General features: G+C 39.7%; 1 protein-coding gene and 1 pseudogene across 2 annotated transcripts; both read left to right on the forward strand.

Moving 5' to 3' along the window:
• Positions 1-3,443: 3,443 nt before the first annotated feature.
• On the forward strand, positions 3,444-60,704 carry SEL1L (SEL1L adaptor subunit of ERAD E3 ubiquitin ligase). 2 transcript variants are annotated; one of them, XM_034992919.1, is made up of 21 exons: positions 3,444-3,618; positions 8,798-8,835; positions 9,668-9,899; positions 26,206-26,373; positions 28,790-28,895; positions 29,822-29,984; positions 32,880-32,933; positions 33,024-33,083; positions 35,038-35,119; positions 35,498-35,652; positions 39,633-39,689; positions 42,062-42,130; positions 44,712-44,789; positions 45,876-45,938; positions 47,237-47,324; positions 47,644-47,792; positions 48,563-48,728; positions 49,293-49,367; positions 50,104-50,276; positions 54,032-54,160; positions 56,438-60,704. In XM_034992919.1, the coding sequence occupies exons 1-21, from the start codon at positions 3,549-3,551 to the stop codon at positions 56,645-56,647; spliced, it is 2,385 nt and encodes a 794-aa protein (XP_034848810.1). In that variant the 5' UTR covers positions 3,444-3,548; the 3' UTR covers positions 56,648-60,704. The 2 variants fall into 2 exon arrangements, with proteins under 2 accessions (XP_034848810.1, XP_034848812.1); XM_034992921.1 differs by lacking the exons at positions 35,038-35,119; positions 35,498-35,652.
• On the forward strand, positions 27,352-27,482 carry LOC118002770 (annotated as a pseudogene).
• Positions 60,705-67,367: the final 6,663 nt, after the last annotated feature.

Raw genomic sequence — 67,367 nt, forward strand, 5'->3', positions numbered from 1 at the left:
CAGAACTCACAACCTTTTCACTAATTAATCATCATGCAACCTAGCAGGCTGAAAAAATAAGTTTGGTTTTCCCACACCATGTTCTAGACCTGCTTTGGAGACTTGGAATTTCCCCAAAAAGTCAAGGTTCTATGAGTATTCTCATGAGATATCCATCACTCATTGTTGGCTAAAGACAATAACTCTAGCAGCTCTAAACCTTTTTCATATTAAGGGAATAAAACTAATTGTATTAGTCTTTATACAAACTAATATTTTGATTTCCTTCTTTGCTTCAACCAAGCAATCAATAAGAAATAATATTTGTAGAACATTCTATAATTAAAAAAGTACTTTTTTTCCTCCATATCTCTTTTGAGATATGAACCTCACAACAGACCTGGTGAAGAGAATATTATTAATATACTTATTTTACAGAGGTGCAGAAGAGTGAAGTAAATTTCCTGTATACTAGGGATGCAAACGTTCCTTAATATTTCCCTGTAAGATATTTTAAGATTAAACTTACAACTTGGGGTGTCCGGGTGGCTCAGGTGTCTGACTCTTGATTTCGCCTCAGGTTGTGATCTCAGGATCATGAGATCACGCTCAGCAGAGTCTGCTTGAGATTCTCTCTCCCTCTTCCTCTGCCCCTCCCCCTGTTCTCACTATCTCTCTCTCAATAGTTAAATAAAATCTTTTCTTGAAAAAAAAAGAGTAAACTTATAACAGATAGCAAGTACTTTCAAAATCTTATTATTAAAATACTTGATAAGTAAGACATATCTATCAATTGACAAAAATTATCTAGTGCTAATAGATGGCAAGTCCATTGCTATACACCTATATACTGAATTATGTAGTTGTCTCTGGCCATAGAAAGTTTGCATCCCACTTAAAAGGCAAGTTTGTGAATGTTCTGTAAACACTTAGAGAAATAAAGAATAACGAGAACTGGCCTGGTCAGAGAAGAGGCTCAGCCAAGATGAAACACAAGTGAAAATGGGCAGGATGCCATGGTTGTGGCTCAGAGAAAGCAAGGGCCATAGGGAGAGGGTAAAGGAGCCTATGACAAGGGAAGAGTGTGAGTGTGTTCATGTGGATATCAGAAAAGCAGTCAGAGAAGTGGGAAATGTGTTCATGCAGCACTTAGCACGGGGCCTTAAATATAAGAAGCACTTGGGAAAGAAAAAGATGAAAAAACAAGCTGAGTCTCAAGCAATGAACATTCCCTAGTTTATCAATCAGATAATAACTGCTCCTCTTGTAGAAGGCAGAAATTTCTTCCCAGTACTTCCCCAATAAAGTAGAACTGTCAGCCCAAGTTCCTATTTTGTCAGAAGTTCAAACGTTTTTTGATTCTATGACAAAGGCAGTCATTGAAAATTTTTGAATAGGAATTTTAATTTAATTTGAACTGAATTGAAATCTAATTTTAAAAGCAAAATTAATCTGGCTCTATGTGGCTTTGGTGAGAATGAAAAGAGAGTGAGGTTGGTGAATATAGCTAGAACTCAGGTGCATCAGGCAGGTAAGGGAAAGTGAGACCCCCAGTAGGGAAGTTTTCAATGAGAAAGAGAAAAATGCTCACAATGACAGGGGCACCTGGCCAGTAGAGCATGCAACTTTTTTTTTTTTTTTTTAAGATTTTATCTATTTGTTTGACACAGAGAAAGAGAGAATACAAGCAGGAGGAGTGGCAGAGGGAGAGGAAGAAGCAGACTCCCCGCTGAACAGAGAGCCTGATGTGGGGCTCCGTCCCAGGACCCTGGGATCATCACCTGAGCCCAAGGCAGACCCTTAACCGAATGAGCCACCCAAACTCCTGAGCATGCAACTCTTGATCTCGGGGTTGTGAATTCGAGCCCCACTTTGGCTGTAGAGATTGCTTAAAAAAAAAAAAACTTTAAAAAGTAATAATAAAAGAGTAATTATATAGCTCAAATTGTTAGGATGTGATGATTGATAAGATGAAAAAGGGAGAAAAATATACCAGGATTTACTCTATGATTTAAAATCAAAGGAACTCTGAGGAAACACTGTTAGTGACAGAAATAGAGATGAATGCCAAGGAGGTAGCAGGAGAATAACAGGACAATATTTTCCTTCATCCCTTCTGATGTGAATGTGGAATAGCAGTTAGCTTTTTGGGTTTTGCAGGGTTGTTGTTGTTGTTGTTGTTTTTAGCAGTTAGTTTTTTTATTCTCATCCTGAAAAAGAGGATTTTCTATCAAAAAAGATAGAAGAAAATGCCTGGAGGTATTAAGATATGTGGCCCGTGTGGACTTGTCCAGAACCCTGACCTCAAACTGAGCTGAGGACTGAGTTCAACTCAGGACTGAGCTGAGGGTGGGTGGATGCTAGGGAAAACAGAATTACACAATTTGATGAAGGGGCTGGAAAACCAAGCCACTGCCTGCTACCCAGTGGGAGCATGCCTGGAGGTGGTACTTAATACAAAAGACTATTTAGTTGTCTGCAATGCAATGGCCATCACCTTTGTCTCCAAATACATTACTCCAGCCTCCGGAACTCAAGTCACCGAGGAAGAGAACAGTGTAACTCACGAAAAGAGAGGGATAAGGACAAAGGCTTGAAAGGGTTTTTGCAAAGGCTGTTGGCACGTTTCCCAGATGATTATCACTTGGTGGCCCTCCTAAAAATGAATACTAGCATTGAAATGATCTGCACCGGTTGCGGGTTTATTTCCTTTTGTTTTATAAGGGAAAGGAGGAGGGGCAGTGAGTTCCATCCTGGTTTCCCTATATACATGGCATTGTTTTATCTAAATTCAAAAAAAAAATACTTCGAACTCAGTCTAGATGTTGTATTTTTCCTAAGTGTTGATATCACTCTGTCCAATTCAAATTTTCTAAAAACAAAAAACAAAAAAACAAAGAGGAAGAAGAGCTTAACACATTACAAACTCTTAACCTTATAATGTGTGTTCCTTGATATATATATATGTGTGTGTGTGTGTGTATATATATATTGGCTCAAAAAAAAAAAATAGGCTGTGGGTTCGTAGGCTTGAGCTAACGTCTAGCCAAGGTGTTACCTAAGCAAGTTCTCTTGATTTCAACAGCCACCTGCACTTTTTTAAATCTTGCTCCATAATGGGATACGTTTTCCGAGAGCACACTTCGAAAGAGGCCCATAAAGTGCATTGTGGGAATTGTAGTCCTGAGTTACTTTCTTTTCTTCCCGGCCCTGGACTCACGGTCTGTTTCCGGGATGGTTGAACCCAGGATCTACCAATTAGCTGGGGCCATGTCGTGAGGCCGTGGTCCAACCGGGAAAGCCCGTGTGGGAATCTCGCAAAATGATTGGTCAATGCCTGACCTCGGGGGCGGGGCAACAAGGTGGGAGGGAAGACTGCGGGGATTGGGCACAGAGCCCGAGGCGGCGGGCGGGGATTGGCTCCGCACTAGGGCAGGGAGGCCTGGGAAGGGGCGGAGGAAGGAGACCAGAGCAGGAAGAGCAGCGGCGAGGCGGCGGCGGTGGCTGAGTCGGTGGTGGCCCAGGCGAAAGAGACAGCTCCAGGGGGTGGCAGCGGCCGCGAGAGCAGAATGCGGGTCCGAGTTGGGCTGACGCTGCTGCTCTGTGCGGTGCTGCTGGGCTCGGCCTCGGCGTCCTCGGGTCAGTATCCGCCCCCTCGGACTGGAGGCCGGGAGCCGCCGCCCCCCCACCCCCCGGCCTCCGTCCCGGGGCAGGGCCGTGGGAGCTCGAGCTGGAGACTCCGCTCTCTCTGGTCACACCTCGCACTAGCCTGTCACTCGCTGTCATTCCTCGGGCTTTGGCTGGCCTGGGCTAGAGGGGGTGTTTAGGGAGCTAGAAAGGGGAGGAAGAGAAGGGGCGGTCACCCTGCCCACACCTCTCCTCACTTAACAAACTTTACGCGACTCCTCGCGAATGAGGAATTGACTCTGGGGATGAATCCCGACAGCTGGCTTAGATCCGCAGTGACACCTGAGCCTTACTGGAACTTCCTCAACTCTCAAACAGACTCTGTGCTTGGGATTTGTAAATTAAGTAATTGGCACACCTGGGGTTATCGCTGAGCAGAGCCAGGTCCATCAAAACCGGGCTGTTGACAGTGGTTTGGTGGGTTGGCTTAGCACCTGAGGTGGCCCCCTGTCTCTTTGTCTATTTAAAAATGAAGGCTTTTGATGTAACTGTGTCCACTCTCTATCCCTTTTTAGGAAATATCCCCGAGAAAGTGGTGTTTATCTCTGTCACAGTGTTTCTGAGTTGCCCCATGTTTGTTTACTATAACTTTGTGATTTTTTGAGAAAATCTTGGTCCCTATAAATTTAAAATGTATAGCAGCTGATTTTCATGTTTTGTATAGATATATAAATTCATGTGCTTTTGAACTGATTTTCCAGTTAGCAGATTAATACTATGGTTCGGAAATGTATTTTTCTTTTTTAATAGTTCAGTCTGCCTACATCAGAAAACTTTTATTTTGAAAGTGTTGATAAAGAAGCACTTAGTGTTTGTGAAGAAACAGTACAGTAAAGCTTTTGAATTTTAATCAGTTTAGTTAACAAGACAGCTGTTCTGTGGCTTTAAATTTTTTTGGAACAAGGCAGGGTATAAATGTCAACTCTCTTTTTTTTTTCCCCAACAGAAAATTCCCCAGATGGCTATTTGAATCCCCAAATTATCTGTCCTAGTTGTAAGTCAATGCCGTAACGTCATTCTGTTTCTAAAATAAGAGGTCTAAACCTAAAATTCTATCCATATTGTGGTTTGAGATACCATTTCAAAAGCAACAAGCATATGCTAGTTACTTTACTGCCAACATCATGCTTTGAGGTCTGCCTTCCCCCTTTTTAGTAATGGTTTGCATTCATGACCAAATCTCCAAAACTCTACCTAACTCTTAAAGCACTGTTAGCAATTATTTGACCGAAGGAAGTATGAAATGAAACTGTTGAGTGTAATGGATAGAGTACCTGATGGGCCATAGACCACATGCATCAGAATTCCTCTTAGGAGTTTGTTAAACATGCAGTTTTAGGTCTGGAACAGGTCGGGGCATCTGTAGTTCAGCAAGCTTCACAAGTAATTCTTCACACTAAAGTGTAAGAATGACTCGTTAAAGAACATAGTAAGTATCCCTCTGAATTCAATTTGCAGAATTTAAAGAAAATTAAAGCCCTACAAACATTTTCCTGTGTCTTCCGTTAACTAGATTTCATATACTTAAGAGCTTCAGGTCAGTGGAGATGGTACTTGAAGAAGTCATTTAATCAACAGTTGGGATTCTTGGGATGTTATAATAGCGGATTACTAACACTGAAGTGTTAAATCTTCGGATTGTGTTGATGTAAGCAGAGGACTGGGTTCAAAAAATGTCTGCTCTGATTTCCATCGTAGCACCTGTGCCAAAGCATTTCTCTGGCAGAGGCAGAATCCATACTTAGCCAGAACTAAAACAGCAGAGATGTGCATGCTGATAGGTAATAAAGGCACTACTGTGCTCACGTGAAGTGCAATCCTAGTAAAACTCTTAGGTGAGGTAAAGTTTTAGAAATTGAGTACATGGATTTTCAGTTGACTTTTTTTTATTCACTAAATTGCTTATGTATACAGGAAGTCAGCCTCAGTATTAGTTTAAAGATTTGCTCCTATTTAAAAATCAAGTCTTGGGCCATAATTTTGCACTGACTTAAAGTTTGAATGTTAGTGGTTACCAAAGCAAGTTGCATATTTACCAGGTACCATCAGCCAACAAAGGGAATCTTGATCCTATCACTGTTAGTAGCTATTATTTCATATCTTGTTTTAGAGGCATATAAAAATACAACACTTTTATTCAAAATGTTTTTCCTGTGAATAAATAAAGGAGGAGGTTAAAAAGATATTTCTCCATTTCCTCAATAATGAAAAATGCTGTAAGTTTTCTCACTTAGAAATACTTGTTTTCTTATTTTCAGCAGGAAGAGACAAATGGTTTGCTTTTTTTTTTCCTTTATGCCAAACAGTGTTACAGAATCTTTTAAATTAGGTCCACTGCTAAGCATTTCAGGTAATAGTTCTATTATCAGATACTCAAAGAGTACATTTCAGACTGTAGATGATGTTTAATTTCACTGTTCTTTTGTTCCTTAAAACATTATTGTGAGTCAACAGGACAGATGGTATTATTCTCTTTTGACAGGTTGAGAAAGAGGAGGCTGACCAAGCTTGCTATATTGAACCATGTGTATAAAATTAATATGTAATGAAGCCAGGTGTTGAACTTAGCTCTCCAGCCCTCGATTTGGAGTAATTAAAAATCAGGAGTATTGTAGGATCTGCACAGATTCAGTGGTAAAGCAGAGAACAGGATGTCTGCTCTCTTTTCACCAAACTCTTAGGACTTTCTGTGTTTGAAGGTCTATCAATCTGTTTAGTTTACATGACAAATCGGAAAATGAATTTGTGATGATTACTTTTCCCTGAAAGAATATCCCTGGTACTTTTTGCAGTTTGGTTGGCTGATATAATAAAAATGAAAGTTGGTCTTTTTCAGAGGAAAGTATACAATTACTAACGTAACGTAAACCATTATATTTTGGATGTCATACTGTTGAATGAGAAATCTATAACTTTTCATTGAATTCTTTTGCATTTTTTTCTTGATGTCCGTGTTCTGCTAAAAGCATTATTATTTTCTTTTTGTTTATGCATAACTTCAGTGTCTTTATTACCTGACTACTACATATAGATTATAAGCAACTTCTATAAGTGTTACGTGAATGGATATATCAGTGAAAGAGAAAATAGCTTATGCTTTAAGACTACCATCTGGAGTTGACTTTCCCAGTTTAGTAAATGAGAGAGAATTCTTTTATTTACCAGTAACCTTAGCATATATCCCTAGTTTGAAGAGAGGAGAGACAGAAGCATGATGCAATTCACGTGCAATAACCCTGATGTCACAGGTTTCCGTTGTCTCTTGGAGTTCAGAAACACATTTTGCTACTCGAATGTGTAATAGCTTGTAGTGTCTCAAATGTATATGTCTTCAAATTTATTTATAGGTATCTGTGTTATATACTTATTTGCTGCTTATGTGACCTGTTGTGAGAAGGTACTAAATTTCATGATTTAGTGATTAGTGATTTAAGAGTTCCGGCTCATCTAAAGTTTGGGGATATACTGTATACATAACTTACACATTTAACGTCTGTTCTTGATATATTAACTAGTTAATATTTGTGATTATTTAAACACATCCACACATACAACTTTGATATGTAATAGAGATGAATTTTTTTTTCCTTTATCCAAAGGTTTGCTGAGAATGGAATTTGAACCATATGTTAGAATTTGGGCTTTGGGTAAAACTTGTGAAGAAGTTAGCATGAAGGATGAGTGTTAAGTGCCATCACTACCTAGATGCTAATGGGTACTGCGGGACTAATACATGCTGTACCCTTCTCTTCCCTACCCATCAGAAATAAAACATATTTGGAAGGTAGTCTAAAAGTAGTAAATGTGAAACTAGCTATAGTTTAAGTGTTCTTTGAATTGACAGCACTTTTCTTATATAGCAAAACCTCACTAGTAGACTAGTTTTCTCAAATACTCAAAAGAAACAAATACTATGAAATAGTGTTGTATATTTTATACATAATGAGTTAGTTATACTTCTTAAAGTTAGCTCACTGTTTTGATAATACAAACTCCAAAGCATGTTTTTGTTATGCTTGAAAGAATTATAAGTTATGAATAATATTTAGGATGTAACCATATGAAGTAAAGATAAATGGCAACCATAACACCAAATTTTCTGGTAAAAAGCACAGGGTTTTATAGCATTTTGTCTTCTGATTAATTTCTCATATAGCTTATGAGCTTATAACTGAAGCTCACTCCTGGATAAAATCAGATCATTTTAAGAGTAAGAAGGAAACCGAGAGATCATCTAACAGTTGTTGTTGTTTCTAAACTGGCCAGGAATACAATAACCAAACGTGTATGGACACTGTGTTCAATGTATTTGTGTAAGAACAGGAAAAAGAATAACAATTAGCCAGAATAGAAGTAATAGCAGAAAAACACAGAGTAATAGAAGGAAAATTAACATAATTGGACAAAGCCAAAGCAGCAGATAAGAATTTGGAAGAAAGGTGTAGCCAGGGGCTGGATTCATTGTTTATTTAATATGAGATACTGATTTCTTAATAAATCTCATGTGAGTAAGTACATGATGGTATGATGCTACTTTTTGCTTTTATCTGGTTAACTCTTCAGTAGAGTAGAACACAAATCCTAAGTATCTTAGTCTGGCAACTCTACTGTCACATAATAATAATTGTTAGTGTCCATCTTTAGTAGTCTCAGTGAACAGTAAAATGCTAATCAGCACTAAAATAAGCTCTGTAACTCCAGATTCTGAGCAGAGGAAAATAATAGGTGGAACCCTGAACCACAAAATCAGAGATTTATTTTTATAAGTTTAGTAACTCAGTAGTAGACTAAATACGAACAGAAGAATTGGATGGTATCTGAAGAATTGCCTGGTTTTGGTGGTGGTGATGGTGGTGATGGTAGTCCGTCTTCTCACCCGGTCTTCTCACCCGAATAACAGATGAAGCTAGTGCCTTCCCTGGAGAAAGAGGAAGAACTACCCCATCTAACCCCTTGTTTTCCTTTTACCTAATCTTTTCTGTACAGTTGTTGAATACAACCATTTTTTAGATAATTCTAGATATATATATCAGGTGTCTGATTATTATTTGTTGTATTTATCAAGTGCTTTAACAATACCTGTGATTTCCAACAAGAAGGATGATGAAATTGTCTTAAAATTTCTTTACAGATGAAGAAGGCAGTCAAGATGAATCCTTAGATTCCAAGGTGTGTACTAAAATTTGCATTGGCCAGTATTTGATGCCCAATTTAAAAGCATGAATTATGTGTCTTAGGATATGAAATCTATCTTTTGAGCAACAGAATTGGATTAAGAAAAAAAAAAAGAAAGAAAAACATAGCTGGTATCAATACACTAGTTCTTCCGGGGTGGGGGGGGGAATCACTGGCCTATAGGAGACAGAATAATAAATATTTTCATTCAGAGTGTTGGTTATTAGGTTTAATTTTAACTCGAATGTGCTGTGTGTGTAAGAGCCTGAAGGCAGTAACATTCTTACTGCCTAGTGAGAGATTGATTTTATTCCTTTTTTTAATTTTTAGTTTTTTTAAATTTTGAAGACTTAACCTCTGCCATTTGTTTCCACTTCTATCAATTTTTATAAATCTGTAGAGTTGATACATTTAAATTGTTTGGTTGAGTGAATAAGGCTGATGGTGTATCCAAGGAGACCATTCAGTTATGATCTCTGATCTCTGGATTTGAGGGAATATAGATAAACAGAAAGTTGTAGTACAGAGCTATCATAAGAGAAAGTATAAGCTATGTTGGGAATTTGTAAGGGACCCTAATCCAGGCTTCAGGAGTTAAGGAATGCTTCCTGGGGGAAATAACATCTAAGTTGAAATTGGAAGAAAGAGTCAGGTTAGGCAAGTGGTGAAGGCCTGTGATGAACACATACCAAACTTTAGAGAGATGAGCAAGTATGGCACATTCACAGCTGAAGGAGATATATCTGGATTAGTAAAAGTAATGGTCAAATTGGATGGGAGACAGTCCTGATACTTTTTGAAAACTAAAAATATTTTGTATTTTCAGACTTCTTTGCCATCAGATGAGTCGGTAAAGGACCACAACACAGCAGGCAGAGTAGTTGCTGGTCAGATATTTCTTGATTCCGAAGAATCAGAATTAGAATCACCAGTTCAAGAAGAGGAAGACAGCCTCAGGAGCCAAGAAGGGGAAAGTGTCTCAGAAGAGATCAGCTTTCTAGAATCTCCGAATCCAGAAAACAAGGACTATGAAGAACCAACGAAAGTACGGAAACAAGGTAGTCTGGACATTTTCCTTGTTTTTGCCTAATTTAGGAAGGAGACAACTGAAATTTTAAACAAATGTAGAAAGATGCAGAAGTCTGGTTTTATTGACTGTGAACCACATACAATGTGTGGAGTGTAATAGTTTATGATTTTCTAGATTTTTATATATCAAAGTTATTCACAACAGTTTTGACCCAAGTTACATAAGCTGAATTTGATAATCAAAATTGCATTATTATGTTAATATCCTGACATTCTCTTTTTGTACTCCAGTATATAATTATCTGCCCAAGTGGTACACAAAATGGAAACTCAAGAAAGATTATCTAATATGCTGCTCTGGTTATTTTCAGAATTGTGTTAGGATTTTTACTACAGTAACCTTCCCAATCACCCTAGGAAATTGATGTAGGTGTTTATCTAACTGAAGCTTACATAAACTTTGATCCCCTTCTAACTTTTATCTTCTTGACACCCTCTGTTTTTAAATTTAAAACTTGCTCTTTCTCATAATAGTGTGCGCTAAATAGCTATCTTTCTAAGAATTATTAATCCACTCCGCCCTGTCCCACCAACCTTCTGTTATTTTGTTTATTATTTCAAAGATCACTACGATACCCACTTATTACTCTGTTACTAGCCACTTTTGGAAGTGATTGATCCAGATTTTACCTTTCAAAAATACAATCTTTTTTCAAAATTAGAATTTTTTTTATTACAAATATCCATACCCATGAATAGAAAAACCATGTCTAAAAAAATTAAAAGTACCTTAATCCCATCAGCTAGACAACACAGCTGTTAACATGATGGAGAAAACTCTTTTCAGGCTCTTCTCTAAATGTATAGTTTTAAGACTAAATTGGGTCAAAATGTATATGCTATTTTACAGCCTGCGTTTTGTGCTTAACAGTTTGTCTTGAACATTGTCCCCTATCATTTAGTATTCTTTTACAATTTTATGGCTATAAAAAAATTTTACAGGTAGGAGCACCTGGCTGGCTAATTCGGAGGAGCATGAGACTCTTGATCTTGGGGTCATGAGTGCAAGCCCCACGGTGGACATAGAGATTACTTAAGTAAATAAAACTTTAAAAATTTACATGTAAATATACCATAAATTAGAAATAGATTGTTTACAATTTTTTTACAAAAATTTTTTTTTTTTTTTTTGCTGAGAGATCATTTTAGATGTATCCTTGTGCACATCTATGAAAATTTTCTGAGAATTAGTTTTTTAAAGTAAATTTGCTGGACTGAATGTAAAATTTTAAAAGACATTTGATCCCATACTGTTAAATTGTTCTTCAGAAAAGTAATTCTGCTTGCTTCCTTTGAAACGACTCCTTTTCCTGCGCCTCAGCCAAGTATGTATTACCATTTTTAAATTTTTGCCAAATATTATAGTTTAATTCGTTCTTTTTTATTTTTTTATGAGGGAGACTTCAAAATGTGCACAAAAGTGGAGGGTGTAATGACCCCCTTGCCCATCACCTAGGGTCAGCGGCCATCCACACTCTTATTCTTGCTGCATCTCTGCCACCCCATACGAATCTACTCTTTTCTTTATCTTAGAGTATTTACAGCAAATTCCATGTTATTTCACCTGTGTATGTATCTCTAAAAATACGGCTTTTTTTCCCCAACAAAATCACAGTGGTATTTTAACACCCACAAAATTAACGATTATTCTTTAATCACCCAATCCCCAGTCTCTCTGCAGTATTCCCTGTTCAGATATCTTTTTAGAACTGATTTGTTTGAGTTAGTATCCACACTAAGATCTTAGGTTTTTCTTAATCTATAACAGTTCTCTATCCCTTGTTTTTATTTCATTTTATTTGGTAAAGAAATAATATCCTTTGTGCTATCCAGTTTCCCACATGTACATCTAACTGGTCATATCCTTGTAATGTCATTGAACTTGTTCCACCATCTGCTGTCTAGTCTGTAAACTGGAAGTTAACTCTAGAGGCTGAGTAGATTTAGCTCTGGTTTTTCATTGAGATTATCTCATAGAGTACTGTATACTTCCTATTACATTACATCCGGAGGCATGTAGAGTATCTGATTGTCCCACTTCTAGTAATTGATCAGTGAAGCTGGGTGGTGTCAGTCTGATCCAGCCATTCAGAAGTTCCTCACTGACCTTTCACCTAGAGATTGTGAAAACCGTTTTGTTTGTTGTCTGGACCCATTATTTCACTAGGAATTGCAAAGTGATGGCTTTCTAATGTATAATTTCTCCTGCATTTGTTACCTGGGATTATTTTATAAAGAAAAACTTTCCCTCGTCAACTAATTGGTTACCCTGAAACACAGTCCTTAAAAGCAGGATAGATGCTTGTTCTTTCCCTTGAAATATTTTCAAATAATTTGGTACTCTAGCAACCTCCAAAGGAGGCCAGTAAGTACATTTTTGTTTGTCTGTTTCTGTTTGCTTTGCTTCTGAGCATCATTCCAGATCCATGGGTTTCACATATGTTTGCTTCACGCAATTGCAGTCCTTCTTTTTCATTGCTCACGTTATCCCATTTTTGCATACCGAGAGTCCCTTTAAGTCCATTCTTTTGGACTAATCATAGGTGACTTTTTTTTTGTCTCTTTTTTTTAATGAATTTTTTTTTTTGATGTGGTGTTCCATGATTCATCGTTTGCGTATAACACCCAGTGCTCCATTCAATACGTGCCATCTTTAATATCCATCACCAGGCTAACCCATCCCCCCACCCCCCTCCCCTCTAGAACCCTCAGTTTGTTTCTCAGAGTCCATAGTCTCTCATGGTTTGTCTCCCTCTCCTATTTCTACCCCCGCCTTCATTTTTCCCTTCCTACTATCTTCTTTTTTTTTTTTTTTTTTTAACATATAATGTATTATTTGTTTCAGAGGTACAGGTCTGTGATCCATCAGTCTTACACAATTCACAGCGCTCACCATAGCACATACCCTCCCCAGTGTCTGTCACCCAGCCACCCCATCCCTGCCACCCCCACACTCCAGCAACCCTCAGTTTGTTTTCTGAGATTAAGAATTCCTCATATCAGTGAGAGCATATGATACATGTCTTTCTCTGATTGACTTATTTCGCTTAGCATAATATCGTAGGTGACTTTTAAACTTGTTTCTTTTTAGGCAAGATGGGATGTCTTAAATTCATCTTACAAATTTCCTAACCCAGAAATAAATCAGCCATTTCTCAAAAAACAAAAAACAAAAAACCCAAATTCCTTTTAGTGGGAAATTGCATTTAGACACTACAATCTAGGCACCAGGGACATGCATTGCAACTGACTTGTCAGTACTGGTCACTCTTTTTGGTGAATACGGTTAGGAAATGTATCATTCATCCTGGTTCTTCCAGTTCGAATTAAATATTGTGGGAAAACCCAGTAGGTCAGATTGACAAATTGTGAACTCAGAAGACTCAGAGATCTTACCCAGTACCAAACTTGACTAATATCTTCAGAGATATAATTATCACAAGACACAGGTAAAATGTCGAAAGTCTGTGACTGCCAGGGCTACTCCCAGGTCCTGCTTATGTCAATTAGGATGCACCCTGGCCCAGATTACATACGAGGCCTCTAAATGATGCATATGGAATGTCACTTCCATGAAAGGGAGCTATTTCCATTACGAATTATCTCCAGTTTATTCCCTGATAATTGTATAGCTTGTGTGATATTTTCTAGGAAGCATTCCTTATAAATACATACATCCCAGGTTTATGTACGGTGAGCAGTCTAGACACACCACATCCATCCTGCTAAAGCGTTCCATAGGTAAGGAGAACCCTCCTGGGAGTAAATACCTTTAGATGTTTGCGAGGAGGTCTTTGATCAGCATGTTTCTAACATGATTTGATCATGTCACCTCTCTCTGTTTATATATAACATAAGTTACATATGCATGGCTTTAAGTTTGTGCAGTCCCAACTACATTAGAATTGGGTACTATGACAGTTACTTCTAGACTTGCTTCCTTTATTGGCCTCTCATCCATATCTCTGCCATATTGATCTTCCTAAAACCCAGATTTGATCCATAACTCCCCTATTTACAGCTCTTCATTATCTCCCTATTTGCCTGTGAGATGAAGCACAAACTCCTTAGCATGATTCCCAAAGCCTTCCGTGTGCAGCATGCCTGCTGGCCTCTGTGACTTCATCTCCCACAGCTCTGCCCAAGACCCTCTTAGAGCTATATCAGACTCTTCACCAATCTTCAAATACACCATGCAGTTTATGCCTCTAGGTCTTTGTACAAGTTCTTCCTGCTGTTTGGAATACCTTCCTCAACCCTTTGCCCAAGGTTATCATATTTCTACTCATCCTTAAAGATGAACGTAAGTTTCTCCTTTCTGAAGCAGATCTGAACCACCCAAGGGCAGTTGAAGAGTCTCATGTCTTTAAGAACTTCCTGCTTGGTGTCCCTGCTTTCCCCCTTTCCCCCCTTATGGCAGTTCTCTTAGCAGCAGCCAGACCAGTGTCCCTTCCTGTTCAGAGCCTCCAGTGGCTTCCTGTCACATTCAGAATAAAATCTAAACAAGGCCTTACATGATCAAGTGCTTCCTATCTCTCTGATATCTTCTGCCACTTCCCTTCACTCACATGACTCCAGCTACACTTGCCTTCTTGCTGTTTGTTGACTGTTTCACACTTATTTCCAACTGTGTCTGAGATCCCCAGGACCACACCTGCAGCTCGATGATTCTCCATGAGACTCGCAGGACTGAGCATATAGTCATATTTAGGGCTATGATTTATTACGGCAAAAGAACACAAAGCAAAATCAATAAAGAGAAAGATACATGGGTGAAGTCTGGGGAAAACTGGATGCAAGCTTCCAAAGGTCCTCTCTCTGGGGAGTCACACAGAACATATTTAATTTCCCCAGTAACAAGTTGTGACAACACATGTGACATGCTGTCTACCAGGGAAATCGATTAGAGACCTAATACTTGGAGTCATTGTAGGGGGCTGGTCATGTAGGCAGTCTGTGCCTAGCACATACCAAATTTGCAGACTTGCTCAAGGAAAGCAGGTGTTGACCATAAACCATATTGTTTGTACAGTTGGGATGAGTCACTCATAACAGGGTAGTGGGAACCCTTCCAAAATCTTAAGTTCCCAGACACCAGTCAAGGGCTAACCTTATAAGCCTTTTCAAGGACAGAAGTTTAAGCCTGCTATGTGAACTCTTCTCTGCACAGTCTACCCCTTTGGTCATTGGCCATCTTGTCTTTATGGCAAAGTTACTCTCAGTAAGACCCGGACAATAGAATGAGACCAATCTGCAGTATTGATTTCAGTTTTTCCCTTCATGAATCCTGCACTTAGCCAATTAACAAGTCCCATTAATCATAAAGGCCAGATGGCTTCCTCCTTAAATATCTATATTAACCTTTTTTACCTAGCCTTAAGCCATCAGTTCAGGCCCAGCACAACAGGCCAGTAAGTTGAAGCTGAGGCAGTGTTGTGATAGGGTGCACATACAGAACTATAGTCCCAGAGGGCACGTGTGGTTACCCTGGAAACAAAGAGTTTACCATCATTGGGGCGACCCAAGCAAGACATAGGTTAGGCAGGATGATGTGGCCTCCTGCCATGGGCATCTTGTCCTAGGGTTTCCAATCCAAGTAATTTAGTTCAGTTTTTAGTGTCAGAGGCAGTTCCAAACAGTTTTGTTGTCCGTGTGACACCAGTTCATCCACCTCATGAGTGTGGACAACATCTGGAGGTTTTCTGCATGGCACGTGCAGGGGCTGGGCCACCTCCTGCTGCCTCATAGTCAGCCCTGTCTAGTATGGAGCACAGGCTCTGCAGTCTGAATGCAGAGCACTCTCAACAGCTCGGAAAGTTGCATGGAGAGTTTTCCTTCAGGAAGGGGAAGAAGCTTCCAGAAGTAGTTTCAAAAAACACCATCATTTCTTCTCGCCTCACTCATGCCTCTCCAGATGCGGGGATTTCAGTTTATTTTCCTTGGTTGTTACAAAATCAATATTTGCGTTCAGTAATCATAATTTTTTATTTTCTCAGTCATCCCCTACTCTCATCCAGACCTTTTGCTTGGAGGGGTTCTGTATAAGAGGGGCAAAACATCTTCACAGAAAAGCATTTTTATACAGCTGAACCAGAAAAACATCATGTTCAAAAATTGGTCAGGACAAAAATCCTGAATTTTCAAAAAATTTCAAAATGGGTTTACATCACCTCCCACCTCTTCCACCCTGATCACTTATCCAGTAAGCGGCCTAGAAAAGATCAACCCCCTTGGAGGACAGCTGCATTGAATAATCAGATTGCACTAAGGCGTGTGCATAAGAGAGAGAGAGAGGTGAGGGAAGCAGTCAGGTAATCAGTCCCTTGTTGGAGATGGCATCTTATCAGGAGAGCCAGGCACAAGTTAAGACCTGCTCCACAGGGGCTGGAAGTCCCTCTGTCACTCGACCTGTCAGGAGCAAATAGAGGATCATAGTCCCTGTGATGTATCCTCTCCCAAAGGACAGCTTCGGACAATAGTCACAAGTTAAGAATGTGGTCAGTCTCTGTATCAGAAATACACAGCCAGTCAGCTTGATTTCAGGTGGTCCCATCAGAGAACAAGCCCTTTCCTGTGAACATTTGTCTTTGACCCACACAATCCAGCCAGGCATCCACGATTTTCCTCACAGTATGGGGCCCCACAGAGAGGTGGCCTGATGTGCAGAGGCCACGGCGTCTGAGTTCTGTTTATTGAGCCTATGGCTGCTCTCAGTTAGGTCCAGCTCATACCGAGCTGGAAGCCTGTCCCAGATAGCATCAGGTTTTAGCTTCGAATCAAGTTCAAGCAAATAGGATCTGTGAATTCAGGATTTTTAAACAGCCAGAGGCTTTTTTCAGCAGCAAAGGTGCTGCAGGGCCAGAAACTCCCAAGTAGCATGCAAGGCCGTGCCATACCTTTTGTCTTGTCAGTCTTGGGCTCGCACTACTGTACACAAGCTCTCTCTTTCTGTCTGTCTCTCTCTCTTCCTCCCTCCCTACACACACACATGCACGCACGCGCACATACACACAGGCCTGCACATCAGGCTCTAAGGTCAGACCTCTGCCTTCAGAAGCACTCACTAGCCAACTAAAACCTACTCTTTAGAGCTTCAAAAGTGTGTTTCCACCTGTAGATCACCTTTTTTTTATTGTCTCCCTTTTTACAGAGACTCCACTAAGCAAACATCCCTATTTTCTATAGCAAAACCCAGGAATTACAGAGACTTGTTCTGTTTCCAATACTCAAGCATTTAAATTCCAACCCGCCCACTGGTGGCAAAAAGCAAGGAAGTTTGTCCCACTAACACATTTCTTTTTTGCGGCTTCCCCTGATGAGGACGATTCCTCAGGCATGTATGGAATTATAAGCATTTAACATTATGTACCAATTTTTATCATGCATCCAAGTTGTGATAGCCACGAAATACAAAGCCACTAAAAGAATCCCTTTTTTTTTTTTTTCTTATTGCAAATTTACTTGAACTGCCAGGAAGTAAATTCATCATTTGTTAACGTTACAGCTACCAGGGAAGATCCTGGCTGGAATGCAAGGGGAGGAAGGGGAGTGGGGGAGGCCATGGCAAGAGCAGCTAGACTGAAAAAACTGCTGGAGTGCAGCCTTCTTCCCTTTTCTTTCTGCTTTATCTAAAATTTTGCTTCCGCCCTCGTGATGTGGGAAACAAAGGCAAAAGAAAAATTAAATTTCCTTACTACTTAACAGCCCATTCACAAGCCCTTAAAACAGGCAGAGTGACATTCTTCTAGGAACTCAGCTGTCTTGATCTTAATACTTTGCTAAGGGCAAAAGGCAATCTTAGCCCAACCCTACAGGATCCTGTAAGTCTACTTTAACATTTAAAAATTCCTTTGGAAACTTCCTTTATCTCTATCCCTCAAGATACATGTTGGCAATCGTCTCCCAAGCATATGGCCCACCGATATACATCTGAAGGGTCTCATGACTAAGGTTTTATTAGACAGTAATAAATGACCTTTTCCCTACAATAGCTAGCCCCCTCAAGGCCCTGGAAACTTTGCTTCCAAAATTCCTTAGAGACTTAGGCTATCCCTAACCGCCCCCCCCCCCACCCAACTTGAAAGTTGGGCTGTAATCAGGCACTCCTCATAATGCCAGTGCAGCTCTTTCCTGTCCTGTCCCCATGCTTTAATAAAACCACCTTTTTGCACCAAAGACGTCTCAAGAATTCTTTCTTGGCCGTGGGCTCCGAACCCCAACATCATTTCTACATCATTAGGATCTAGTTTTACTCCACTTACCCCCATCCTGCCCCTCTACCTCACTTGGAGGAGAGAGCACTGTAAATTTATAACATTTTTGGCCCATTCACCTTTGGGAATTTGGAGGCCCTTTCTCCTATCTGGAGGAGAAAATAAAACCCAAAGACATCACTTTAGCCACCATGGCCAAAAGCAACTAGCCTGCTCTCCCAGAGTTGGATCTGTCATTTTCAGGTTCCACAGGTAACTTTTACCTCTCACAACAGTTAGCAGCTCAGCTGCTGCTGCATACCATGGATGACCCTGTAACTAGCTGGCCACCAAAGATTCATCATACTCTGTCCCCTACCCTTCCTTTCCCAAACAGTAATTTCACCATGAGTCAGGGTCATCCTAGCTAATCCTACTTCTGATGCCAACTGACTTCAGGGGTCCCCAAGACCTCCCCAGGGTCCGTGATTTGCTGGGAGGACTCAGCATGGAGTTCTACTCACAGCTTTGGGTTATCGTAGCAAAAGGTTACAAAGCAAAATCAGCATGGGGCAAAGTGCAGAGGACACAAAATGCAAGTTTCCAGCAGTCCTCTTCCAGGGAATCATAGAGGATGTACTTAATTCCCTTAGCACATGTGACAACACATGGGAAATGTTATCTTCTAGGGAAGCTCATTAGAGACCCAGTGCTTGGAGTTTTTCATGGAGACTAGTCATATAATCACCCTCGGCCTGGCATGTACCAAAATTGCAGGCCCCCAGAAGGAAAACACATGTTGAAGGTAAACCACATTGTACAGTTTAGGCACAATGAGTCACTACTATTAGGGTAGTGGGAATGCTCCCAAAATGTAAGTTCCCAGATTCTAGCCAACGGCCCACTTTTCAAAGGATTAACAGCTATGCCTGTGATTACTGTTTTCTGCACATCATCCCAGTAAACTTTTTTTTTGAAAATTAATGAATAGGGGCGCCTGGGTGGCTCAGTTGGTTAAGCGACTGCCTTTGGCTCAGGTCATGATCCTGGAGTCCCTGGATCGAGTCCCGCATCAGGCTCCCTGCTCGGCAGGGAGTCTGCTTCTCCCTCTGACCCTCCCCCCTCTCATGTGCTCTCTCTTTCATTCTCTCTCTCTCAAATAAATAAAATCTTTAAAAAAAAAAAAGAAAGAAAATTAATGAATAGGGGCGCCTGGGTGGCTCAGTCGTTAAGCGTCTGCCTTCGGTTCAGGTCATGATCCCAGGGTCCTGGGATCGAGCCCCGCATCGGGCTCCCTGCTCGGCAGGAAGCCTGCTTCTCCCTCTCCCACTCCCCCTGCTTGTGTTCCCTCTCTCGCTGTGTCTCTCTCTGTCAAATAAATAAAAATCTTAAAAAAAAAATTAAAAAAAAAAATAAATGGCCATTAGGAGGGGAAATTATTACATTGTGGTGTTTCCTACGTAGAATACTCATAGTTGTTTTAAAAGGGACATTATTATTGCAGATAACAAAACCCATCAAATAGTGGCAAAAGCAGAGGTTTATTTTGGTTCCATAGTTCAGGACTCTTGCCATCAAGGACTCCAGCTCCTTTCTCTCCTATTCAGTCTCCTTAGTAAATTAGCTTCATCTTCATGTTTGTTCCATTTGGTCACACCTGGTGATGGCTGTGCCTCCAGGTCCTGGGTTTTCAGGAAGAACTGATACCTGCATCACAAGGGCAGAAGCCTCCCACAGGAGTCACTAGTAAAACTACCAAGACAATCACTTGACCATCCCTAGCTCTACAGAAGGTGAGGAAAGGGTTAAGAATTGACAGCCAATCTGCAGTCCGCCACCTGGAACAATGATAGTGTTAAGTGAAATGTCACACTGCAAATAATTCACTTAGTATGATCCTTGTATTGGTCAGGGTTCTCCAAAGAGAACCAAGGGCTGTCTGCTGGCAGAATTACTTCTTGGTCAAGGGAGGTCAGTCTTCGTTCTGTTAGGCCTTCAACTAATTGAATGAGGCCCGCCCACATTATGGAGGGTAATCTGCTTTACTCAGAGTCCATTGATTTAAATGCTAATATCCTCCCCAAACACCTTCACAGAAACATCCAGAATAATGTTTGACCAAATATCTGGGCACTGTGGCCCAGCCAAGTTGACACAATTAACCATCACAGGTCCCTTTTGTGAAAGAAAAGCCTTTTTTTTTTTTTTTTCCATATATTTGCAAGTGAGAAGTAAAATTAACTACTTTTTTATTAACAGTTGTTACTTCAGGAGAAAAAAGGGAGTTTGTGGTGGTAGCTAAAGATGACAGTAATTTTTCTTTAATTTTGTATACTTTCCTATTGCTTGGATTGTCTTAGCTACAATAAACACGTTATCCAGATAGTCATGAAAAATTAAGTCAAATAATGAGCCTCTTGCTCTATTTTGAATAGCACAAAAGGAACTGAGTTTAAACTTAACTAAATCATGCTTAAATTGGGTTCTGAAATAAGCAGGCTTGGTTGAGTAATAAGATGGCATTGCTACCTCACTGTCACTCGCGTGGGGGTGGCTGGGAATAAACAAACCTTAATTTAGTGATGAGATTTAACAGAAGATAAATGGTTAAGGAAACAGGCCATTCCCTATAACAGGTGCTGACTTTAATGAAAAGATTTTGTTGTTGTTTCTTTTATTTTGTATGGTTGTACAAGAAATTATTTGTGCAAGAAAACTCCTTTAGGAGACCATCCTTGTGGAAAAGTACCCCACCAGGGGCATTTGAAACTCTAAGAACAGTCTTTAAAGCCATTATTCAGAGAAGCTCACTCTTCTTAAATAGCATTTTTCCTGAGCAAGTTTCACTGTGTCTGGTTTCTGATAGTGCCTGTCACGTAAGTGTCATGAAGCTTGTCACTTTCTTCTGGGCACATAGGCCAGTGCTTGCTTCTGTTTCTACTTTAAAATGATTAGTTATTTCTCACAGAGAGAAGTGAGCTTGTAAACTCTGATCTTAATGTTTGATCATTCTCCATATTACTACATTTCACTCTTCTTCTGAAAATTAGGTTTTATTCCTTAAAGCAAGGCCTCCCTGCATTTAATCTGCTTGTTTCTCCTTCCTTCCCTCATATTTTCTCAACTGTAGTTAATAATTCTCAGCACTGAGTGAAAGTAATCTCTTGTAGCAAATTATATAACATTGGTATCTTCCCAAAGAGATTGCTATCCCATATTTCCACAATAAATACCTCTTTATTTGGCCTATACCATTTGCTTTAACTCAGGTATAGTTTACTTTGAATCATCTTATGTTTCGTTCTTAAAACTTTGGGGATTTTTGCTGATGGTTGGTTGGTTGAGTTTTTATCTTGGTGTTGACTAAAATTGATGAACGCTATATGACAGTTGGTGAGGTTGATAGCTTTTTAACATTAAATGATTGTATTTCAACTATTTACTACAAATACATTTAACTAAAATGTTACTTACCATTGTATGTTTAGAAGTACAAAATTGCTTCAAACAAGCAGCATGATTAAGTAGTTTTCTTATTAACAGAACACTCATCTAAACTTAGAGGTACAATATCAGACTTTATTGGCAGTGTAAAAGCTCCTAAGGTGAGAAATTTGCAAAGCTAATTAGTCCCTTGCCTTTGTTTTTATGGATCATTAAGTTGACTTTTTGGGTTTTGTTTTGTTTTGTTTTTTGACCTTACCATTAGAAAATGAGGAAAAGATAGTGTCACAATTCCCAGGACATTTCATTCAGTTCATATGGCAACGTTTACGCTGTTCCCTCTCTCTTGGATTCTTTCCATAGCATCAGACATGCTGTAATAGCTTATATTTTAAAAACCAAAACCCCCTCCAGCAACCACCCAACTTCCCTACACCCCTTTAATATTACCGCTCTTTGAAAGAGTTGTCTGTATTCACTAATTTCACTTCCTCTCTTCCCATTCTCTCATCCAACTGTCAGGATGCTCTGGTCCCCTCAAGACCTCTAAATCCACTCTGCTCCAGTCACATTCTCTTTGCTGAATACCTGGTCAGTTCTTGTTCCTCATCTTTCTGACCTCTCACATATTTTTTCCTACTCTGAAGATGCTTTCATCACTTAGCTGTTGGCTTTCTGGAATCTGCCAGATCTTGAAATACAAGGCTTCCTGACACCCAGTCTTTTGATCCCCTGCTCCCGTCTATACCAGGTTTCTGTGTAATGGCCGCACTGTAGCTGATTTAACCAGTCTCCTGTTGACAGACCTTTGAGTGCTTGTTGGTTTTATATCTTTATACACAAATACAGTCTTATACATATCTCTTTGTATCCTTATGGGAGCATTTCTACAAGTTAAATATCTTAGAAGTGGAAAAATGTGATCCAAAGTATGGGCGGTATAAATTCTAATAGGTATTCCTAAGGGTCCCTCTTTAAGAGGTTGTACTAATTGATACTCCTACCAGCAGTATGAAAGTCCCCATTTACCTATAATCTGGCCAGCACTGAATAACTTCAGGTTTGGGGTTGTTGTTTGGGTTGTCCTTTTTTTTTTTTTTTTTAGCTTTTTTCTAGCTTTCTTGGATGATTTTTACTAACTTTGCAAGAGCAATTCTTTACTAGTTTAAATATAAAGTAGTCTGTTAATTATTACAAATTCTCATATAACATAAGTTATAAAAATCTTACTGTCAGGGTTTAAATAGATTGTGGTATTGTGTCATTATTGCAGGGTCAAAATATGATTCCTTATCTAGAACTGTGAGTTTTTACAGGAAGGTGCAAAATTGAGTTAATGACACATTTTTCCCCCTTTCATTTTTAGAGTCAGGTTTGACTGCTGGCTATCATGAACTTAAATTGCATGATCAGTCAGTTTCATTGTGCCAGAGCAGTGATTACCATGGTTTTTAAAGCTGGTGCTATTTTTGTGGCAGTTTTTAAAAAGATAGCTTTGAAATTCTTGCAGAATTTCTCCATGAAAAGAAAACTGAAATTAACACTATTGTGAGGACTATCTACTTGAGATAATTGACTTGGAACTGGCAAGTCAAAGTCAGTAACTTTTAGAAGACTTTAAAACAAGTTTAAAAGGCAGTAGTAATTTCCCTGTTGTGATTTTGCTTGGAGAAGATACCTGAGAGATACAAATTGTCTTTCTAGTTACTTTCTAATAAACACATTCTTTAGACCAAGATTCACTCTCACTAAATTGGTGAACCATGGCACCCTGGGGGTTCTTCCCACTTAAGTTAGTCCTGAATCAGTAGTAGGTTAAAACCTTTTGTTGCCAAAAACCTTTGCATTCTTTCCAGTTTCTTTGCTGCTGTATAGTTCCATCACATGAAAGAGAATCCTTATATTTGCACCACTCAGAAAGTTTTCGCAAACTAGGATTCTTACGGCAAGCTATTTGTTTTTAAGACAAAAATTTCTATTATCAAAAAAAAAAAAATTGGGGCACATGCATGGCTCAGTCGTTAAGCGTCTGCCTTCAGCTCAGGTCATGATCCCAGTCCTGGGATCGAACCCCGCATTGAATCGGGCTCCCTGCGCAGTGGGAAGCCTGCTTCTCCCTCTCCCACTTCCCCTGCTTGTGTTCCTTCTCTCGCTGTGTCTTTCTCTGATAAATAAATAAAATCTTAAAAAAAAAATCAAATATTCTTTTAAACTATTCTATTTTAATTTGAAATTCAGATTTACAAACTGCTATTTTACAGGTACTATTTTTCTCAAGCAAACCTGAATCTAGTAGCAGTGCATAGGAGAGCCGTTTTTCAGACTAGTTAAAATGACCCCTCTGAGGTGGTTGCTAAAGAGACTTTGCTTTTTTGTACTAAAGATTGTTTCTTATAAACATAGACAAATCAAAGTATGCCTCTTCTGGTCAGTGATTACCAGGATGGTGAATAACATTTACCTGGTGCCAAACAGTTTGAAATTAATTTTGCCTTTCATAACTTACTGAAAATAGTTTTCAAATTAGTATGAGTTCTTTGCACAGGCAAGAAGGAGCGTCCATTTCCTGCGCTTTCAGAGCAGGAGCTCCTGTGATAGTCGCAGTGTCATCTCTTGAAGGCCTATTACCTTACGTGGCAGACACCATGGTGGGTCCTTTAGGTGTACTATTTCAGTTCATCTTTGTGAGTAACGCTCTGCAGCAAGGACTCTTATCCCTATTTGTAGATAAGGAAGTTATCTGTAGATAATTTTACAGATAAGGGGAGAGATTAAGGAATTTGCTCAAAGTGTACAGCTAGTAAGTGGTAGGGTTTGAATCAGGCATTCTGTCTCCAGAATCTGTACTCTTAATCACTAAGCTCTGCTGCCTGATTACGTTCTCCATGTAAAGGCAACCCGTGGAAGTTGACATGTACTCACACTTAACCGTGTGTGGTTCTGGGCTCAACAGTGGCCTTCTGGTCTTCTCATGTACTTCTCACTTGGTATTCTTATGTGTACTCTTGGCTTCCAGTCTGTGAACTGGAGAACTTCCTCTTTGACCACAGCTGAAAAGATGTCTAAGACATCTTGTTTTTGGTTTTGTTTGTTAAAACCACTTTGAATGTAGCAGAATCAAAGCTTAACTTGTCTCTACCCTGATCCATTTCATCCCTACCCAGTAACCAACTCCTCCTTTAGTGTTCTCCTAGTAAGGACAGCCATCCCCTCACTTCCTGAAGCCTTAATACCTGGGAACCTTCCATGACTCCTCCCTTATCATCTGCACATCTAGTCGATCAGGAAGTGGTACCATATGTACTTCCTTAGCATCACTTGAGTACATCCACTTCTTTCATTCCATTATCCTCTTCAGGCTACCATTCTCTCAATTAGACTAATGTCACAACTTGTAAACTGGTCGCCTTGCATCCAGCCTTTTCTCTATTCCGTTGTCCACTCCCTTAATAAAAATGTAAGTATGAGCATATCACTCCTGTTTAAAACTCTTAAGTGAGTTTCCGTTGTTCTCAGGATAAAGTCCATACTCCTTAATCAGATTTATCAGGACATTCATAGTCTAGCTTCTTTGTGGGCACTCACACTGCATGTTCTAACGTATTGAACTTTTTGTATTTTTTTCTAAAGTGCTGTGCTGTCTTTCATTTGATTCTTAGCACACATGGTTCCCTCTGTCTACAGTACTTCTGCCACCCCACCCTGAAGCAATTCATCCACCCTCTACTCCTACACGCCCGTGAAGTTCAGTGGTAAACCTCAGTTCCCGACAGGAGAGGTGCTAAGTTGTATAGAGCAGAGACCTCTGTTCCACCTTGTTTCCAGCACCTGGCATAATTCCGAGCACCTAGAAGATAGAAAGAGCTTAAGAACAAATTAGAGATACGGCCTCTACTTTTAACAAGCTCAGGGTCTAGTGGGACAAGAGTATGGTAAAGAAAGAACCTCAGCAGATATCATATGTGCTCTGATAAAATGCTGAAGTGTATGTGAGTGGTGAACTTTACCTGGGGGAGCATTTTCCCTGTATAGCTTTATACTATTAAAGAAACTGACTATAACATTCAGATAGAAAAAAGGGGAATTGTGCTGAGCAGTGGAATTGATCTGGTTGCATTTGCCTTATTTTTGCACACTAGTTAGCCAGGAGTTTTACGGTAGACTTCTAACATTCTAAGCTTTATCAGATCTTTTTTTTTTTTTAAAGATTTTATTTATTTGACAGAGACACAGCGAGAGAGGGAACACAAGCAGGCGGAGTGGGAGAGGGAGAAGCAGGCTCCCTGCTGAGCAGGGAGCCCGATGCAGGGTTCGATCCCAGGACCCTGGGATCATGACCTGAGCCGAAGGCAGACGCTTAACGACTGAGCCACCCAGGTGCCCCTAAGCTTTATCAGATCTTAAGACCTTCAGAAATTCTAAGCTAGATACAGAGCTGCCATGTACACTAAGCCAGCCATGTTCACTAAGTTGACCTATCCTTAAGTCATCCTAAAGAAAATTGATGCTGACTCTTTCATGTTCCCCATTTCAAATCATGTATTTTTGTCTTCAAATTCTGATCATTAGAATTGACAGTATTAAGTCCATGGATACCAGAAGTGCTATTCGTGTTTAGAGTTTTTTCTTTTCTTTTCAGCTCTGACCGCCATTGAAGGCACAGCACATGGGGAGCCCTGCCACTTCCCTTTTCTGTTCCTGGATAAGGAGTATGACGAATGTACATCAGATGGGAGGGAAGATGGTAGATTGTGGTGTGCTACAACCTATGACTACAAGGCAGATGAAAAGTGGGGCTTTTGTGAAAGTAAGTATTGCTCAGTAGGAGGCATGTCCACATTGCTTTATGTCTCAGACAACATTTTTAAGGCCTTTTTCTAGCCATCCTTTCCCCACCTTGGTCAGAAGTGGTCCCCGTCAGTGGTATAGATATAGTCTTAAAGAATGGACTTAAGAGCAGGAAGCATGCAGTATACTCACTTCCAGGCTATCACTTGGCCAGTTTATCACACTTGTGTTTTATTTAGAGATGATTTTCTGTTGGTGTGCTCAGGTTGTTCTGCAAACCCTCAGGCAGGCTGCTAAATTAATTAACGTAAAACGGTTTTTGGCAATAAAAACAGAACATTATGCTGAGGTTAATTAATAGTACTTAGAAGAAAAATAGATAATACCTTTTTTAAAATTTTTTTATTGTTATGTTAATCCCCATACATTACATCATTAGTTTTAGATGAAGTGTTCCATGATTCATTGTTTGTGCATAACACCCAGTGCTCCATGCAGAACGTGCCCTCCTCAATACCCATCACCAGGCTAACCCATCCTCCCACCCCCCTCCCCTCTAGAACCCTGTTTGTTTTTCAGAGTCCATCGTCTCTCATGGTTCGTCTACCCCTCCGATTTCCCCCGCTTCATTCTTCCCCTCCCGCTACCTTCTTCTTTTTTTTTTTCTTAACATATATTGCATTATTTGTTTCAGAGGTACAGATCTGTGATTCAACAGTCTTGCACAATTCACAGCGCTTACCAGAGCACATACCCTCCCCAGTGTCTATCACCCAGTCACCCCATCCCTCCCACCCCACCCCCCACTCCAGCAACCCTCAGTTTGTTTCCTGCAATTAAGAATTCCTCATATCAGTGAGGTCATATGATACATGTCTTTCTCTGTTTGACTTACTTCGCTCAGCATAATACCCTCCAGTTCCATCCACGTCGTTGCAAATGGCAAGATCTCATTCCTTTTGATGGCTGCATAATATTCCATTTTTAAAATACTTTGAGCTTTGCGCAGTGGCAGTATCGTAACCAATGAGGTTTATCCGAGGTGCAATTATTGCTAATTGAAAACTTTTCCTAAAATACTTTGAGTGAAATATTCTGTGCTAAGGTAATATTTGACAGATACAGTATATTTAACTGCCCTAAATGTTAATGTCAGTTTTGCCTCTGAAGGCAAGCTATGTTTTTGGGAAGAACTTTCTGTTAAAGAACAAAGAAAATCTTGAACATACCTCTTTTGATGCCAGATGACATTTTCAAAATAATGGCTCTGATAGAATATTTAGGCATTCCTTAGAGATAGTCAAATATAGTCCATCTTTGGATGTGGGCCAGTACAATTAGGTACTCCTGTTTAATACATCAAATTTTGTTTTTATATTACAAGAAGTCACTTCTATTTCTATAAATAACTCCGAATGAAATATTCAAATGTCTCTTAATGAGTTTTAGATTTCTGTTAAAATGCTTTCTAACAGTAGCAAAATAATTTTGGGGAAATCTAATGCTATGATTTTCAGTGTTGTATCAGTACATAGGAAAAAACAGAATCTTGACTATTAAATCAAAATCTATATTTAATAAAAATCCTTTTTTTCAACTAATTTTTCATTATGTAATTAGTCACATATTTTCTCCTTGTAAAGACACAGCCTTTCTGGTGAGGCTAAAGTGTCCTTTGACTACAACAGTATTTTTTCTGACTATTTTTTTGTTTTGTTTTGTTTTTAAAGATTTTTTTATTTATTTATTTGACAGAGAGACATAGCAAGAGAGGGAACACAAGCAGGGGGAGTGGGAGAGGGAGAACCAGGCTTCCCGCTGAGCAGGGAGCCCGATGCGGGGCTTGATCCCAGGACCCTGGGATCATGACCTGAGGCAAAGACAGATGCTTAACAGCTGAGCCACTCAGGTACCCCTAACTATTGTTTGTTTTTGTTTTTTTTAAATTTTATTATGTTAGTCACCATACAATACATCATTGGTTTTTGATGTGGTGATCCACGATCCATTGTTTTTGTATAACACCCAGTGCTCCATGCAGTAGTACCCTCCTTAATAGCCACGTTTTTTTATTGTTCTCTTGTTCTTCAATTTTAGCTCACCTTTGCATATAATCATAAGGCTCTACTGGAATTTTAGTTGACTTATATAAAAAGTTTTAGAATTACTAGCAGAAAAGCACTTTCCAAAAACAGGTTGATACAGCTTTCTTTACAAGGAAGTGATTTTAATGAGTTTTATTGTTTTTTAAAAAAGTCTTAACTTTAGTCAGATAAGGCCACACATAAAAGCATGTGTCCTTAAAATCAGACTGCGAAATAGTGACATATCACTGTATTGGTAACTACCCAGAGGAAAGAATATATACTGATGTTTAATAAATAATTGATTTAAAATTAAAATCGATTTAAAAGCATCTGACATTTTCTTTTTAGCTGAAGAAGAAGCCACTAAACGGCGGCAGATGCAGGAAGCGGAAATGATGTACCAGACAGGGATGAAAATCCTCAACGGAAGCAACAAGAAAAGCCAGAAAAGAGAGTAGGTAGCACTGCCAGTCCATTCTTCCCCTGACTTAGGCCATTACTGAGATAAAAAGCACTAAGTACTTGTTTAAGTGCACTGCCAAAGACAGAGGATTTTTTTAGGCTGTATTATAAGAAAACCTGATATGACCTATAGACATTGGGGCATTACTTCTATCGGATTTCAGCTCTTAGGGCTAAAAAGATTATAAATACTCATCACAAGAATGAACAATAAGCAAAATGGAAATAATTAAAATTTATAATAGTTTCTAAGAGCCAAGAATATGTGTACTATTCAGAATTCAAAATGACATAAAACAAAAGGAATTGTTGTCAGGTGTTTTTTCGTTTTTGCTTTGTAATTATCTTGCAGACAAACACTAGAATTTAGGAATTTGGAAAGAACATAAAGTTCAGTTGACTGTCTTTTAACATTTTATGTCCCTTAATTTCAGCTGACTTTTGTTATAGTCTGTGCAAAGATTTTAAAAGAAAATTGCAGTGGTTATCATTGGATTATTTCTTAGATACTACATTATTATAATTCTCTCTCATTCTTAGACTGTTCTAAAATATTGGAATAACAGAACTGGTACCTTACATAAAAAGAAAAGTAGCCCAGAATGTTTTCTACATATATAAGTAACATAATTTAGTGGAAATCAAATATCAGAGGGATTCTGTAGAATAAGAAAATTATTTATTCTGCATTTTAGTAGATTTTGTAAAAGAAAAAAAACAAAAATTATTTTAAGTTTTTTTTTTTATTTAAGTAATCTCTACACCCAAATTGGGGTTCAAACTCACGACCCCGAGATCAAGAGTCACACGCTTTTCGAACTGAGCCAGCCAGGCACCCCAGATTCTGTAAAAATTTTAATGGGAGTTCCAAAATATTGCTAATGTGTTTGTTTTTGTTTTAACTGCTTATGTTTAAAGAGCATATCGGTATCTTCAAAAGGCAGCAGGCATGAATCATACCAAGGCCGTGGAGAGAGTGTCATATGCTCTTTTGTTTGGTGATTACCTGACACAGAATATCCAGGCAGCTAAAGAGATGTTTGAGAAACTGACTGAAGAAGGCTCCCCTAAGGGACAAACTGTAAGTGTACTTTCATTGCAGAATCTCTTGGCACACAGCACTTGTTTATTTTCACAGTAGTTTACTCTTTATACTCTGCCTTCCCTGAACAAGTAAGGCTGGAAGGTAAAATGGCTTTAAATCCTGTGGCAGATCATTTTACCAATCTTCTCAGACAGTCTTCTTCCTCAGGGTGAGAACACTTGTGGTCACCTAAGGCATTTTTGCAGCTGCATCTTACCACAATTATACTTGTAGTTTTCCAAATTCAATCTGTACAGAATGAAACATAAAGGTATTTATTTTTTTATCTGAAATCACTCCCCATTGCCTTTTTTCCAAAGTTCAGATGCTCCAGCTTTTGGTAATCTTGGTGTTTTTTTAAAAAATATATTTTATTACAGAAGCAGTACATGTTCATTATAAGAAACTAGAAATACAAAAAAAAAACTAAGAAAGAAAACATCATATCTGTACCACACAGACCTGAACATTGGTAACATGTTAATGCATGCACACCCTTCTTGACCTTTCTCTTTGTGTATTTATACATGTGAACTTCTTATTAAAATGAGATGTCACTGTCTACTGTTCCCTTCCTTGCTCTTTCGATAAATAGCCCTCATCATTCCAGTCCAGTAGATGTAACACCCAGACTGTCTTCATAAGGCATAGAACCAAAACATTTCCTTTATCCCTGTTTTGTCCAAAGCACTATCCAGTCCAGGACTACACCTTCTGTTTGGTTGTTAATGCTAGGAGAGTCCCTGCCTTTCTTTCTTGTCTGTGCCCGAGATAGGGCCAGTTGTTCTGCAAAATGGCCTTCTTAGTTTGTCTGTTTGCTTCTTCCTTTTGTCCTTTATTTGGGGTCTTCATCATTTGTATTTCCCATAGAGGATATCACAGCTAAAGGCTGATGAACTAAAGTCAAGTATTTTTGGCTCAGACAGCCTTATAAGGGGATATTCTGCATCCCATATCACATCACACCAATTGATAAATATTCTCTGCTTGATTTCGCATGGGTAATAGTAAGATTGACACCTGGATTTAGAAGGCCACCACATTTATTTTTAAGTGCTCTCAGTAATTCAGGTTTATCGGAGGTGTGGGATTTGCTTAAATATAAAATTTCTAGTCACGGTTAGCGGAAGTCTGTTTTTAGACTGTTTAAACAATAACAGGAATTGTGACCATTTTTTTTTTTTTTTTTTAAAGATTTTACTTATTTATTTGACAGAGAGAGAGAGAGCAGGAACATGAGCAGGGGGAGTGGGAGAGGGAGAAGCAGGCTCCCTGCCAAGCAAGGAGCCCGATGCGGGGCTCGATCCCAGGACCCTGGGATCATGACCTGAGCCCAAGGCAGACGCTTAATGACTGAGCCACCCACGTGCCCCGTGACCATTGTTTTCTATAGGACTGAATATCTACCCAGTCTGCAACTCTTACACAGTTTTGGTTTAATTTATAAACAGGTTATATCTTAATTGTTCCCCCTTTGTTTTCAAAGCTTTTTTTCCCTTCTTTGTGTAAGTCAGATTTTATAAATTCACACACACATTCTTTATTCTGCAGACACATTTGGCTCTAAGAATGGTTGTACTTCTCAGGCATCGTTCCCCTCTAGTAATAGCACCCCACAGTGCCATAGTGCTTTATATGGCATATTGCAAAGCGCTCTCTCCATGGTAATTAATTCTAGCTGATGTAACAGACATAGCCCCAGGATCACACTGGCTCAACACTACAAAGAGTTACTCCTTGTTCACACCAGGGTCGATGTGGTTCCCCTGCCTATGTCACTCTCTTCCCAGTGCTGACTCAGTCAAGGGCCACTTCTGCCACATAGCTGTACCATCTGAAACATGGGGCTTTCGAGCCATCATGAAGGGAGAAGAGAGGGCTGGAGGATTTTCTATAAAGTTTGTTGTGTTTTTTTTGAAGATTTTATTTATTTATTTGACAGAGACACAGAGAGAGAGGGAACACAAGCAGGGGGAGTGGGGGAGGGAGAAGCAGGCTTCCCGCCAAGCAGGGAGCCCCATGTGGGGCTCGATCCCAGGACCCCGGGATCATGACCTGAGCCGAAGGTCCTTAACAACGGAGCCACCCGGCGCCCCTTCTGTAAAGTTTTTAATGGCCAGTCCTAAAAATGGCTTGCATCTCTCTTTGCCACGTCCTAAACACGTGACCCTACCCAAGTACAAGGGCGGGGAGGGGGCGGGGCGGGGACAGGGAGTGGCTGGGAAATGTAGAAGAGCTCATGGATTTTGATGAATGCTGGCACATGATACACCTGCCTTTCTGACTTTAGCTTTTACTTTCATGTCTTCAAGGATGGTCCTCAGTGGGCAAAGGTAGAACCTTATCAATGTATTGTTTGCTTGGTTGTAGTTTTTTGTTTTGGGGGTTTTTGTAATGAAAAATTGTGTGTGCTTCAGCATTGTGAAGTGACCTTTCTCTGTTGCCCCTGCAACATGACCCTTGCCGCCCCTTTTTATTGCTAGGATGTTTATCTTGGTAGCCTCTTACTATTTTCATTGTGTATTCTCCTTTGATAGGTAATGCGTTGATGTGATGATATAGGGGTTTTTTGGTTCTCATAATAGCTGTTGATCAAGATAAAGGAAAAGCCATGCTTAAGTGTGTTCAGCTTTGGTTTTGTAATTAATATTTTATTAAGCCTGTCTTTAATCTTCAAGCTAAACTTTTTGATTTGTTTAGTTGTATTTCATTGTGTAATTTGTAAAACCTTGAATGCATTTCTGAGGCTCCTCAATTAACCACAGTTGTACATTGGATTGTTCAAGTCTTTCAAGATCTAAAGATTCTTGCATCTTTTCATTGTTCATAAAACTATGTCTGTGGATAAACTTCCACTAGGGAAGAATTCTTACTTTTATCATTTTATTTCAGGCTCTTGGCTTTCTCTATGCCTCTGGACTTGGTGTTAATTCAAGTCAGGCAAAGGTAATATTATTAAAATTTTATTGTATACTACCATTTGAATTGGGTCAATGTGTGCCTGTGTTCACTTAAGCATATTTTGTTCTTTCCCAGGCCCTCGTATATTATACTTTTGGAGCTCTCGGGGGCAACCTAATAGCGCACATGGTTTTGGTAAGTAAGACTTTAGTAACATTGAGGAGCAGAATTTTTGGTTCATGAGGGGGGCCATAGCTTTTCTAGCTTTCATGAATGAGATGCACTTATATTCATTAAGATCAAATATTCAGTTGAACATTTTTCAAATTCTTGTTAATGGGTACAACACTTGTATCTATACATGGATGAAAATTTGCACAGTCCACAGTTTTTCTTTAAAATGATGACTTTGGCTGATTGCCCTTGTGATAAATGGCTCTTTTTTATTTTCCGTAAGTTGGAAATGTTTGTCAAAATCATTTCTTTGGTTATCACAGATTTTACATTGAAAATTGATTTATGTTTTACATTTAAATTTATACAAATAAGGAGATTGTTACAGGAATCAGCTAGAAAGGCACTTAACCCACACTGGTGTTGGAAGGAGAGGTTAAAGGAGATACTTCTGAGGAAAGAAGTAACTAAAGTAATTCTTGAGGGATAAATAGCAGTGAGTATGAATAGAAGTGGAAGGGCATTCAGACAGTAGGAGCAATATATGCAGAAGGACAGTGATGAGGGAATGTGGTGCTTGCAAGAAAATACAGGCTCTTTAGTGTGGGTGGAGAGTAGAACATCAGGAAACTTATCAGGAATCACGTAAATGGTCTGTATGTCACGCCAAGGAACTTGGACCTCATCTGTACAGACGTAAACTGCTGAAGTAGTTTAAGCCAGTGAAAAACAAGGATGTTGCTCCAACTTTCTGAAACATTCCTCACTAATTTTGAAGGGTTTTTTCCCATTGGCTTTTTTCGTCTATGGTAGGTAACATTTATTCCTCAAACAGTAAATGAAAAGTTCCTTTTAGATCAATTTTCCAGAAATTTAAAGCATATTTTTATATGGCAAAAATATGTTACATTGGGGAGGGTATGTGCTATGGTGAGCGCTGTGAATTGTGTCAGACTGTTGAATCACAGACCTGTACCTCTGAAACAAATAATACATTATATGTTAAAAAAAAAAAAAAGGAAAAGAAAAAGATAGTAGGAAGGGAAAAATGAAGGGGGGGAAATCGGAGGGGGAGACGAACCATGAGAGACTATGGACTCTGAGAAACAAACTGAGGGTTCTAGAGGGGAGGGGGTGGGGGGATGGGTTAGCCTGGTGATGGGTATTAAAGAGGGCACGTATTGAATGGAGCACTGGGTGTTATATGCAAACAATGAATCATGGAACACTACATCAGAAACTCATGATGTAATGTATGGTGATTAACATAATAAAATAAAATTTAAAAAAATTTTTTTAAAAATATGTTAAATATTTCTGACCAATATCTTTTTTTTTATTTACCAATCTTCTTGAATAGTGACTACAGAATAAGAACATTAAATATTATACACGTTATTATACAGTAGTGCCCTAAGAATTGTTAAAGATTGTAAAGTTATTTAAGTCTGTGCTGAATGACTCAAGAGAGCTCTACTTTTTTTTGTTCTGTTCTTTATAGTTAGCTATCTTCCTCCTCAGTCTGAAATCATTTTTTGCTCATGTTACTGTGCCTGCTCCTAGTAGTCTCTCATCTTCCCTATTTTGCTCGTTTGTTGCTTCTTTCCTCGTTTGGTAGATTAACCCATTTTTGTTAAAATCAGGTTTAAAATAAGATTAGAATGTGTTCTAAGCAAGAACCTAAGTAATTTTCTCTTGCACGTGAGATGTGCACATTTCATCCATAAAGTTCACGGCATCTATTTTGATTTCTTTGGGAACTTTATTATTTCCTAGTTCTTACCTATAGTCTGGTTTTTGGGGTTGCTGAATAAATTACCTCAGAACCTAAAACTCAGGATAAACGAGGTGGTAATATACTGGGATCAAGGGACTGCAGAAGTACGTCCTGAGTGCGGGTGGCTTCATTCATTCCGACAAGAATGCCAGTGAAGCGTGTGAACCTGCAGTCTTCTCACTGGAGCTTGTCTCACAGGGTTATCGGTACTGGGCTGGCATCGGAGTCCTCCAGAGTTGCGAATCAGCACTGACTCACTATCGTCTTGTTGCCAATCATGGTATCTATTTTTTTTGCCTTTCACCTTATCAGAAGAAACAGAAAACAGAATGGAATTAACTTCAAATACATCTGTTTTTGTTGTACTACTTGAAATAATCATGATGACTCTTAAATGGAATGATCTTTACACTAGTTGACTAAGATCTCCTTTGTGTGTGTGTGCGCGTGCATGTGCGCACGCGTACATGTACACTTTGGATTCCACTTACTAAATATTTTGTGGAAAACGCTGGGTCTGTATAGATTACTATTTTGTAATCTATAGATTACTGTTAGCATAGTGTCTGTAAGTGTTTGGCAGCTGAAATTCTACTTCCTTCTGTGGAACAATCCTTCTGACCTTCCTCCATGTTAATTACTTCATCGCCCTGTTTAGTTGCTAGTGATATCTCGCTGACAGGAGGCTCAGTAGTACAGAGAATACGGCTGCCTGACGAGGTGGAAAATCCAGGAATGAATAGTGGAATGCTGGAAGAAGATTTGATTCAATACTATCAGTTCCTAGCAGAAAAAGGTGATGTACAAGCGCAGGTATGTGTTTAACATCTCATGATGTTTGTCACTGCGTTGTAACAGTCGTGGGGCAAGCACTTACATCCATAAGAAACATTTCCATTGCTCTGAGCCGTTATTAACTACATATTAGAATCACCTGAGTAGCATTATTTTTAAAAGTACCAAGAGTCTCATACTGTCAAGACATTTCCATTTGGATGCATCGAGGTTGTAGGCTAGGCATTGATAGTTCATAGAAGCTGACCAGGCGATTGCACCATGGTTGGAAACCACTGCTTGAACAGAGCAGTGTCTTGATGATGAAGGCTCTTATTGGAGTCACCAAGGATGAAAACTGCCACTTTCTTTCAACAAAAAGTCTCTGGAACATTTGGAATTTCAGATGCCCTTCAGAGCCATTTACTGTTCATGTTTCCTTTGCTCATCTTAGACCATAATTTCCTCAAGGTCAAGGACAGAAGTAACCTTGTTCAATGTAAATTGTAATGGTATATCCATCAAAGTACCGTGTATAATTTGTTATTTGATAATCCTGAAATAAAAAAGAGGACTTCAACATTTCCCTTTTTTTCTATGCAGTTTACAGGTCTTTTCTGATTTAGACACATAGAGACATGAGTATTAGATACTTTTTAAGAACAATTGATTTTAAGACTTAACAGAAGAGACTCTTATGATTTAAAAAAAAAAAAAAAACTATAGTGAAAGATCCAAATCTTAGCTCATAGAAATTTTAATAAAGTTATCTTGTCTAATTAAACATCTGTCTTTTACATCAGAGGCCAGTTAAAATTCAAAACTATCTAAAAGCCCCAAAATAGGGAATTATTTAGCTCAATTATGACACTTCCATGTATGGAATTTTATGCAACCATTAAAAATTATGTAGAATACTACTTACTATGGAAAGCTGACTTTGGTGTATTCAGTGGAAAACTCAAGCTAAAAAAATCCATATGTGGTATAGTATATCATTTTGTTCTTTTTACTACTTGAATTGCAACTTTAATACAGAAAAGTATAAAAATCAGAAGCCTACAGCCCCCCTGATTGAGCACCAGGTGAGCCTCCTGTGAAGCATAGCTAGCATCCCAGCAGCGGCCCCCGCCCGCCTGGTGGGTTGCCCTCTGAGCTGACTTCTACCACTATGGATCAGTTTGTCCTGGCTTTGAATTTTACGTTAAAAAAAAAAATCATACAGCATTTTTTGGTATCACCTTCTTTTGCTCAGCATTATGTTTATGAAATCAATCCATGTGTTTTCATGTAGCTGAAATTCATTCATTTACATTGCCCTGTAGTATTTCATTGTATAAAAATCCCACAGCTTATTTACCCATTTTACTCTTCCCAGATCTGGGCGATTGCAAATAATGCTCTGTGCATATTCTCTTGCATGTCTTGTGCATCAGTACTGTCTTAAATTTCTATAACTTTATAGATCTTGATATGTGATAGAATACATTTCCCTGCTGTCATAGTTTTCATGATATTTAGCTCTAATATTCATTGTGATTCTTCTGACCCATGTGTAATTTTAGAAGTGCATTGCTTAGTTTTCATATAAATGGGAGATTTATTACTTACCCTTTGTGTTGATTTCTAGCTTAATCCACTGTGGTCAGAATATTCTCTGTATGGGGCACCTGGGAGGGCACAGTCAGCTAAGCATCTGACTCCTGGTTTTTGCTCAGGTTGTGAGATCAAGCGCTGTGTCGGGCTTCACACTCATTGCAGAATCTCCTTAAGATTCCCTCTCCCTGGGGCTCCTGGGTGGCTCAGTTGGTTAAGCGTCTGCCTTCAGCTCAGGGCATGATCCCAGGGTGCTGGGATCGAGCCCCATGTTGGGCTCCCTGCTCAGCGGGGAGCCTGCATCTAAATAAAATAAGAATATGCTATGTATGATTTCATTTGTGTGGGATTTCCTGAGACTTGCTTTATGATCCATTGTTTGGGCAAATTTCGTGTGCTAAAGAGAATATAAATTTTTTTTTTTTTAAAGATTTTATTTATTTATTTGAGAGAGAGAGAATGAGAGACAGAGAGCACGAGAGGGAAGAGGGTCAGAGGGAGAAGCAGACTCCCTGCCGAGCAGGGAGCCCGATGCGGGACTCGATCCCGGGACTCCAGGATCATGACCTGAGCCGAAGGCAGTCGCTTAACCAACTGAGCCACCCAGGCGCCCAAGAGAATATAAATTTTACAGTCTTTGGGTATAGTGTTATGTGTCAATTGAGTTATGTTTCTTAATCCTGTTGTTCAAATCTTGTGAATCCTTACTGAATTTGTCTGCTTTTTCTGTCCAGTGCTGAGACAGTATTGTTTAAATTGCCCCCTTGGTGTGCATATGTCTGTGTCTTCTTGTATTTCTATCAATTTTGATTTATGTATGTTAGGCCATGTAGATTGCATATAGACTTAATACTGTTATCTTTTTGTTAAACTAGCTTGTATATCATGAAATGTCCTCTTTTATCTCCAGAAATGTTTTTTGCTTTATTTATTTATTTTTTTTTTTTTAAAGATTTTATTTATTTATTTGAGAGAGAGGATGAGAGGAGAGAGAGAGGGCACATGAGAGGGGGGAGGGTCAGAGGCAGAAGCAGGCTCCCTGCTGAGCAGGGAGCCCGATGCGGGACTCGATCCCGGGACTCCAGGATCATGACCTGAGCCGAAGGCAGCCGCTTAACCAACTGAGCCACCCAGGCGCCCTGTTTTTTGCTTTAAATTGTACTTTGTCTGGTACTAGCCAGCTATGCCACTTTCTTTTGGTTAGTATTTACATGGAATATCTTTTCTATCTTTTGTATTCATCTCTTATGTTTAAGGTATGTCTCTTGGAAGCATCATCGGACTACTTTTACTTTTTTTTTTATCCATTCTGACAGTCTTTTAATTGAAAGTAATGAATATTTGTGTTTACATTTTCTATGTTGCTTGCTTTCTTTCATTTTGCTTTTCCATGCTTCTTTATGTGTCTTTTCTTACATTTTCTTGGTTTCAGTGTTTTGGTGTTGTACCTCCTCCCCTCTACTAAGGTGATGATAGTTGGACTTTGTTTTACTACTCTTTTATCAAAGTCTAGTATGAATGAGCACTTTTACCATTTCTTGGACAATGCAAACTTTAGAGTACTCTGTATGTGTTATAATTCTATATATTTTTGGATCCTGCAAGATATTATTCTTGTATACAGTCCATATAATTAGATTTATTCATAAGTTTAACTTTCTTTTTTTAAAGATTTTATTTATTTATTTGACAGAGAGAGAGAGACAGCGAGAGAGGGAACACAAGCAGGGGGAGTGGGAGAGGGAGAAGCAGGCTTCCTGCGGAGCAGGGAGCCCGATGTGGGGCTCGATCCCAGGACCCTGGGATCATGACCTGAGCCAAAGGCAGATGCTTAACGACTAAGCCACCCAGGCTCCCCCTATAAGTTTAACTTTCCATCCCTCTTTACTTCTTACTGCCAGGCTTCCCAGGATAATTTTCCTTCCTTCTAAAGAACATCCTTTAAGGGGGGCCTGGGTGGCTCAGTCGTTAAGCGTCTGCCTTCGGCTCAGGTCATGATCCCAGGGTCCTGGGACCGAGCCCCGCATTGGGCTCCCTGCTTGGCGGGAAGCCTGCTTCTCCCCCTCCCACTCCCCCTGCTTGTGTTCCCTCTCTCGCTGTCTCTCTCTCTGTTAAGTAAATAAATAAAATCTTAAAAAAAAAAAATCCTTCAGTACTTCCTTTAGAGTGAGTTCATTGGTGACAAATTCAGTTTTGGTTTGCCTTTATTTCAGAAAGATACCTTGTAATTAAAAGCAGGCATTTTCAGTTTTTAAAAAATGTAGGTTTAAGTAGAGTAATATCTTCAGGAGTTAAGACTTAAGTCTTCACTTTTTTGAATTCTGAAGAGAAGCATTTTTATGACCAAATGATTTCTTACTGGTCTAATTTAATGACACACCAGATGCTACCATTTACTTTTGCTCATTTTTGTTAATTTTCAGGTTGGTCTGGGACAACTGCATCTGCACGGAGGGCGTGGAGTAGAACAAAATCATCAGGTAACTTTCTTGTTCCCAGGGCTTTGTACTTCACGTTGTAGAAAGAAACAGTGCTCTAGATGTATTTTTTATCAATGACAATATCAAGTTCATGTTACTTAGTCATCACAAATGATCTTTCAAGATCCATCTAACCCCTGAGAAAACTGAAGACTAAAAATGTGATTATACCTCATAGTTGTGGGAAGGGTTTTTTAAATTCTGAAACCTAGTTCTCAATATTGCCAAAAATACATACACAGTATCTTGGTTTCCTATGGTTATGTAGTAGAAGTACGTCTTAAAACTCCTATTAGAAAATATTTCAGGGGTGTCTGGGTGGCTCAGTTGGTTACATGTCTGCCTTTGGCTCAGGTCATGATTCCAGGGTTCTGGAATCAAGCCTCGCATCCGGCTCCCTGCTCCTTGGGGAGCCTGATTCTCCCTCCCCACCCATGAATAAATAAATAAAATCTTTGAAAAAAAAAATTTCATGGAACCGAGGAAAAGTCATTGTTGAGTTTGTGAGAAATTAGGAGTATACAACTATAGCAGTCAGATCTGTACCCAGCTTTTGTGTGCTTTATGCCCTAAATCTTGCTCATCTCTTCCCTTGTATCCGTCAGTACACCTGCCACTTGTAGTCATCTCCTGCTTGCATTTCCTAAGCAGCAGCCTATGTTTGTAAACCACACACCTAATTCTGTGGTTCCCTTGCTTAAAACTCGAGTGGTCCGTGATTATCAGTTGCTTAAAAACCAAAACCTTTATTTAACATGATTTCCAGGATTTGTACCAGTCTCTGTTTCCCTTCCCTTGCTTTCTGAGTCACAGGCACATTTACCTTTTCTCAGGTCTTTGAAAATATGAAGAAACTATCTCAGTATTTCTGGAATGCTAGTCCCTCTGTCTAGAGTGAATATTATCCCACCTCCTTTCTTTACGTAGCTAATTCCTACTCATCCTCCAGAATTCATCTCCAATCTCTTCCCCTAAAATGTTTCTCTAGTCTCCTAACCCCACTCCAGGAATAGGTCATGTACCACAGTTAAAATTTCTGAAAATGTGTATTTATGGCCCTTACCCATTGTAAATTTGCCAATTATGTAATTAAGTTTTTTCCTCTGCTAGAACTTAAGTTGCAAAAGAACACGGACTTTGCCACTTTATTCCCAGCACCTGACGATGCCTAGCACATAATGAGTTCTTGATAAATGTTATTCTGCCATAACAGTTAAACATTCTAATTAAGGTTATTTCATTTCCATATCTCATCAGCTTTAAGAAGTAGATCATAAAATACACTTGTCACTTAAAACTATACCAAATACCCATGGTTTGTTTTTTTTAATTCAGATGGCATTTTGACTGCTTTCATTATCTTTAGGTCATTCAAATGTATGTCATTAGGCCAGATGAACTGGCTAATAAAAATGTCAGGTGAGATAATTCCGGATGACAAGTTTGCTGCATACCTTTTTTACAAGTTTTGGGATATCCTTGGTGTATGCTGCTTACTTGTGAAATGCCTACACAACAATAAATTTTTTCACCAGCTTCTCAGAAGGAATAAAAGGAGTTCCCAGTATATAACTGCATTAATTCATCAATAGTTCGTGTGCCTGCTATGCGCCTATTCACTGCTAGGCATTCAGAATACAATGCTAGACAAAATAGCTTTGGTCTTTTTGTCCTTACAGAGCGTCAAGTTTAATAGAACTAGAATATTAGGTATTTTTTTAAATAATCACACCAACAGACATGTAATAAATTGTGATTATTGTTATTAAGGAGAATGAAAGGGTCCATAACAGGTTAATAAGTGGGAGGTGGCAGTTGTCTCTGAGGAGAAATGGATGACATTTAAGTCGAGCCTGGAGGTAAGATCATTCCAGGCCAGAAAGAGGGGTATGTGTGTAGGTCCTGAGGCAGGAAGGACCAGAGTGCAGAGAGCAAGCTGAACAGTACTGAGGTAAACAGTGTCTGATCACGCCAGTATAGCCCCTGCAAGACTTCGAGGGGCTGTAAGGACCAGCATATTAAGTGTTTTGAACTGTTGCTTTGGGTGACCAAACACTAAAGGCAGGAGACCAAGTAGGGGAGTGTTCCAGAAGTTCCGGGGGAGATAATGTAACTTAGCCTAGAATTGTGGTCGTGGAGGATCATGGGTGGATTCAAGCAGAATTTGGTGGTGAAAGTTACAGGATTCAGTGGTGGATTAGGCGTGAAGAGGGGTGGGTACCTTGAGCAACCAAGAGATGTCATGCTGCTATTTAAACTGAGATACTGCCATATTACAAGATTTTTTAAATGTTCCGAAATTATTATTTTGGTTAAAAGCCAAAGGCAGGTTCTGTAAAAACTAATTATTTTAATAAATTCTTTTCTCACAGAGAGCATTTGACTACTTCAATTTAGCAGCTAATGCTGGCAATTCACATGCGATGGCCTTCTTGGGAAAGGTACTGTATGTTCTGTGACTGTTTTACATAATCGCAAGAGGTGTTTGCATAATAAGCACATGTTGTCAAACTCAACCCCCAAAAAACAAATAAGTCAAAAAATGGGGAGAAGACACTTCCTAAAAGAAGACATACAAATGGCTAACAGACACAGGAAAAAATATTCATCATCATTAGCCATCAGGGAAATTCAGATCAAAACCACACTGAAATACCACCTTACACCAGTTAGAATGGCAAAAATTGACAAGGCAAGAAACAACAAATGTTGGAGAGGTTGTGGAGAAAGGGGACCTCTCTTACACTGTTGATGGGAATGCAAGTTGGTACAGCCACTTTGGAAAACAGTGTGGAGGTGCCTCAAAAAATTAAAAATAGAGCTACCCTATGATTCAGCAATTGCACTACTGGATATAGATGTAGTGAAAAGAAGGGACATATGCACCACAGTGTTCATAGCAGCAATGTCCACAATAACCAAACTGTGGAAAGAGCCGAGATGCCCTTCAACAGATGAATGGATAAAGAGGATGTGGTCCATATATACAATGGAATATTACTCAGCCATCAGAAAGGATGAATACCCAACTTTTGCATCAACATGGATGGGACTAGAGGAAGATTATGCTAAGTGAAATAAGTCAAGCAGAGAAAGTCAATTATCATATGGTTCTACTTATATGTGGAATATAAGGAATAGCATGGAGGACATTAGGAGAAGGAAGGGAAAAATGAAGGGGGGAAATTGGAGGGGGAGACGAACCATGAGAGAATAAGAACGCCAAGAAACAAACAGGGTTTTAGAGGGGAGAGGGGTGGGGGGATGGGTATTTATGAGGGCACATATTGCATGGAGTACTGGGTGTTACACGCAAACAATGAATCATGGAATACTACATCAAAAACTAATGATGTACTGTATGGTGACTAACATAACATAATAAAAAAAACAACAAAAATAAAATTTTTTTCTATTTTTCATAAGTCTTTAAAAAAAAATAAACATGTTGTAGTTACAATCTACAGTTTACCAAAAATAAACTGGAAATAAAATTTCCAATACAAGGATATTGTGTCTTGTGGTAAGGTAAGTGATTTCGAGGCATTTTCTTAGGTAACATAAGGGAAACAGCATTTCCTCATCAGTATGTTAATTTTCTGTTGAAATTAGCTATCACTGAGCTCCTACTTTGTGTGTATCATACACAATAATGAGGGATTTTTTTCTTTTTGCTGTGCAGTAGTTTTTTTTTTGCTAAGTCTGTCATAATTGCCTGTTTTCTTCTGTGCTGAGTAGAGGCCACTAGAGTTTGTCAGCATTTGTCTGCAGGCTTTAATCATCCTCAGTGTGACAGCCATCACTCACCTGTCAGTGTGGTTCTTTTCTAAGCAAGGAAACACCGAAGTCTGGAGACCTAACAAGTAGATTCCATGTGACATGGCACCGTTTCAGAACTTCCTTTTTCATTATTTTGAAAACAAATACAGTATACATCAGTGGATATTTACATCCATAACCAAATCCTAAGGTTAGGATGCTCAGGTAGAATAAATCTGTCACAAAGATTCTTACAAATAGAAAAAAAATCTCATCAGTATTTGCCACATAATCACAACCAGTTATTTGGGGCCTGAGAACCGTACATGTAGACATCCCAACTATTATAGCATCGAAATTAGTATTCCCCATCTGTTTTTGTTAAGCCTTTAAGAACTTTCCATTCTAGCCCTTTCAGTTCTTGCTCTGAATTCCTAATTAACCCTATCTCAAAAAAAGATTTCCATTTCCGTTTTCTTAATGTATACGTGGATGAAAACAGTCTCAGTCATTCTGTTCTTCTTTCTCTTGGCCATTTTATCATGTTCTGTACCTGGTACTCTAATCATTCAGTGCTTGAAACCTTTTAAAATAACCTTTTAGTTATTTCTTTTCCTGAACTTAAGACCTATCCTGTATCTTACCCTGAGGGAAGTCATGGTGGAAGAGAGAGGGAAGTGGGCATTGCCAACAGCACCCGTTTCTCTTGCACTGACCCCAAGCAACTCAACAACCATTTGACTGCCCTGGGATAGAGTGAGAGAAAAGATTCACCTTGAGTTAAAGGTTTTCTCCCCTGAGATTGATCTATGAACTGATTTTAATATATTCACATTTGTAAAAAAGTCAAATTTGTTATGGCAAAGAAGATATAATACTATTGTTTACTTTTAAGGTTTTGCTTTTAAATCTAAAATGTCATATGGGGGGCGCCTGGGTGGCTCAGTTGGTTAAGCGACTGCCTTCAGCTCAGGTCATGATCCTGGAGTCCCTGGATCGAGTCCCGCATCGGGCTCCCTGCTCGGCAGGGAGTCTGCTTCTCCCTCTGACCCTCCCCCCTCTCATGTACTCGCTCTCTCTCATTCTCTCTCTCTCAAATAAATAAATAAAATCTTTAAAAAAATAAAATAAAATGTCATATGGGGAATTTTAAACTGTTCAAAGATTTCATGATATCTAACAAAAACCAGAATGAGATGAGAGAGAAATACATTATAGGTGAGAGGGGTATAGTGCTTAATAAAATTAGGCTCTGTTTTCCAGATGTATTCAGAGGGAAGTGATATTGTACCACAGAGTAATGAGACAGCTCTTCACTACTTTAAGAAAGCTGCTGACATGGTAAGACCTCATGATTCAGTGTATTGAAATATGTGCCATATTATTATTATTTTAATAAATAAGTCTATTATACTGAAAGATTAGTGTTAACCAACTCATGCCTCAAATTATTGAAAGCACTTATGTAAATGTGATTCATGGGAATGGACTGGCTAGAAAAAAAACTTTCCAGTAAAAAGTAATTTATTTGGGGGGGGGGAACAAATTATTGAGTATTAAGCCTCTGTTTCAATTTCATTGAGAAGTTTCCTCATCAGGGAAATACTGATTTTAGTAATGCAATTGAGAGTTATTATAATTTGCCCTATTTGTTTTGCAACTTGAGGTTTAAAACTTACATAACTGGGTACTTTCGATAATCATAAATATAAAACTTAGGCTTTCTTTGGCCCAGAGAAAACTACATATGAATATTTAAGACCCTATATGCCTCCATTGTGTATGCTTTTCTTCTCGCCAGCTACATACTACTTCAGTTCCAAATGTCAGTTGAGTATTTCCCAAGGGAGTGCTGTGACACTTTTTAAAAGATGGCCCTGTCCGTCCAAGTTTAGGTTGAATTTTGGATTTTTCTCTTTCAGGTCTCAAAACAATGATTATCTTTGTTCTGTGACACTCCAGTAATCTTAAGTGTATTTTGCCACCTGGTCCCAATATTGCTGTTTTACATGGTGGTTGACTTTCCACCATGGCATCTTCCTTCTTTATTGGGGAGGGAAGTTACCAATGAAAAACTACCCAAAAAGTGACCTACTTTTAATTTTAAGAAGAAGAACTACATTAGTCATGTGTTCTATCATAAACTCATGGAACAGATGGTCATAAGATAAGTCACCAAAATTTAATTCTAGATAAATGTACTGTTTCCTCTTTTTCAGCAAATTACTGAAGACCCCCCAATACTCTGAAAGTCAGTATTACATTTAGCCTGCTGGGAAGGAGAATTTTGAATTGAAAAAATGCAAAGACATTTTTTGAATATGCTTGTAACTCATTTCTTTGGTAGTCATTTATTCTTGGCTGTTTGGGGTTTTTTGTTTTTTGTTTTTTAATGAGTCCTTTCCCTCTTTTGTCTCTGGTTTGCAGGGAAACCCAGTCGGACAGAGTGGACTCGGAATGGCTTACCTCTATGGGAGAGGAGTTCAAGTTGTAAGTTTTCAGTCTTAACATTCTGACTTAAACAAGCAGTCAGCTGGTGAGGTAGGGAAGTTTAACTAGCTAGCTTCCAGCCGGGTTGAAATCCTTCCTTTATGTCTAGAGCTGAACATTTTCCTGTTCTCTGAGTACCCAGCACCCTCCATACTAACTGCCTTCTTCGAATGGCTCTGTCTCTGACACTTTCCGCTAAAGATGTGAAGCTAGTTCTCATTCTGTCTGTGCTGTCTGCCCTACCTATGCTTCCATCTCTCCAAGACTTCTCCCTCCCTATTTCTTCACTCGAGCCTGAGAAAGTGCTTGTCCCTCCCATTTAGAAGGACAAAAGCTTTCTGTTCTATTCTTTGCCCTTCTAGCTACTACCTCTCTTCTCTCCAGTCCGTCACTACAAAGCCAGGTTTCTCCAAACAATGAACTATATTAGTGGCCACCACTCACTCTTCAGGTCTCAGCAGTCAGGCTTGTGCTTCATGAAACTGCTCTATGCAGGTCACCAGTAACTTCCCAAATGTCAACTCCTATTGACTTTTTGGTTCTATGTCACTTGAACTCTTTCTTCCCTGGAATTCTGCAAGTTCTCTTGGTTTTCCTAGGCCATTGCTTCTCATTCTTCTGTACTACTTCCTCATGTTGGATGCCCCGAGATTCTCATTGCTGCCCTCTTCTCTATGATCTCTCCAAGTAAAATGTATTTAATTTGGGCCTGCCATGAAGAGTTAGGTTTAGGATTCCAATCTGTAGGTGTTCCCTGGCACAGAAGACAGTAGTGTGTTCTCAAGTTGATTCCTTCTAGTCATTTTAGGACACTAAAATTCAGTAGTGATCTTTGTTTTAATTTTTCTCAGAGGATAGTTATGATATTTGAAATCTAATAATCAGATAGTGCTTGATAAGCTACACAGGGAAAGAATGAATAAGGAGAAAATAATTTTCCTTTTTTAATGTTAGAAAAATTGAAGTTTAAAAAAGATTTGTTGGTTAATAGGAAAGATAAGAGTGTTTCTTAAGTCCTGGTCTTGTGTTCCAAGGTTTCTCCAAAGAACCAGAACTAGCGTTGTGTAGGCTTTCTGAGAGTGAACATACAGATTGTTCACAGTCTTAAATATATTAACTCCTCTGTGACATAGACTACCATCTGTATATTATAAAAAAATTAGAAGGTAGTCTTTTTAATGGCTCTTTGAGAATATCTTATATGTGTTTTTTTAACTTTTTAATGAATGACTAACTTCTGAGTATATCAACCTTTTGAGTTTTCTCATCGTGTGACCATGTGACCTCTTTTCCTACAGAATTATGATCTGGCACTAAAGTATTTCCAGAAAGCTGCTGAACAAGGCTGGGTGGATGGGCAACTGCAGCTTGGCTCTATGTACTATAGTAAGTAACGTTGGCATTAAACGCTGTGTATACCGACAGCTAAATTACTAATTTTCCACCAGATGCCACTGTGATAAATGAGAGCTCTCGCATTCTGGCTGATTAATATTCTCCCAATTCAATGATTGTGCATCTTGTTTTTCATTGTAAATAATGTTAATCTGTATAATATACTAAACTGCATTAGTAGGATTCACATCTTTCCTGAGTAAGAATTCTGAATTTCATTTGATTTTACTCATTATTTAAGGCTTCTCTGGTGCTTCAGCTAAATCTTCGTTAAGACTATTTCTGACCTTTCGTGTGATTTTCCTTACAGATGGCATTGGAGTCAAGAGGGATTATAAACAGGCCTTGAAGTATTTTAATTTAGCTTCTCAGGGAGGCCACATCTTGGCTTTCTATAACCTAGCCCAGATGCACGCCAGCGGCACAGGTGTGATGCGATCGTGTCACACTGCGGTGGAGGTAAGGGCTTTTCTACTGACTTGTACACAGGAAATTAATTTTCTCAAGAGGAAAATCTGTCGTTTTAATTCTGCTTTTTTTGCATGATTTTTTCTCAAGTAGAAACAGACTCAACCTATTAGTTTTGATACAGTGAGGGAAGACTCAGGGCCTGTGTGTCACTGTCATGCTTCTTTATCTCATGTGTCTCTCCCCACTAGAATCCGCATCTATGAGGACAGGTGGTGGTGTCTGCAGTTTCTTTAGCACCTAGAAAGCATCTGAAACAACACCAAAAAAGTCTGTGTTGAATGAATGTTGTAAAGGGGAATGCTGATGTCTCCCAAAGGGAGCTTTTCCTTTTAGCTCTTTCATAACTGGCACTTCACAGTGGCATTTGATGAATGCTTGGCACAATTTCCAAACTGCTCTGTGCTTCAGTTTCCTTGGTTGTGAAACGGGGCACTTAATAGGACTTACCTCATGGAGTGGCCCCCATGACCTCATGGGAGCTCTAAGGGAAACTCTGTACCTACTGTACATAAAGCAAGCACTAGAACAGTGCCTGGCAAGGGTAATGATATATAATTGTTTACTGTTATTTTTATAAACCTCTTCTAAAGACTAACTGAAAACTTCAAATAAAATCCCAGACTTGTGTATGTATTTAATAAAGCTACCAGGGATGCAGAGATGTAGCCCCGCAGTCACTTATAGCCAAAGTGCAAAACTGATTTTCTGGGATATGTTCCTTATTTTGTTACGGGTTTTTTTCCCCCCTGTTCTCCCAGTTGTTTAAGAACGTCTGTGAACGAGGCCGCTGGTCCGAGAGGCTTATGATGGCCTATAACAGCTATAAAGACGGCGACTACAATGCCGCCGTGATCCAGTACCTCCTGCTGGCCGAACAGGGCTACGAAGTGGCGCAGAGCAATGCAGCCTTCATTCTCGATCAGAGTAAGGTTCACTGCCGTCCTGCCTTGCCTTTAGAATACAGAGGCTCACGTCGGGTCACCTGTTCATGCTTAAAGCGAAAAGGCACAGAGAAAAACTTCTTTATTGTTGTAAATTGACCTTAACAACACGTGAGTAATTTCCCTCAGCTCCCTAAGCCAGCCAAGTTAGTGTTACATGTTAGAGTTGACAGTAGAAATCGATTTGCCATTCGTTTCACAAATCCATCTTCCAAAATACAGCAGATATAACAACATTGTTTTTCCAGCAGTACGTAGGTCCATAGAAGCAGCTCAGTAGTTAGTCTCCTTATTAGTTCTGTGGATACAACATGTTGCAGGGAAGTAGTGTGTCCTGGATAGAGGCAGTGATTCCTTTGAACTTGGTATTTTATTCTAATACTAGTTTAATGTCAATACAGTGCTTTTTTCATTTAATATTTGCCATATCCCAATTCTTGTTTAAATTATGTTCTACATAGCCACTCTGGCTTATAAATGAACCCTAACAGTCTAGTGCCTATCTTTCTTAAGTGCCTGATTTGTATATACTTCATCTTCCCCATAGGGGAAGCAACCATTGTGGGGGAGAACGAGACTTACCCCAGAGCTTTGCTGCACTGGAACAGGGCCGCCTCTCAAGGTGAGTGACCGCTACTTTCTAGGGAAGAGTTTCACCCCGGGACCTTTCTTTACTGTCTCCGTTTTGTTTTCTTACCTCCCACAAAAAACTAAATAATGTCATTCGTCAACTTAAAATTAGGCAGACAGACCCACAATATTGCTTAACTTGTTTGCATCATGATTTATTTATTTTTAAAATGGCAATTCTAGTCTCTGGGTTTCTAAATTGAACTGTGAGGTCTTTGTACTGGACATTTATATCATGTTATGGTTTACTCTTTGATTTTAGTGTGAGGCCCATGTTCTGTGTAAAATGAGAATCGAATAGAATATATAATAGAATACTAGTCTAAAAGCCCTTTTTTTGAGTCTTTCTTTCTCTCACACGCTCCTTTCAACCTTGCCTGGCTGTCCCTTCTTCAAACCTGAACCGTGTGGGCCCGTTGAACTCCTGCTTTACGGTGTAAATGGCAGGTAGACTAGAACATGCCCATTTTGAGGAGTGTTACCCTGAAGTAGGGATTACCACCCACCTTGCTTTACCCCCCTGACTGTTACAAAGCCTTCCTCAGAAGAGCAACACCTCTAGTTTAAGTCTTTGTTGCATTTATAGCTTGGTTGAGGGTTCGTTGTGAAGTTCATGCACTACAAATCGAAGTTCCGTGTTTTGCAAGCATGCAAGCAGGAGCAGCAGCGGTTTGGTCTGTTGTGAGCACGCTTGACCTGCCGGCGGTTCTGCATTTCATTTTGTTCAGGCTATACCGTGGCCAGAGTTAAGCTTGGAGACTACCATTTCTATGGCTTTGGCACCGACGTCGACTACGAGACCGCGTTCATTCACTATCGCCTGGCGTCTGAGCAGCAGCACAGCGCCCAGGCCATGTTCAATCTGGGCTACATGCACGAGAAGGGGCTGGGCATCAAGCAGGTGAGTGTGGCTCCCGAGCGGTGTCCGCACGGCAGCCGGCTCGGGGAATCGCCCGCAGTTCTGCAGAAAACAGGCGTTCTTCGGAACGTGCGCCCACTCCAGGTACTAAGTCATGCGACGGTTCTGCAGTATTTCACAAGCCCATCCTCGCATCTCTTTCGCCATCAGACACACTCCGCTACACTTACGATAGCAAGCCAGGAACATTCGTTGAAATGGAAATGCGGGGCTGCCGCAATCGGGGGAACTCCTCGCTTGAGAAACTGTCCGTCCATCTTCAGCCAGATTCTGTTGTTTCTAAATTATTCCAAAGTAAATTAAGGTGTTTGCGACTGATAAACGTATTTCTGAGTCTAATGCCTTCCTAATACAGTCTAACATTCTCCAGACCTGTGGTTTGCCTCTGTGCCCTGAAGAGGATTTTGAAAAGCTGTGTGTTCTCCCGTACATGTTTAATTTGACATTAAAAATTATCATCATGAGCTCCAAAGTGTCTAAATTCTAGCTATTTTAAGCACCAACACTTGATAAAAAATGACTAAATTACTCTAAATACCAAAATTTTAATATAATACCCTCATTATTAATTTTTTAAATACACAGCAAATTTATTAAATGAAAATGGTATCTTTTCCTTTTCTTCCCGAATTCATATTTTTTTTTTTAAAGATTTTATTTATTTATTTGACAGAGAGACACAGCGAGAGAGGGAACACAAGCAGGGGGAGCGGGAGAGGGAGAAGCAGGCCTCCCGCAGAGCAGGGAGCCCGATGTGGGACTCGATCCCAGGACCCTGGGGTCATGACCTGAGCCGAAGGCAGACACTTAACGACTGAGCCACCCAGGCACCCCTCTTCCTGAATTCATATTTTCAGTCCATTATTCCCAAAGCATCCCATATTAATGTAATGTTTTTAGTGCTTAGATATTTTACTGATCATTTGATCATACTTATCTGAAACAAAGTATACTAAATTCAAATTTTAAATTTTATTTCCTGTGATTATAGGCTCTAAGTGTTAAGAAAAGTTCATGAGATATTATTAGTCATAGTTGGTTAATTATCAATACAGTGATGAATAAATCAACATAATACTACAAATTTCACAAAAATTTTACTTTTGTGATTACTGAAAATGCATCATTTAATGAGATGAATGCAACATCTTTTAAAAATTAGTTTAAGCATCATTGAGTAGATTTAGCATTAATTTCATTTTTCATTTTTATAAATATATGACTGGAATCTTGTTCATATAAACAAGTATATACGAAAGGGAGGAATCTTATAGCAAGGTCACTTAATTCTTTAAACTGCTTTAGAGTTACATGCTGTCTCTTTTGGGCTACTGTAACAGAATGCCATAGATTGGACGGCTTAAATAACAGGATTTCTCACAGTTCTAGAGGCCGGGAAGTTGCAGTACACGGTGGCAGCGGATTTGGTGTCTGGTGAGGCCCTGCTTCCTGGGCCAGAGAGAGCTGTCTTCTGGCTTTTGTCCTTAACCTGAGGAGAGAGCAGGAAAGGAGCAGCAAGCACTTAGAGACTCTTTTCAGGATGCTAATCCCATTCATGAGAGCTCTGCCCTTGTAACCTCATCTAATCCTGGTAACCTCTCAGAGACCTCACCTCCTAATCCCAACCATCGCAGGAGGGAGTAGAGTTTCCACAAAGAAATTTAGGGGGGATGCAAACATTTAGTCTATAACATGTGCCAAAAGTCAGAGTGATCTGTCATTAAAATTATTTTCAGTGATCTGTCACTGACAACTTAGTTAGGTCCCCCTTCAGTCTTGTTGAAAGCAAGGAGTTGGAAACTAGAGACTTGCAAAAGATGTATTTATTCCCTGGTCACTGGAGTCATTCACTTTCTCAGTTCCTGGGTGAAGTGCCGAAAGGCACTTGAAAGGTAAAATAAATCTTCTAAGGCACAAGATTTATCAAATAACTAATTATATTCCTTACTCTGTCACTTAGAGACACTTTATTGACCTAATGTGCTTAAGATCAAGTTGTTCATTTTCATTTTGCTAATGCACTATTTTTTGTCCAAGTGCCTTTTATTTTACCACATTTGAATATTAATTTTTTTTAATTCCCATATGTAAATTTTTATATTTCACATTTATATTAATATTAGGTACTTGAATATAGTTTTATCAAGACTCTAGAACTGCAGGCAGAGTGCATTCAGCTTGGGGAAGATTCTGCCATGTTATCAAGTTACTGAAGCCTCTCTTGGTTGTCAGGCCAGTCAGCCAGATCAGACTTGGCTTCTGTCAACAAGTCTGACTTCACTTTTTTAATTCAAATGAAATTAATATGTGTTTGATGACTAACACAAAGATTGCACATAAGTTATGGTTTTTATGGGATACACTTCATTATAATTTACTAAAAGCAATCAAAATTAAAGTAACAACTCTGTTTTTGTAATAGATTAGAAGCTGAGAAAATTAATCAGTGTGCCTTCTCATAATTTAATTTGTAATATCTTATATAAATTCTTGTGAATAAAGACTATGATAAAAAGCATAGTATTTCTTTGATAAGAATGGGGGTAGGGAACTATGGGATGCAACTTTTAAGAATAATCATGTATAAAAATCAGAATGATTCCATTAGTTTTTGTAAGACATTATGATCACCTTTTCCTATTTCTTCCCATTTTTTAAAGAAAGAAGCATTCATACTACTAAAAACTATTCAATTCAGCATCTAGTACAGTTAGAAAAATATTAAGGACTAAATGAGGATTGATTATATGGAATAAATAATTCAGGATGTAATTGATAAGATTTAATCACCCTATTAAATCATCCGCACAGAAGTCAATGTTATCACATAAAGTTTGATCCATGATCTTGAAAAATGTGGCAGTCCAAAAAAAAACTTGTTACACTTTTTTAAAAACCAGACTAACTATATTTTTAGTGTTAGTAACAGAAGAGAACCTTCTTTTTAACTAATGACACACCCTAGGGATAGTTTAGGGAACAGCTGAAAGTAACTGCTTATATTGAACTATGTGGAAAAAGTCCTTTTTAATGTTAACCTTTCTTTCCCGTGTCTTAAGGAATTCTTTCCTTGGAGCTTGGTTGTTCTTTGACAATAGTCAGGGCATAGAAAAAGTGAGGTTGTAAAATGAAAATTTCACAACGTCCCACTGTGCCGTTCTGCTTTTATCTGCATGCAGAACACTCCAGTCTGGGCCAGAATTCATAATGACTTCTTTCACCTTTTACAGAAATATGTCTAAGGCAGGGAAACGCAGAATGGGTTTACTATCCATGCAAGTACCCTCTGAGAAATCATGAGCATGTTACTAGGTTTGAAGATTACTGTTCCAAACTGAAACCAGAAATTGCTTATACTGACTGAAGTTTTAAGAAAAATTAAATGAGACTTAGAGGTGGCCCCCGGAAATCTTAAGATTGACCTGTGTTATGCATAGGGATGCAGCTGTATGCAACGCATCTGCACAGCAAATGGGATGTCAGGCAGGAGGAACATGAGCTAAATCTTAAAATTTTTCAGTTAAATTTTTCAAAATTAAGCAGTTAGATAATTAAAGAAATATTACCCAATTACAGGTTGGGTTTTTCCTTTAGGTACGGGAAATTTTGAAATGAAAACTTGAAAGATAAAATAAATCTTCTAAATATATAAACTGATACCCGAATGTATAAGCTAAATAATACTATTTTACTTATTTTAACAAGAGATGAATTTTGGTTTATTGCCTATATTCTAGGATATTCACCTTGCGAAACGTTTCTATGACATGGCAGCTGAAGCCAGCCCAGACGCACAAGTACCAGTCTTCCTAGCACTATGCAAATTAGGTGTGGTGTATTTCTTGCAATACATACGGGAAACAAATGTAAGTGTTCCCTGCCTCTTTTTTTTTTTTTTAAGATTTATTTATTTTAGCATAGCATGCGTGAATTGGGAGAGGGGAAGAAGGAGAGAATCCTCAAGCAGACTCCCCGTTGAGTGTGGAGCCTGATGTGGGGCTCAGGCCCAGGACCCTGAGGTTGTGACCTGAGCCGAAATCAAGAGTTAGCCACTTAACTGACTGAGCCACCCAGGCGACCCTCCATGCCTCTTGTAATTAAAATACAAATGATGTAAGCTGCTCAGTCCAGAGGTTTGTATCTAAAAAGTTTGGGGAGAGGGGAGGAGTGTCCTGCCAGTGTCTGGTCCTATCCCTTTTTCCCCCAGGTGAAGTACCAGGAGATTGCATCGGGTGTGGGGTGAAGGTAGCCACAGAGCAGTACGTTTCCAAGTAGCATTGGATGGTGGCTCCAGGTGCTAAAGCAGTTTTCATTGATGCAAGTGTCTTCTGGTTTAGAGAAAACTGAGACCAACACTTGGCAATTTGGAACAGTAGTTAACTAAATTCAGTAAACAGTAAATCCGATGACTGCCCAGCAATGACTCAGCCCAGTCCCTTAAAAAGAGAATTTTTAAAAAAAGGGAGAAGTAGAACCTGAGAACCTGCCCAGGCTGTTGTACTTCAGGTTCTTCTGCTGGTGTAAAACATGTTTAAAACACCGCTAGAACTTCGTTCTGTAAAAATACCTTGAACTACTTAATTAAGCTAACCCACCCAGATAAGAGGTGGGTTCCCTATTCCTTTCAAAACTACTGACCTAAGTTACCTGTATTTCTGGGTAGGTGCTCTTGGGTTCTCCTGTTTCACATTTGCTTTACCTCCACTTCCTCATAATACCTGATGAAGTATTTAACCCCAAAAGTCCTAAAACATAGGCAGAAACAAAGGCTATTTAACTTGAATTCACTCCAGACCAGGATAGGATACTTCAACCTTTTGTTAAGATCTTTTAGGACAGGTTGATACGCCATTTCAGCATTCGATTCCAGAACGGGCTTTTCCTCCTGTGTGACACAGATGTAACTGGAGTCCATGCTGCTCCTTTTGCAACCCTGTCCTGTGCTGCCGAGGGCCTCCATGCATGGTGCTCTGGAGGACCGGAGGTGTCGGACTCCGTCCCCCTGATTGCTTATACATTTGTAATGGCAAATTTATAGTTGCTTGATAGCATGAACCAGGCATGCTGTACCCTCCAGTAATGGAAACAATCCTTGTTCCTTTAATTGAAAAGCTAACAGCATGGCAGCCTGCTGTTTCTGTCAGGGCTATTGCAGACCCTTGTCTCTCACAGTTTGTAGGACTAAGAAACTGCTGATTATAGTCCAGGATTTGGTCATGCATTATTCGATCTTTGTTGTTTTTTTAATACAGAAGTATAAAGAAGACAATAAAATGCTCCATAATCCTACCACATAGATATTCCAACTAAAAAAGAGAATGATAAGAGTGAGAAAGTCAGACGGTACAGAAAACACAAAATCTCCTATCACAGGTCCCACCCCAGGAAACACAGTTAATAGTTTCTTATAATCTTTTTCCAGAAAAATTTAGCACCTGTACCTACAAATATATATTACGGGGACATTTTAAATATAACTTTATTTCAGTATAAAGGGTTATACCCCATGTTTATTTCCTTCGTAGGTAGGTAGCAGTCCGAAAATATCAGGAATGACTTCTCTTAAGTGACACTAAAACAAAGTATCATAGATGAAGAACATAACTTTTAAGTTCAAATTCAGGTGTTAAAGATTTAGTGAAATCCTATTAAAAAGCATTAGTCATTCGGCTATTAAACGTTGGAATTCCTTCCATCATCAGTTACACGAGAGAAGACGTGAAATCCCCTGCTGTCGTTAGAACGGGGCTTCTCAGCGGGGTGCCGTCACAACTAGGTGACAGGCGTGCTGAGATACGATCATTCCCCACCTTGGCTCTCCACTGTCCCCAGTATTCCTTGCAAGTATTTTCTGTGAAAAATGGTAGGAAATGAGTGGGTTGGATTACTGATGGAAAGGAACCCTGTTAGACACTTTGTATCACCTACTGTTACAAAATTCGGTTCCTGAGACATGTTATTTTTTGAGTTTCAGTTGAAGGCTTTTAAAGCCACTTTTTTTTTTAATTGCATTGCAAAATGTTCCTAAAACCAGTGACTTTAATAAGTTCTGTATTCATCTCTAATTTGCAATGTAACTTTTTTCCTAGTTCCTTCTCTGACATTCTGGTGATCATAATGATTTTTGTATTATTCTCATTAAGATTCGAGATATGTTCACCCAACTTGACATGGACCAGCTTTTGGGACCTGAGTGGGACCTTTACCTCATGACCATCATCGCACTGCTCTTGGGAACAGTTATAGCTTACAGGCAGAGGCAGCACCAAGACATGCCTGTCCCCAGGCCTCCTGGGCCCCGGCCGGTGCCACCACAGCAGGAGGGGCCACCAGAGCAGCAGCCACCACAGTAACAGCCACCGTGTCCAGCCTTGGTCAGTGACAACCAAGGAAATTGTCTGTGGAGAACACTTGCATTGGATTTAGGACTTCGGATCAGTGGTCACCTCCTGGAAGAGGCACAAGGAAGCATTGAATTCCTAAAGCTGCTTAGAATCTGATGCCTTTATTTTCAGGGATAAGTAACTCTCACCTAAACTGAGTTGAATGTTTGTTTCAGTACCGTATGGAATAACAACTCTCAGTGCCCCCCCCCCTTTTTTTTTCTGGAAACATATGAGACACTCAATGTCTGCCGTACCCAGCTGTCTTTCTTGGGTCCTTTCGGTCACTCTCTCAATGTGCATAAGTTCTTCTATCAACCACCTTTAAGGTCTTGTGCATCAACACTAAAAACTGATCATTGTAAAAAGGAAAAAACAGTTAGTTGCAAGTTTAACCTTAACATGTTTGGAAGTCTGAAAATAGAACTTGCCTTTTAAGTAAAAAAAAAAACAAAAAAACAAAAAAAGTCTTCAGATCGTTTCAGAACTGCAATAACTGAGAAACTTACCAATCCACATGCAAGTATACATATTCAACATATTGGTTATTTTAAAAGGGAAGGCTGGGAGGTTTCTTATTATTGGTGATTGTCATACTTTCTACCATACGTCTTTCCTTCAAAGACTGAAAGGCGTGTTAAAGAGTTTGATGTGAACTTCACTTCTCTGGAATGGAATATATAAAACATTGTGAACTGACTTCTTGAGCTAACATGTGAATTTGCCCCCACTTACTCAGTGTAATTTGCTTGTTTGTTTTGAATATACAGAGCCTTGATCCAGAAGCCAGAGGATGGACTAAGTGGGAGAAATTAGAAAACCATATTAAAGAACTCTGGGTGGGGTACAGAGATGATAGACACACTTCCCCGAAAGATGAAGCATTTGTTCCCAGGATTTTACTTTGCATTTCTTACTGCAAAAGAACAGATCTCACCCTCCTGAATTCTTTAGATTTGAAATATTATTGCCAGGATGTGGCATACAGTGACTACCCTTATAAAACTAAAACTCAGAGAATTTAAGATGCATTAAACTCAGTGGTTGAGGAAAGCCAAAGCCTGTTTATACTGTTCAGGTCGATTTTTACTTCTGCAGTTTTCTATTACAGTAGAAAGTCAGCCACTTTCTTAGCTGTCCTATGCACCACCCTCCCACTGGTAAATGTAGGAAAATCAAGGCTATGACACTTGAGAATTGCCTGGTCAAAAAGTGTGGAGCACAGCAACAATACAAAGAAAATCGAGGACTTCACATATCCTGCAAATGAAGAACTTTAAACTTAAACCTAATTTGTATTTTTATTGTCAGATGGTGGTATTCACCAGCCTATGTCTAGTCTGAGACTACGTTGGTATCTGAGCAGGCTTTCTATGCCTCCTGACCTCAGTCTGTTTATAGTAACCTTTCTACTATTTTTTCCATAATCCCTCATCTGCCAGAAAACTTGAAGAGCTTATTACCTGTAGAGTTGTAAGACTTTGGTTTTTGAAGTTGGGATTATATTTAGAACTAGATTTAATGAGTCTGTAATGAATGTGAAGGCTTTCAGTGTGAAGTCGTACACTCTTTGTGTGTGTTTTAGAGTATTATGAGAAACCTGGTAAGCAAACTTTACTCCCACATAATTGCTTCCAAATTTGAAGAGGTGGCCACAGAACCATATGTATAAGAGAGTATCCGAAAGGTAGGAAGTTTGACCCTCCAGAGCGTCCTGTTGCTTTGGGCAGCTCTTAAATAGAAAGATGAGTTTGACCTCTTACGCAGAGAGAGACTTGAGTGCAGTTGGTACAATATATTGGTCTTCACCACTGCCACTTCTCCCCACCCTTCGAAGATGAGTAGAGTTCACGGGAGCGGCCACGTTTCATTTCGAAGGAACTGTCTTAATGTATTTAAATGTTTTAAAACCCTCCAAGATGACTGAACTTCCCTTTCTCTCCCTCTGCCATCCATCCACTTGATTTCTGCTTTAGCCACATTTTTTATCTCTAGCTTTACCTCCCTCCATTTGTGCTTTGAAGAGACATTTCGTAAAGCAGCGTGCACTACCTAAAGCCAGATGGGAAGGCGCAGTCGTGTTCTTCATGCAATAACAAACTTCCTGCTAGGTTACCACTACCTGCCCTGTCCTTTTTATTACTGATATTCCACATAGCCTCTTCCTGGCTTGTTTCCACCACCTGCTTGTCCCCTGGGTCATTTGCTCCAGGAAATTTGAACAGTGTATTTAAAACAATTTTGTTCTATGGCTTTGTGACTTCAGTCCTTACGACTATCTCAAAATACTTTGCTCCCTTTTTCTTCTCTGTTCATGGGACATAATACCTAGGCAAGTAGGAACTGGGTTTGGTGTTTCTCCTAAAATAATGCTCAATACTTACATAATCAAATGGCATCCATTTGAATAAAATGACAGTAACTAAAGCTAGTTAATGTCAGTGACATTAAACTAACTCCGGGATTCAGGAGTTTTAATGTTAGAATTTAGAGTTAGCAGATTGAGTGCAGCTTCATTTCTCTGTGGTAGCCTGTCTCCTGACCCCTTTAGCCTGTCTTCCTGCCTTTGAAGGTGACGACAGTAATACTTGGCTTATATTCTCCTCTGCGTTTGGTTTGTGGTTAGTCAACTGTTCTCAGAGTTTTGAGACCATCTGTTTGCTTCTATTTTATGTTACAAAGGTAGCATTGGTGTTTGGGTTTTTTGTTTTCTTTATTTGAAATTTTTGTTTCTGTTTTCTGAGTAAGGCTTACCTTATTTTTGGTTAATATTCAATGGCACAGAAAAAGTAAAAGCCTTTTTTTTTTCCCCAAAATTCATTATTTTAGCACTTGAATGAGATTAACTTTGGAATCATTTACCTTAATACGCTTGAGGATTTGTTACCCTTGTGCATATAAGGTTAATTTGTGAAAGTTTTACTGCTAAGCTTTTCTAGCTCTGTACCATTGGGAAGTTGTAGAAACTTCTACTGTGATCTGACCATGATCGGATGCTTTTATTTAATTAAGGAGCTGCTGTTGCCTCCAGGAAACTTAAGTATTTTGTATAGGATTTTTTTTTTTTTTTTTTTTTTTTTTTGGCTTCATTTTTCCCTCCTTCCTTTGCTCCTTACATTTGTTCTTCAAGCCAGCGTTTTGGAAGTATGCATGCAAGCCTGTAAATGGAGACCACAACTCTTCATGTGTGTAGCATGTGTATTACTGTCTAGCTCCATCTACAAAAAACTTCCTTTACAGAGGTTTGGACTGATGTTTCACATGCACATTTCAAAACAAACAATGTCAGATAAACAGCCCCTTTACCTGCCAAGAAGAGCAATGTGGGCTACTTTGCCCCGATGACAGCTAGTATTTGTTCTGGAAGTGAATTTAATATGTGTTGCACAATATTATGACTAGAAGAATGCAAGAAATTAAAAAACTTCTGTTTTCATGAAAATCTTTTTCCTCACTCATTGCTCTCCCATATAAATGAAAAATATAGTTTCTGAACACCATATTGTCTGAGCCACTACCTGATTTTTAAAATGTGTGTAGTCCTTGAAGCTAAATTTCTCCTTTCACTTTGTATTTCTAGAAAACCTAAAATATCCCAAGTAAAAATGATTTGTATTTTAAAGTGACTATTTACAGAAGCAAAACTCCCAATTCTGTGTGTATGAGAAGGATGTCCTGGTCACGTGCAGGAAAGCCTCTCACATGCACTGTTTTTCCTATCTGGAATGACATAAGCTGACACTAGTCTCTTTGATTTAAAAAAAAGAAATCATAATGTCAATACGATCAAGGTATAACCACTATCAATATTTAGGAGAAGTTTAAAAAGACCATAAGCTGGCATTGGAAGGAACACCATGGTAGACTTTTTTGTAAATTTATTTTGTATTTAATTAAATACAGTATAAAGGCTGGTGAAGTGTAATATAATTGTGTAAACAAATCCTGTTAATAGAGAGATGTACAGATTCGTTTTGTACTGTATCTTGAAACTTGTGAAATAAAGAATCCACCTCTGGTTATCCTGTATGCCGTAATGTGCCATGACCAAGCAACTTTCCAGTCAGACTTTTTTTTTTTTAATCTGAATGATTCCATTTTTGATGGACCTTTCTGGAATTTTAGAAGCTTCTGGGAGCGTTCATTTGGGGCAGTTTGAATCCATCTTTCATTTACTTTTAACTCTCCAAATTCAGATTTTTATAAGTTGAATTTTGCCCTAGGGACAATATGAATTTGCTAAGAAATGTTACCTTTTTTTTAACATTAAAAATCCCCACAATAAGTCTAGTTACCATCTGTCATAAGTTATTACAATATTATTGGCTATATTCCGTAGTTGTACGTTATATCCTCATGACTTAAAACTAGAAGTTTGTACCTCTTAATCCCCTTAACATATTTCACCCTATTACCACTTTTTGAGTAATCTCTACACCCATTGTGGGGCTCAAACTCATGACCCTGAGATCAAAAGTCATGCTCACCGGCAAAGCCAACCAACCAGGTGTCCCTCTATTACTACTTTTTTAAGTCTCTGAGGTCTTTGACTTGAATTAGCCTGTGATATATAGTGAAATGTAATCTCAAGTGTGTTTTATTCATTGCCTTGTCCCAAAAAATTCTTAAGAGAGGGCTTACAGAACCACCCACAATGATAAAGTTTACATGGATTAAGACGATTCTAGGTAAAGAAGTGAAAAACAACATTAAACCAGGAGTGAACTTGGCACATAAAATGCATGTTAGGCTACAAATCTGGCCCTAACTTCCTAGCAGCCAACTCAAAAGGTAAATTGAGCTAAAATGTTCCAGCTTTGAAGCATCAGATCCTTGGATAAAATGTCTGGATGATGCAAATTGTGGCAAGTGAGAAATCGGATCTCAAATTTTGCTTCTGGGAGTGCAATCAGCCACCCCACATGACCTTGACTGACCCTGGCTATAATTAATGTGGGGAAATTGGACATCAGAGCTGTAACATCAGCAGTTTGGCCATTCAACTTGGGGTTGGTGTGATGCCTATTTATCACTTAGCCTCTTTCTGAGAAGTCACCAAAATAAGTTCTCGGTCTGCAACTGGGTGAGAAACAGCCTCTCTCCTTTAACTTCCTTTAAGATAGTAATTTTGATTGCTTATACTAGCCTTGACATTTGCTAATACTATGTAACAGCATATACGTGAATACATGCAAGTAAATAATTAGAAGTAATTTCTGTAGTAGAAACCATTAAAAAAAACTTTAGGCAAGGAAAAATGAGCTTTAGAATCTACCAGCTCAAAAGAAGGTGCTGTTCTATTATGGGTCTTACATTCTTCCCATGTCATTTCTGCCACCACTTAGAAAGTCATCAGGTTAATCTTATGATTGGATCCTGAAACTTCTACCAACCTCGTAATTTATTGTTAGTATTACATTTTGAGCCAAACTGTTGATTTTCCTAGTGGCCAAATATTTTTGGTCTGTATTAATTTCTTTTAAACATGACCTAGTGTTAATGCTGAATTGTGTATTAAACTCTTAAAACCCCACATAATTTTTTCTCGTAGAATGTGGTCAGCTAGTTGACTTCAGAACATTCATATAATTATCTTCTATTGTTGCTCAGCGCAGTTTCCCTTTGCCTTCTCCCTACCTCTCAATGGAACTAGCCTGTCAGGATTGAAAAGAACATCTCAGAAGTCTTGTAAGTGCTAGATATGAGGTTCAAGTATCCTAAATAAGGATTTGAACTTGGAACCTAAAGACGTCATTGATGTTTTTGCATGATTCAAGATATAAATGTGAACAACAGAAACCTCCATTCTTGGAAACAGATTTATTTCAAGATCTGAAAGCACAGCTGTGGGTTTCAGAGTTGGCACATCTGGGTTTCCCCACTCACCCACCCACCCCAGGCCCTTGTCTGTAGTTGTTTTTCTTAGAAAAATTTCATTAATTGAATTTTTTGTTCTAAATGAAATCTTTTAAAACAAATAGAAACTAATCCTGATTGTGCAAGGGGCGGGGGTGGGGGGGGCGTGGTGAATGTAGAGGAATCATCCAGCTGGTCTTATAGTAAAGAATTTACTTGAATTTTTCCAACCTGCACAAATATGTTATTTTCTTTTTCCATACTCTTTGGACAATGCTCTTTGGCTAGCAACATCTTAAGCAATGCACAGAAATTGGCTGCCAGGACACAGAGGTGAAAACAGTGCAGGATTTTCCTATAGTCCCTGTTTTGACACTAAATTTAAAAGGTGCTCTAAGTGGACTGTCCACACTGGAGCTGCAAACAGCAGCCTCTATGAGTTCAAAGGCAAGAAAAAAAAGCAATTGAAGAAGCCTTAAGTTTGTTTACTTGGTATCTGTGTTGTCTCACTCATTTGAAACTTAAAAGCAATTAAAACTATATAACTTAACTGATACTTTGTGTCTTCGGGTTTGCTAAACCAAAGAAGAATCATTAGGTCTCACCAGACACTGTAAAATAAGTTAGGAACAGGACATTTATGCCTCAAAGCAGTGAAATAGAAGAAAGCCCCAAGAACTAGGATGAAACCCCAAACTTAATTACACAAAAATTAAATTGCATCCCAGCCGACTTACTACTAATAAAAGGGGCTTTTTACTGATGAGTCGTTGTTCTGGTGTAAGAGTCATGTTGACAAGTGGGACAGATGCATAAAGGGCCCCCGCACCACAAGGTGGTTCTTGCCTTCCGGACAGATTCTCCCACTGCCTCTCCAGAGGTGCACCATCCCTTCGTAGAAAAGATTAGTGATCAGTCCTGACCACACCGAATGGCCCTGCAATGCAAAGCAAGAGGGTAAGGACTCCATCATAACAGGGAAGGAGTTCTGCACTGGGCTCTTGTCCCCACAGCAGGTGGGTGGCCGAGGGCAAACCACTCACTTTACATACGCACCATGAGACAGGTTGCAAGGGATGGTCATTAAGGTCCTGGCCAGCCTTTGATGGTCTCAAATGCCAAAAGCAATGGAATTGAGTTATTTTTCCACTGACACCTGATTCTTACAGGACTCTGTGGTAGAGAAATGCCCTAAAGTGCTTGGCTCCAAATAATTTACAGGCAAAGTTATCCTATATGTTAAAAAGGTCAGTCTTAAAGCTTATAACATAGGGTTTCACTTCGTCATGCATGCAACAGCCTTTATTAATCACTATGTCCCGGGTACTGAAATGTACATTGAATTTAAAGATGAGTTAAGATCAGACTCTTGTGCTCTGGGGATCACCACCAACCACCATTTGATTGATTGACCACCAAATGTGAATAGATGACAGGCACCGAGTGCTTTGCATGCATTATTGAACTTAATCTGAAGTACTGCATGATGTTGATTCTATGTGTGTCATTCCCATTTAACAGATGAGGAAACAGGTCTAGGCTAAGCCATTTGCTTGAGACCACTCAGTTTAAGTTATAAAACTGGAATTCACGTAAGAGACTGTCTTCACTAGAAAACCCAAGTTCTTAAGGAGTGTGCTATGCTATCTCCTCAATGCAGCATGGGCAGGTTTAGAGTGGAGGTGTGAACACAGTGCTGTGGGGAACAGGAAAATGTAACAACCAAATCTTGAAGCGTTCTTCAGTTCACAAGTCAGCCTTACTCTGGGCCCTGCTAACATGCTGTTCTATTTTCAGCATGTGTTGCTAAAGCCGTGTTCGCAGGCATCTACTGCTGCTTTACAATTTAAAGGCATGAAAAAACATCTAGAGCGCATGGAGGGAGCTTGGCTCATCTCTGTTCCACGCTGTCTGGGGCCTCTGCTGGGGCGGCTTGAATAGCTTCTGTTTGTTATCTTCCAGGGCCAGAATAGCCAAGACAGCTCCTCCACTCACACGTGGTGCCTGGGCTGGGGCGGCCTCATCATGTGTCACCCTCATCACGTGTGGGGGGTCTCGGGGCCCAGGGTACCTCAAGAGCTGGGGTGGAGCTGCAAGACTTCTTAGGACCTGGCCTTGGAAGTCCCCAACATCATTTGCACTGCATCCTACGGGTCAATGAGCCACCTCGGCCAGCCCAGATCCACGGGGTGTGGTGCAGAGGAATAGATGCCACCCCTCGCCCCCCCACACCCCACCCCCAGTGGAGAATCAGATGGGCGGACAGAGTGAGAAGGAATTGATGACAACCATCTTGGAGACGGGCCTCCATCATCACACATTTGTTCTCCTTCCTGGCATCAGCAGCCTTTGAATTTAGCAAATAGTCTGTTGGTTATGGAAAGGTCGGTGTTTGACTTGCTTTTGATAACTTCTCTGTATACAACTCCAGCTATTAATTGTGGGGAGACAGGGTGACACGGTGAATCAGACACCGGGCTCATCCTCGGGGACTTCATTTAAAAATGGCCCCCAGGAGCTCACAACCAAATTTAGCACCAGACCTCCCACATCCCCTTTCCTGAAATAGCTGAACTGGTGAAAAAGATGAAGAGCGCCAGCAGGTTAGCGTGCGCATGCGCATTCGTCCCTGGCTTTGGGCATGCGCAGTGTTCATCCCGGCTTAGTTCCATTCCTTGCCTAGCCCCACATCAAGTCTGCCTCACCTGCTGTGTCTCCCTCTGTATTTTCCCTTTACAGCACTTATCATTGATTATCCACAGCAGGTGTTCAATCTTGGTCTCCCTGTGGGTAAATCCGAGGTAGCCAGACACCATTTCCGTCGGACTCACCAGTGTGTGCCCCGAGCTTGGCATGATGCCTGACACACAAATCAATTCGGTTAATGTTTGAATTTGTGGATGGACTTAAAAATAACATTATTAAAAAACAGTTAAGATCCAGTCAGCTCTTGAGAAAACCTGCTTAAATGCAGATGTATGTGAAGGGTTTATTACTGTGTGATTTACCCACTTGGAGTCAGAGTCCCCTGCTCCCCACCCCCACCCCCTCTCTGTTCTTCCCCATTGCCACACAGGGAGGAGAAATCCCTGCTAGAAAACGGCTCTCAGGGGAGGGAGAGCAAGTGGGTGCTCTCACGGGCCGTGGAGGCCCCCCAGAGGGGTGGCTGTGCTCCAGACATAGGGCAGGAGGACGCTACACGGAAGGCAGCCCCCTGAAGGGACAGAGCCCTTTGCAAATGGAAAAGCGGGAAACACGAGTACGGAAGCCACAGCGCGGCCGGCGTCCTCTGCCCCGCACCGCTTCTCCGAGGGTGGACGTAAGTTGTGTTGGGTTATAATGTACATGCCCCAAGTCCCTTCTGCTGTTGTTTAATTGCTGTTCTATGGCTCTCGTAGCTAATCTTTTAAAATCGGCATCTTTTCCTCGGAGAATGAAGACTCTGTAGTTACCACAAGATCCACGAGAGGGCACCAAAGGGCTACCCCTGAGCAAAGGGGGCGGAGGAAAAACAGGTCTTTTCTGGGGATGCGGGAAATGTGAGGGGCCTATGCTCCCCTGCTTCCCCCACCAAAATCCTTGTACCTGCTAGAAGCACCGCAGAACCGTAATAACCACACCGGACCAGCACTGTGCGGTGTGAAATGTTCACAGAGCTTTTTCGCTTGTGTCGCTGACACAAGGCATGCGTCCCCTAAAAATATTTTAGTCACGGGGGGTGGGAGGATGGGTTGGCCTGGTGGTGGGTATTGAGGAGGGCACGTTCTGCATGGAGCACTGGGTGTTGTGCACAAACAATGAATCATGGAACACTTCATCTAAAACTAATGATGGAATGTATGGGGATTAACATAACAATAAAAAATATATATATATTTTAGTCACTGTGGCAGGTTCAATGGCGGCTCCAGAAAGACATTTTCATGTCGTAACCCCGGTACCCGTGTATGTGGCCTTTTTCTGGGAAAAGTTACGGATCCCCAGGTGAGATATTCTGGATTTTCAGAGCAGGCCCTAAATCCTTCTGAGAGGAAGACAGAAGGAGACTTGGCATTGACAGAAAAACAGGGAAGACAGGGGAGAGCGTCCCTGTGAGGAGGAGACAGAGACTGGAATGACGCAGACGTGAGCCAGCAAGTGCCCGCAGTCACCGGAAGCTAGAAGAGGCCAAGGAACAATACCCCCCCCGAGTCTTGGGGGAGCCTAGCCCTGCTGACACCTTGGTTTCCTACCTCCGGCTCCAGAAGGGTCAGACAGTACATTTCTGCTGTTTTAAGCCACCATGTTTGTGGTGACTTGTTCCAACAGCCCAAAGGAACAAAGGCAGTCGCCCCACACCATGTATTCTCAATAGGGTCCCCAAAGGGGGAAAATTTTTGTTGTTGGGGGAGGGAGTATGTGAACAAGTCTGAGATATTACGATGGGTCGTCACCCTCCACAGATACACGGTGGATATGTGGCATTAAGATTTTATTCACGGGGAGCTGGGAAGAAGACGATTAGGAGAAAAATACTCTTAAAAAAGCGCCATTGGGGAATGGTAGTTTTTGAAAAGTTGAGAATCACTGCCCTACCCCTATGCTGCCCATACGTCAGTACTACTTTTACTTGTTAAGATAATGTCTGAAAAAATTAAGATATAACAAAAACAAAAGGAAAGTAAAAAAACTAGAACCGATGAGGCATTTTAGACTCTTCCCTCTTTTCTAGCCCCGTAAGCACACATAACATGCATGTTGGGCACACTATGTAACACTGAAAAATCAAGCTCACTGCCTTAAGAGAGACACACAGTCCAGAGAGGGGACAGACCAGGCCACACTTTCAAGCCAG

Source organism: Mirounga leonina, unplaced genomic scaffold (genome assembly GCF_011800145.1).
Source record: "Mirounga leonina isolate KUSES-001 unplaced genomic scaffold, KU_Mleo_1.0 Mir_82, whole genome shotgun sequence".
Lineage (NCBI taxonomy): Eukaryota > Metazoa > Chordata > Mammalia > Carnivora > Phocidae > Mirounga > Mirounga leonina.

Excerpts from the sequence above, each read along its gene's own strand:
- SEL1L (XM_034992919.1), top strand. The coding sequence starts at position 3,549 with ATGCGGGTCCGAGTTGGGCTGACGCTGCTGCTCTGTGCGGTGCTGCTG. Across the intron at positions 49,368-50,103 it reads GAACAGGGCCGCCTCTCAAG|GCTATACCGTGGCCAGAGTT; the intron begins GTGAGTGACCGC and ends CATTTTGTTCAG. Across the intron at positions 50,277-54,031 it reads AGGGGCTGGGCATCAAGCAG|GATATTCACCTTGCGAAACG; the intron begins GTGAGTGTGGCT and ends CCTATATTCTAG.